Source organism: Puccinia triticina, chromosome 9A (assembly GCF_026914185.1).
Source record: "Puccinia triticina chromosome 9A, complete sequence".
Taxonomy (NCBI): domain Eukaryota; kingdom Fungi; phylum Basidiomycota; class Pucciniomycetes; order Pucciniales; family Pucciniaceae; genus Puccinia; species Puccinia triticina.
Window position 1 is genome coordinate 4,135,204 of NC_070566.1, and position 70,353 is coordinate 4,205,556.

Sequence of the window (70,353 nt, forward strand, 5' to 3'; positions counted from 1 at the left end):
TTAATGTTGGACAGCATGATAATCAGCAGGTTGACCATTCTTCTTACTGACACTGCTAGAAATTGGTACCTTGGACTCAGAGATAAATATGGGAACAAATCTTGGGCATGGTGGAAAAATGCCATTAGAAATAAGTTTGGTACTGAAAACTGGAAATGGAGAATGCAAGAAGAATTTGAGAATGACCACTTTGATTATGATGGTAGAAAAGTCCACAAATGGTTTGGAACCCAAAGAGAAAGGCTCAGAGCTTATCAGCCTGAACTCAGTGATTATCTCATCTGTGAGAAGATCTTGAAACAGTGTCCTGGCAACCTTGAGCATGCTGTTAAGAGCAGATACAAGAAAGATGCTACTGAGATGAACTTTGAAGACATGGTTATAATTGTTGAGGAAGTCATAGACAGAGTTATGAAAAGCAATAAACCTGTAGCCAACAACTATACCAATCCAAATAGAAACAATTGGAAAAACACCTCAGCAGTTGATAAAGCTAAAAATCCAATTGACTCTTTTGCAAGAAGGAACCCTGTCCCAGATCCAGAAAAAGAAAAACTCATTTGCCATTTTTGCAAACAAACAGGTCACTTTTCTAGAGAATGTCCCAGAACAAGAAGTGAGTTACATAATGTAGGTACGTATTCTGATGATGACTCCAAGAATAAGAAAGACAAAGAAGTAGACTCCAATCAAAAGGAAGAATCTGAGTTGGATGATGAAGAAGACAATCATAGAAACAACCACATGAGCCTAGCCATGGAACAGGAGAATCTTTCCAATTATGATCCCCTGATTGACTTCAACTTTGGAACATATGCAGTTGAATGTGAAACCCAAGCAGAGACCCATCAGCCCCAGACTTGGGATAATTTCTGCTGAACATCTCAAGTGAAGATGCATACATCCTGTAAGGAGGCCCAGGAGTGTGAAAGTTTCTACCTTCTTGGTTTTATTTCTTATGGAAATCAAACCTCTTTGGTGGTAGGGAATGTCAGCCTTAGAGTCAACACAGTTGACCTAAAACTGCCTTTTATCTCCATTTTATACCTAAATGTGCTCATATCTTTTTAACCTTACAACATAAGGTTGTTTTGGCTTCAGATTCTGATTCTTCATGCAATTTTGACCCTAGCGTTCACTGATCACTTTACAATATCTCTACTCCTTCATAGAGTTTGTGGTTTGTGACACACATGCGCAGCAGAGCCGTGTAGTCGCGCCTGAGCACTCCCAACCACATGTACATGTGTGATTATGTCATCCAACTTTGAAAATTTTCGAAGTCAGGATCCCCCATGCAGCTGGAGGATCCACAGACTTCAGCACACCAGAACCACCACCCAGATAACCCCAGGATCACCACCAAAGAGCCTACTCTACTCCCAGTATACCTACCGTCACAGGCGCCTAGGATATTGACAGTAAGTAACCTCTTTCACTGAACCTTGATTATCTCAGAGGTACAACTCTGTGTCTTGCTTGATCTGCCTTTTCTTCTTGCTTTGCCTCCTCCTTGATCACAGGGCTGTCCCTTCAATTCTACAGGCCTTTGCCTCTATCTTGATCACAGGGCTGTCCCTTATAATCACTTGGCCTTTGCCTCAAAATCTAGGTTGCAGGGCTGTCCCTCAGGTTTCCCATTAAGAACCTTGACTGTCCAGAGAGAAGTCTAAAAAACTGTGGCTGGATTAAACTTATCTAATCCAGATACCCTCCTGAGAGGAAGCTGTAGCACTTCTAGCACAGATTAGCAGCACTCTTCTGAAGAGTAGCATTGCCAGTGGACGTGCATTCCCACTAGAATAACCTAGTACTTCTCTTCTATCTTATCCTGCTTGGTTTCTTTCTCTCTCTTTCTCTTTTTCTCTTACAGTTGTATTTTCTTTATCCCAAGAAATCAAACTGTTGTCCCCCATTTCTTGTGTCCTGCTGTCACTATAGAGACTCAGGCTCACATGTGGTGGGTGTTGATGAGTTTAGGAGGTACTAACTCATCATCACAATGGCACTTTGGGACCCCTGCGCAATGGAATATACTCGGAAAAAACCTCCTCCCTTTCCTGGGACTGATTTCTGGGTCTGATTTCCTGAACTTGAACATTTGGGGGACCCAAACTCCAGGCCCCAGGAGTATTTTTTTGGCAGGGGATTTTTTTCCTGGACCGCTTCCTGGAGGTGGTTTGAAACCCCCTAATGCAGTTAAGACCCGCGTTCCCAGACATCTCTGGAACGCGGTCTTAACTGTATACATTCATGTATCATAGGTTGCTGAGAAGGACTTTGGTTGGGCTGTACAGTTTCTCTTGAATCTCATGCAGAAACACACCTGGTTTGAGTTGTATGAGCTCAATCATAAAGGCACATTTGTCTCAAGAGAGGGCCGCTGGTTGGCCACGGGTTCACAAGAATCCGGGTCCCTGATCACACACCAAGTTTCTTGGTAAAAATCCAGCCATCAAGCAAACAACTGCCGCGAAATCAAACATCCAAGAAGCCGGCGAATTTCTGGAAAAGACAGGCCCTCAAGGGCCATTCTGAAGGCATGAACCTTTGTATCCGGAGTGTAGGGCCGGAAACACATTGTGTGATGGGTATTTGTGAGGCCACCGTTGTTGAGAGAAGGGGACCAAAGGCTGCAGTGTTGGTTGTTGTGGTGGTGATTCAGATTGGATGGGGTGGGACACTTGCCAATGCTTGATCACAGCAAGGCAAGTGATATCAATTGCTGCTGTGCGTGGCAAAAACCAAAGTCAAAATAGGCTTCTGTGCAGCGTAAGCACATAACTCTTGTTGAAGTGTCAATCTAGCACTGCTTAACACATTGTTGCTTACACATCCAATCACCATTGAAGGCAACACCACACATCATCATAAGCATACATCTACTGTATTCAACTGCAACATAGCAATGTGTACTTAGCTCAATGGTTAGAGCATCACTCATGAATGCTGAGTATGTGAGTCCAACTCTAACAGTACACAAGGTTGTGGGTTCAACACCCACTTCACTTGAGCCTTTCTTTTCACTTGTTCAATAACTCTAAGCCATTGAATGCCTCATTTGTCCAAGCATTCATGAAAACACAATATATAAACCCACAAGGTGATGAAACTGAGCCTTGTTGCATCTGAAGAAGAATCTAGAGGAACTGGGGAGAAAAACCCGGCTTCCATTGGTAGCCTGGCTATGTACACCACAGGCGCATAATTTTCAAAGTTCGTTTTCAAACCGCCCAAGGCAATGATTTAACATTGACTCGCCACAGCTACGGAAAAAAGCGGTCCCAGTGAGGCAAGACCGCCAATCACCATCTCCCAATTACGGGGTAAGGCTAGCCTTCCGCACAGCAGACCTCCTAGTCCCATCAGGCAGGAGTTTCCATTGATGAGCCGGCAATCTCACCACCTTACAAAGGTGCTGCAAAACTGTGCTGGCCCACCGTCCAAAGCAAAATGACCTGCATTCGTCCCGGCAAGAATACCACCCAGCCACGGGCATGGCATCACATCACAGCCCCATCACAAGCATGGCTACCCGCCACGCATTTATGTACATAGATATGTAAATAAAAACAGTTGTTTTTACAGAAAAACTGTAATGTTGATGTTGAATTAACCATAACAGACCATAACTCTGCATTCTGAATTCATTCATTCTCTGCGGCCTCTTTGTCTTTGTAAACAATCCAACCTGCCCCAAGCCAGGCAGCCAATCCCCCTCTAAATGAGGTGTTAGATGTGCTCTTCTCCCCTTGGGACATTTGCAACCTCCTTATTCCTGGGAAATTTGCCAGAATTGACAACAAATATGTATACCAGCATCTTTATGCTCCACAGTGGTGTTGTTTTCCTCAGCTTCTTTCCGCTGAACACAAACCCAACCTGTGGCTGATGCCTCATACCCTCCTGCAATGGACATGGATGATGAGCGCTGGAATTTGAAGAAAATTTGATGTGGGTTGCGGATTAGCGTGTCAGCAATGATCCTTGTTTGCATTATCAAAGTGTCGCCAAGAGGCCAAACTGTTCAGCTCCACGGGTGGCAGGTGGTCAGTTTGCATAAAAGGAGCTTGGTCCTTTGGCCACAGGGGATACTCTCTCCTCTCAGCTTGATGTGGACATCATTCAGCCACCTACCAAGCTTGAAGTCATGGTGAAGATGGCGAAAATGCTGCTCTGCCTTCCAGCAAGCCTCTGCTCTCAATACACATTTGTACACATGTACATCTGGTTTCCAAATTTCTGACCACCCCTGTACATAGCTCTTGTATTTCTGTTTTCTTCCCTCGCTTCTAGCTTCCCTTTTGTGTATATTTTTTTTGTTGTATTGTGTTTTCTGGGCAGATTTTTTCCTGCCTCGGATGTGTGCGCAATAAACAATGACTGTATCTAACATTTCTCACAGTTATTGGTGGCATTGCGCCCCACTACCACATGCAAGCGGGCAATACCTGCCAGTTTCATCTTGCCGCGGACGGTTGCACGCGGTAGTTGTGGTGGGGTGCTGTACATATGGCGTGCAATGTTTTGGCCGTGTGGTTTATGGGCCACTGTGTATTGGCTGTCTGTTCTGGCCACCCCGTTTGGTGGACAGGCTGCAAGCAGCTGACTAACGTAGGCTGCTTCTGTCTGGTGATGTGGGGTTTGGACGGCGGATTGGGCGAGGGAATGGGAGACGGCTTCATGAAGCCGTCATGGGGCCTGGCACAGGGCCCGTGACTGGGCTGTATGTTGTTGCGGGGGAGGTCCTGTCTTGAGACGTAAGGATCAGCCCATCCCCAGACGTTCTAGTGCACCCAGGGTGTAGTGCAGCTTGCTTGGAGTGGGCAGATGACCCTTATATGTTGGGCAAAATGCCCCTTTCAACCACAGAATCATCCCCACCAGAGTCTACTTGCTCTACCACTGACTGCTTTTTTTGCTAGAGCTAGCAGAATTTATCGTTCAAACAAATCAGGCTCCTTTCCTTCCACTCAAATCAAGTTATAGCTAAACATGGTAGGGAACTGGAACGCAGCGCAGCGAGGTCCTGTGGTCCATGGGATCAACCCTAGTGACAGGCCTTGGAACACTCCGGATGGTCTTCCTTCCTTCCTGTGAGTAGGAGAAATCCACAGGAAGACTGGGTGGCTCCCTCCCCTCCTTCCGACGCCTACGCGAGGCTTTTCCTATCCGGAAGAAGTCCGCCACGGGTAGGCTAGGGAACAAGCCCATAGCCTTCTCCTGGCGCCTCCGCCACGTGCACAAGGGTAACCTGGATACCGCTCCGGTTACGCGTGTCAGCTCAGTGTGTACCAAGGCCTAGCCCTAACTTGGCTAATTCCCTCCTTGGGGGAGCAAAGCAACCTCCAAAGGAGGGACTTACGCGCTATGTGGACCCCGTGGCCTGAGAGAATTATGACTTTTGGTAGGGACTTTTTTAGAATCACTCTCCTTCATGAGCCTCTGCACCATTTTTGAAATTGTTTACATTTCGGGGATGGCCCAAGCTGTCCCTATCTTTCTACTATTTTTTCCCATCCTCAACACCTCTTGTTGAGCTGTAATCAGAGCTGTAACATCATGGATTCCAGATTCTGTACAGTGCAACATGTGTGATACGGGATATAGCCAACTAGATGAAGTTTCAAAAAAAGACATTTGAATGTCATTACATATCCCTAAAAATAGGACAATAGGTGGAAAGATTCTCCTTGATGTTCTGCATTTTTTGTTCCCCTACAACTCAATCACACAATGTGATGTGATGAAGCTACACAGGAATTAAAAAGGCCAAGTTCCTGATTCTCTCAGGCCGCAGGGTCCACTTAGTGTATAAGTCCCTCCTTCGGAGGGTCCCTGCGGGACGGCGTCCCCCCTCCACAAAGAGAGGGACTTAGTTAAGTTAGGGCCTAGCCCCGATGAGGAAGGGCGCTGGGCAGCTTATAAACTGTCGGCTTCTCCGCCTGAGTTTGCTCCCCAGCTCCAGCCTTCCGCATCCACCTAGAGCATCACATTCTTTCAGTTCTCAATTTCCTCTCTATTTTTCAACAAAACCAATCCAGACAACTCTCTTTTACTAAAACTCTTTTGCTAAAAAAGACCTCCAATAAACTCTTTTCTATACCATGTCTGATCAATTCTCCGAATTCACCAAACAAATCCGCTCCGCGGCCGCAGGCCCGAGCCCAAACCCAACCAAGGAACCCAAGCCTACTGCCACTCCAGCAGTCACTGATGCTAGGGACCCAGCTGTATAATGAACTTGAGAACTTTTAGAAGGTGTAGTGTTAGTATCTACACTTAGATACAACGTTCACCGACGACAAACACTAACCTTTTAGAAGGTGTAGTGTTAGTATCTACACTTAGATACAACGTTCACCGACAACGAACACTAACCTGATTGTATCGATGAGAGTTAGTGAGGAGTTGTTTGGTTGACAAAACTATTGAGTTGATTGTTTTATTCACCTTTTAGAAGGTGTAGTGTTAGTATCTACACTTAGATACAACGTTCACCGACGACGAACACTAACCTAAACAATAAGATGAATGTTAAGAGTGAGGATACATGAAAGTGATAGCCTAATGATAAACAGACCTGATTGTATTGATAAGAGTTAGAGAGGAGTTGTTTGGTTGACAAAACTATTGAGTTGATTAAAGAAAGGACCGGTACATGATTGGAGCGGGGATTTAAGAGATCAACTAGGTTTCGGAACGGAACAACTGCGGCGCGACTACATTACACATAAATAAGAGTAACAAAGATTAAAGATGAAAAGGAACCCAAACTGCTACAGCTACAAGTTCAACACCCCCCCTCGTTTTCAGCTTTCAGCTTTGAAGTCGCGAAGTTGATAGCCGAGATAACGAAGAAACATTTGATGTCGACGAATAGACAAAGACTTGGTGAAACCGTCAGACTGATTATTGTTTGTTGGGATGTATTTGATTTTGACTTGATTGTTTTTGGCAGCTTCACGGATAAAATGAAATTTTACATTGATATGCTTTGATTGTTGTTGGAATAGGGGATTTTTAGCCAAAGAAATGGCACCTTGGTTGTCGCAGAACACTGGAATCGGATAAAGTGGCAAGTCAAGGGAAGAGAGAAGCGTGCGCATCGAAATCGCTTCTTAAACACCGTCGTACAACGACTTGTACTCCGCTTCAGTCGTGGATGAAGCCACAGAAGCTTGCTTTCTAGCTCGCCAAGATATTATTGAGTTGCCCCACCGAACCAAATAAGCGAAATAAGAACGTCGAGTATCGACGCAGCTGGCGTAGTCTGAATCTACATAGATCGCAACTTGATTTTTGTTGCCACCAACATTTAAAGAGAAGTCAATCGTTTTTGAGAGATAGCGAAGCAGATGGAGAAAAGCGCGCCAATGCACTATCCCAGGGTTTTCCAAGTGCTGAGACAGTTGAGAAACAGCAAATGTTATATCTGGTCTAGTCGCCACCGCTGCCCAGTTGACCAAGCCTGTCGCACGTCGATAACTGATGTTGAGTTTTTGAAAAATTTCAATTTCTTCAGGAGTTGCACGAACAAGCCTTGTATTTGAGACCATTGGAGTAAGAACAGGACGAGAATCCGTCATGTTGTATTCCGATAAAATTTTGGTTACATAGTTTTCTTGAGACAATTGAAGATGGTCGTCCGCGCGAGAAATTTTCATTCCAAGCAAAGAGTTGATGGGTCCCAAATCTTCCATCAAAAATCAATTGCTGATAAAACTTTTGAATCGAGAAACGTCCTTTGAAACGACCACAAGATCGTCCACGTAAACATGAACTAAGCAGAGCCAGTCGGGATCGGCGGATTTGAAAAGGCAGGGATCATTTGGAGAAGGGAAAAAATTGATTGTCTCGAAGAACGCGGATAACTCGCGGTACCAAACTCAAGGAGCTTGCTTCAAACCATAAATTGATTTGATAAGACGAAGACAAGTTCCTGGAGGCGCCTCAAGACCTTGGGGAATTCGAAGATAAACCGTTTCATCAAGAACTCCGTTTAAGAACGCGTTTTTGACGTCCATTTGATGAATGTCAAGATCGTTGTTTACGCCAAACGCCAAGACGGAGCGAAGAGCAGGAAGACGACCAGTCGGAGCAAAAGTCTCATTGTAGTCGATCCCATCCTGTTGCGCACAAAGCCTGGCTTTAAACTTCACAAATTGACCAGCAGCATTTGTTTTGATTCGAAACACCCACACTGTCCCAAGGAGAATGTGATCAGAAGGTATCGGCACGATTTCCCAAACGTTTAAACAATCCATTGCCGCAAGTTCAACGGAGATTGCTTCTAGCCAATTTTGGGACTGAGAAGAGTTAATCGCTGCTTTGTAGGTTTTAGGAACGATATTAGCCTCTACAATAGACGAAAAACACAGGCTGCTGTTTAAGAATGGCACAAACCACGGTTCCGCCGAAAGGGACTGATTTGCGAGATGAGCACGCCGCTTTGATGTGAGAATATTCGATGGATCAGTTGGATTTGAAGTAATGTTCTTGGGAGCTGGCTGATCCGCTGGTGCGTAATACCACCCAGGCTTAGGTGTCGAAGAAGAAGTTGTTGTGATAGGAAGGGAAGGAACCTTAGAAGGTTCAGAAGAAGAGAGAGTTGTTGTGGTTGGAAGGGAAGGAGCCTTAGAAGGTTTTGAAGAAAGTTGAGATGAGAGAGGGGAAAAAGCTGGTTCTGAAGGTAGTTGCTGTTCAGACGAAGATGAAGACTGTGCTTCATCTAAATTTGATGACGTCATCGGCTGATCACATGCTTCTACCGGAATTCCGTGTTCGTCCTCCTCTAACCAGTCGGTACAAGCAAGATTACTTGGGGAGATTCCTGGAAAACAAGCCTTGTCAAACATGACGTCATGGCTGTACTCAACCCGAGAATCTGACGTCAGTATCCTCCAGTTAGGAATACCAAGCTTGTATCCAACAAAAATTCCAGGCTTTGACGTGTTGCCAAACTTTCCATTTCTCCTTTCCTTCGGAATATTAATGTATGCTTGACAACCAAAAACCTGAAGTCTATTAAGATTAAATAGACCACCGAACCAAAGCTCATGTGGAGTCTTCCACTTGATTTTCTTGGTTGGAGTGATATTTTCATAGAAGACCGCTGTCACAACCGCTTCCCCCCACAACGTAATCGGCAGATTAGCTTGCTTCAGCAATGCTCTAGCTTTTTCACTTGTAGTTTGATTTCCACGCTCCGCTATAGAGTTTTGTTGCGGGGTATAAGGAGCTGTCACATGATTATTGATGCCTTGATCTTTTAGATAAACTTCGAACTCTGTTGAACAAAATTCGCCTCCTCCATCCGTTACTAGATTCACAATTCTAGTCGAATGAAAATTTGTAACTTCATTTAGATATTCCTTAAATTTCTCAAGCGCTTGATTTTTGCGAGTTAAAATATACACATGTTTGTACGCTGAGAATGAATCCGTAATTTTGAAGTAATAAGAGGCTTTTCCAATAGTAGAAGGGGTAATTTTGCCGCTAAGATCCATATACACATAATCTAATATACACTTTGGCTTTGGTAGTTGGCCAGGAAATGGTTGTCAATGTGATTTAGACAAACTACACGCGTCACAGCCCGATGTCGGATAGCTTTGATTATACATTTTTATCAATGCTTCCCGACTAGGATGTCCCGCCTGTCTGTGGATCAGTTCAGAGTTAGTGGATCGATCCGCTAGTAGCCTCGGTTCAGCAGATGACACACCTTGCACGTTGAGCGAAACCGCGGAAGAGACCAAAGATTGAATGGCTGAGGCTTGACATATGAAAATGTTGCTGTCAATTTCGGCATCAAACAAAACAATGTTTTTAATTGTGTCTTTCACAAAGTAGTGCGAGCCATCACGCCAAATCAAATCGCAGTTTGCGGTTGACAGACGAGCTAGACTTAAGAGTGCATGAGTTATTCCTGGCACGTGCAAAGCCTTGACAGTGAACGTCTTGCCGTTGTTGCTCTTAATCTTGACATGACCGCACCCCGAAACTGGAAGAGATTGACCACTCGCAACATTCACCACAGACTCGATAGTCTTGTATTCGGTGAAATGGCGTTTGTTCGGAAACATGTGATCAGAACAGCAGCTATCGAGAAAAATCAAAGCTGAGTTCTGGACGACAGCCAAAGCATGCTGATCGGATACACAAACGTAAACGCCGCTGACGTCCTCGGAAGTGACATCGGAAGTGACAGCATTTGCCTTCTTCTTTTGAGCTTGGCGTTTCTTGTACGCCTCCGGGGCCTTTCCAGGGTGAAGGTGATAACAATTAGCTTTGGAATGTCGTGAGTTTTCGTTATGAACACCGTTTTCACAAGCGGCAATGATAGTTTTCAACGCAGATTCTTGTTTGATTGTGACAGAATCCAATTCAACAGAAGTGTTGACATTACTTAAACTCAAAGATTTAGAGTTTAAATAACTCTTGACCGTGTCAATGTCAAGTAAAGGTTTGTTCAATAGGAAATCCTTTGTCCCTTCGAGCTTGGTCGGTGTGGTGGCCTCTCCCGTGGCCAGCTAGTCAGGAACATCGCCGCCGCCAGGATTGTCGTCAAGAGTCAAGTTTCAGCTGTCACTCCTCAAGTTTCTCCAGTCTCAGGAAACATCAAGATCCGCAAGACCCTCAAAATTCCCAGCTTTCATCTTTTTTTTTGGTTATCAGTCCCCAACACCTTCAGCTTTCTTGGTCCTAACACAGCATCTGCTGTGGGTTTTTTTTCCTGTTCTTTTTTGTTTCTGGGCTCCTTCTCTTCTGTTGATTTTTTCTGTCTTGAGTGTTTCTTTTTCCTCTGTTCTCTTTCCCTTTCTTTTCTCTGTTTCTTCTCCTTTTGTCTCATCTCATTCTGATTTCCTCATTTCTTTGTGTTGTGTCTTCTTTTCTCCTTCTTCTGTTGTCTGTTGTGTGTGTGTGCGCGCGTAGCGCGCGGAGGATATGATGAAATCTATGTGACATGTGGCTCTCCCGGAGTCCAAGTTCGCCGAACTTGGATGATGGGAGAGGCATGGCATTCTGATCCCCAGAATACGGACCATCAAGATTCAGAGATCATATCTTCAGAGTTCAAACTTTCGGGCTCCGCCCGCCGATCATCTTTCATCCAGAATCCCAGATCCTTTCTTTCTTCCTCTTTAAGATCACCCTCATCCCCTTTCCCCCAAACAAAACAACCGCCGCCGAGGATCCAAAACCCCGGCGAACCTCTCAAAACCACCAAAACCCAACAGCTATCCCTGATCCCCCCCATTTTTAGCGCTCATCTCGACGGACCACTCACCACGAGGGCAGCCTAAACAGCACCCATCCCCTCTCACGACTGCCTCCGCTTGTACGGACAGGAGTCCCTCATTTGGTCCCCCGAGCCGGGATCGAACCAGCGACCTCAAGATTTACAGTCTCGACACTGTGGTTTTGAGGCCGTTCGGCGGTTATATCTTCTTTTCTTCTCTTCTTTACACTATCATCCATCGAAATTCCGGAGAATCTCGGCTGAACCTATTCGGCTTTTCTCTTTCCGCCAGTCTCAAGTGCCGACCGCATTCGTCGCTCGCCGCTCTCTTAGGCGGACTAGTCCTCGTTTCATTGGATCAAGTCGTTTTAGGATTCGGTTGCTTTCTTTCTTGTTTTTTTTTTTTTTTTTTTTCTCTTTAGGTGTTCAGCAGCGGGGCATTAGGGGTATAAAAGTAAGTCCCCTCCACTCAGTAGCACCTCCGAAGCTTCTACATTGTCAAGCATCATCGCCACTTCGTGAGCCGCCCCCCGTTCGCCTGTCTGTTCCCAATTTCAGATCACTTGCAATGGCCGACGCGGTGGGAGATCCTCGACCCGTCAAAATGAAGAAAATAAAACCGCAAGACGGTCTGAAGTTTGACGGCTCAAACGTTGAGCGGTTTCTAGACGATTACGAGCTAGCGGCCGAGCTAGACGAAGCCTCAGATTACGACAAGGCCCGTCAAGTCGTGCGTTTCGTCGAGAATGGCGAGACGAGAGCTGTTCTCGAGACTTTGGAGGGGCATAAGCCGCCCGACTGGTCCAAACTGAAGGCAGCCATGCTCGCTTATTGGGCTGACGTGGACACGGCAGTTTTCACAGAGCGCGACGTTGCAAACCTAGTTGATAAATGGACGAAGAAGGGCGGTGTCTCCTCTGTAGCGGATTATCATGATTTCCGCAAATCTTGGGACCCCATCCAGGCCTATTTAGTCTCGAAAAATCATGTCGAATCCGAGGAAGAGCTGAAAAAGCAGTTCTATCAGGCGTTCTCAGCGGGTTTTCAGGGTCGCATTAGGGATCAACTGATCAAGGATAACACGCTGGTGGTGACAGTCGATAACCGCGCCAGGCTTCCATCCTTCAAAACCCTTCGCAGCGCTGTAGATACTGTCATGAAGGGACAGATCTCCCTCTCTTTTGAGGATACGCGATCATCAGCTCCTGTAGCGGCCCCCTTTCAAGAGGCGAACGAAACTATGAAGAAGATGCTCTCGGATCAGCGGCCCTCGGCCGCCTCTTCGTCCCCCAAACCAGGAACATCAATGGAAGACCTCACTAAAATGTTCAAAGCATTCGAGCAGTTCATGAAGCAAGGAGGCGCGAAGACGAGCTCATCGACGGAAAGGGGTCCGATGATTTGTTATTACTGCCATCGAGAGAATCACGGAACTCTCCGCTGCGCCGAACTACAGAAGGATCAGGAGGCGGGTCTAGTCGAGAAGAAGGGTAATAACTTCTTCCTGCCCAACGGGGCGCTCATTCCTTTCGATCGCACTCGCCCAATCCGCCACGTGGTGGCCTCCTTTCCATCCAATCAAGCGTCAAGTTCTCGGGCTCAGTCTCCTGGGCCTCGTCCGACAGCTCACTCGGCCTCAGTGGAGTTTAAGGCCAGTTGTGGGTCCTTGGAGCAATGGTACCCCCCGGCGGTTTCATCTCAGTCGTTCTCGGGTGGGTACGACTCGGAGGCAGCTGGCAGGAAGAGGCATGAGGAGCCGAGGCCTTACAAAGCGCCTTTGGCTCCGTCCTCCCAAGCTAAACGGCCGCTTCGCAAACCAGCAGTCGCTCCGGGCGGTCCTACGGAGCCCGATGTGGTGGATGAGCAGGAATTCTTCGAGCGGATTATGAAAGATCCCGATCCTCAGCCCTCTCCGTCTAAGGATTCGCCAGCCAGACCAGCCACGCCGCCTAAGGGCGTGGGAGCGCAGCCGAAGGTCCGCTTCGAGCGGGACGTCTCACGGGACCGCCCCGACGCGGTGGAGGGGCTCGTGAAGAAGATCTTTGAGCTTCCGGTCACGACGACAGTGGCGGAAATCTGCTCAGTCTCTCCGGCGGTATCGGATGGCGTTAAAAAGTGGGTCTCGCGGCGTCGTGTGGAGGTAGACCCCGAGGATTTGAAGGTGCACTCGGGCACTTTGGCGGAGGGCCGCGAGTTTAGGGAAACCTCGCCCGACCCCTGTCTCTATTCCTGCCCGCTCGGTTACCTTGCTTGCTTGATCGGAGCGGAGGAGAACGCCGCGTCTCCGCTGATCGATTCAGGATCGCAGCTCAACATCATATCGGACGCCATGGCGAATCGGTTTAACCTCACACCTCGGGTCAACTTTAGCTCTGCAGTCTATGGTATCAACAACCAGGCTTGCGAGCTGATCGGAGTCGCTGAGGACGTGCCTGTTCGGGTGGGTAAGAGTATCGTAGGCACCTGTCACTTTTGGATTACCCGTCAGGATAGCCCCTTTATTCTAGGCCGCCCATTCTTGATGGACTTCGAAGCGACTCTTTTGTTTTCTCCCACGGCGGGGGAACGGATCATCTTGCCCGACCCCGAAGGTCGGAACATCGAGTTGTCACTCTGTCCCATCGAAAAGGGTCGATGGGAGCGGGAATTTCCGGCACACGGTCGGAAAGCGGTGTTGACTCACTGCGGGCGCATCTTGGAGCTGCCCGAGGGAGCGGAGGATCCGTCTTTTTTATAAGGGGAGTTGGTCCGTCAGCTGGCGGTTTTAATCTAGGGCCTCGCACTCTGTCAGCGGATTCAACTCAACCCTCAGAGGTCCACGGCAGCGCTTTCTTTACTTCTTCAGTTCAATCTTTTTCGTCCTCGTCTGTCCAAAACGTCAAAACTCAAAAACAGCAGCAAACCCAAAAACCATCAAAAAAATTCGTTTCTCCGGTCTTCCAGTCTCCGTTTCCCTCCCCTTCAGAATCATTCTCACTCAATCCTTCAAAGAGGATTCGGCCGCTTCGCGCGGCTAGCTCGGAAACGGACTCGCATCAGGGGTATTCGGCGGGGGCACCAAGTATAAAAGTAAGTCCCCTCCTTGGTATGCATCTCCGGGTAGCTACTACCGTCAAATCGAAAACATTACCTTGTGCCACGCACGTGAGCGATCCGCCGGACCTTCGTTTGTTTCCCAGTCTAGGCGACTCCCTTCCTCTCTTGTCTCGTCTCCGCAACGAGACTAAACTAGCCTCCGACTCTCGTCTCCGCAACGAGAATAAACTAAATTCATTCCTCGGCAGTCTCCGCGATGAGAATAAACTAGTTTCGTCTTGCTTTAAGGCACTCCGCGACGAGGATAAACTAGTCGTGTCCGCAAGGGCCCTCCGCAACGAGGTTAAACTTCCGAGCCTCCGCGACGAGGATAAACTAGGCGTGTCCGCAAGGGCCCTCCGCAACGAGGTGAAACTAGGTACTTATCGGCTGGAATGTGAAGGAGGCGTGGTGGAATTTGGTATTCCGCGGAGGTTGGGAGACGTAGAAGTAAGTTCCTCCCATAGTTGCACCTCCGAGGGTCTTTCTACACGTCGTAAAAACCCTACTCTAGCCACACTCGTGAGCCGCAAACCATCTTTCGGTTTTTCGTTTTCAGAGAAGGCGGCGTTCGAAAACGGCGCGGAGCATCGGACTTGGCGCTTACTCGAGAATGGCCTCAATCACGGCGCGCAGTCAGCTCTTGTGGATGCGTGGAGGGAAGGCTCCTTTCTGTCCTTTGCCGCCAAGTACAAGCCCGTGGCTCGAAAGGTCAGGCCGGTGAATCAACCCATGCCGCAAAATCTAAATCCTCCGCTTCAGCGCCCTCCTTTGTCTCGTGATCCGTACCAGGTACTGCCTCGCTCGTTGGCGGGACCTTTTGTTCCCAAAGGAAGAGTTACGGAGGAGCGGCTCTCTGTCGTCAATTTCGGACCCGAGGGTTGGCTGTACCCGGACGAGCTGAACCTCATCAAGAATGTTCTTGCGGAGCGCAATATGGCCATCGCCTTCACTGAAGCGGAGCGAGGGTTGCTGAAGGAGTCTTACGGACTCCCGTACATCATTCCGGTCATCGAGCACGCGCCTTGGCAGAAGCGCAAGATTCCCATCCCGGCCGCGAAGCTCGACGAGTATATCAAGCTGATTTGGGAGCGGGTCAAGACTGGCCTATATGAGCAATCGACATCTTCTTACTCAAGCCCGGTATTCTGTGTCCTCAAGAGCAACGGCAAACTGCGCATTGTCCACGATCTACAACCATTGAACAAGGTTACGGTTAAGGACGCCGGTGCCCCTCCGGCTACCGAAGAATTTGTAGAGTCCTTTTCCGGCCGAGCATGCTACGGGCTCGGCGACATCATGGGCGGCTACGACGAGCGCGCGCTGGACCCTATTTCTCGCCCCCTCACGACCTTTGACACTCCCCTTGGCCGATTCCAGCTCACACGTCTCCCTCAAGGAGCCACCAACTCTGTCGCTGTCTACCAGGCGCAGATGTTGTGGATTCTGCAGGAAGAGATCCCCGATCACGCGGGAATCTTCATCGATGATGGGGGCATAAAAGGCCCCGCTTCTGACTACGACAACGAGTTGCTCTCTTGGCATCCCGGCATCCGGCGGTTCATTTGGGAATACGCCGGGACATTGGAACGTGTTCTGTTTCGAATCGAGGAGTCAGGCTTGACGGTGTCCGCAGCAAAACTGGCCGCCTGTGTTCCCGCACTGGAGATAGTCGGACATGTAGTGTGTAAGGAGGGTCGGAGGATGGCGAAGAGTAAGGTCAATAAGATACTCTCGTGGCCGACTCCGAAAGACGCGACGGAGGTGCGGGGTTTCCTGGGCATGGTAGTGTATGTCCGCATTTTTATCCCCTCCCTCTCTCAACTCTGTCTCCCGCTTCGACGTCTGACGCGTAAAGACGCGGACTTTGTTTGGACTGCGGACTGCGACGAGGCTTTCGAGGCATTGAAGGTTATTGTGGGAAAGGATATCGTTTTGGTGAAAATCGACTACGGGCCGGAGGCGGGGTTAATCAAGCTCGCCGTGGACTCTAGTTTTCACGCCGCAGGAGCTGTGCTCACTCAAGCGGACATCAACGGCTCGGATCGGCCCGCTTTGTACGAATCTCTTCTCTTCTCGGACGTTGAATCCCGGTACTCTCAGCCCAAGCTGGAGTTATGCGGAGTTGCGCGAATTCTGAAGAAGCTTCAGACAATCCTCTGGGGCCAGCATTTTGAGCTTCAGGTCGACGCCCAATCCCTGATCCAGATGATCAACGCTCCCATGACGCGATGGGTCGCATTCATCCAGCTGTTCTCATTCGATATCGTCCACCGCCCAGGCAAGTCATTCACTATGCCGGACGGTCTTTCTCGGCGCCCGCAAGGCGATGAAGACTCTGATCCACCGTCCTCTGACTTTGATGAAGATTCGCCTCATGTGAGGCCGTTACATTTCTACGCAGCCAATGCTGATCAGTCTTACAGCGGGTATCAAGAGGGTTTTTGGCGTCAGTTAGAGGAATATCTTACAACTCTGGTTCGTCCGGCAGGCTTGGACGCTAAGGAGTTTCAGGCCCTTAAGCGCAAGTCGTCTGAGTTCTTTGTTCAGGCGAGTCGGCTCATGAAGCGAGGGAGCCCACTGCCTCGGATCGTGGTCACTATCCCAGCGAAGCAGGACGAGATTCTAAGTAAACTCCACGAAGATCTCGGTCACCGAGGCGTTGCGGAAACATATCGCCGGATCGCGGATCGCTTCTGGTGGCCCTCCCTGAAGCAGGCCGTTGCACGGTGGTGCCAGAGCTGCGAGGCCTGCCAGAAGAGAGATTCAAGGCGACCTCTGGAGCCACGTTATCCTACCGGAGAAGAAACGGTCTTTGGGCGAGTGTCGATGGACGCTGTCCACATCAAAGCGGGCGGTGCCAAGTATCTGATCGTCGCTCGAGATGACTTCTCCGGGTGGGTGGAAGCGAAGTTCCTGAACAATCTCACCTCCGAAGCGGTCGCAACTTTCCTACACGAGAACTGGACTATGCGCTATGGAGTGGCGCGCTCGTATTCGACGGATGGTGGCTCCGAATTTGGCGGGGCTCTGGCGGAGATGCTGCGATCTTTGCCGGGTCAACATCGAGTCTCTACGCCCTACTACCCTGAAGGGCAGGGTATGGTCGAGCGGGGACACGGCCCTCTGAAGGCGGCGCTAGTCAAGCTGGCGGGCGAGTCAGGCAAGAACTGTAGGAAGTTCCTGCCTCTGGTGCTATTTGCCGATCGTATCTCAACTAAGCGCACAACGGGGTATTCTCCGTTTGAGCTGGTCTTTGGGCAGCGCGCGGCCCTGCCTGTTGATTTGGACATTGAATCATACCTCGGCGTCGATTGGGAAGAGGTTCGGGACACAACGGATCTCCTAGTGGCGCGATCCAAGCAGCTCGAAAGGAGCGAAGAGACACGGTCGGTTGCTTACGAGCGCATGATGAAAGCGCGCGGCGAATCGGTCCTCTACTGGCAAGACAAGAACTCTGGGCGTTTTCGAGCCCCGCTTTCGGTTGGCGACCTTGTCCTCGCCTACAATCGGTCGCTAGAAGTGCAATGGGGCCAGCTTTTCGCTCACAAATGGAACGGCCCCTATCGGATTGTCAAACAGGTGCAAGGAGGCTCCTACGTTCTCGCCGAGCTCGATGGTACGGAGCTCAAGCGTCGTTTCGCAGCTGATCAGGTCAAGCGGTATTTTCCGCGCGGGGGCATTACTGACCAGAAGTAAGTCCCCCTCCTTAGTATGCACCTCAGGGTTTCTCTACACGTTTGTAAGCATTACGTTGCCACTTCGTGAGCCGCCTGCTGGACCTTTGTTTGGGGTTTCTTTTCCAGGTTCTCTCTTCCTTCTTTGGCTTCGTGGAACAGCGAAGGAGTCTGGGGACAGACTCCAAGTGATGGGGGGATGTGGTGGCCTCTCCCGTGGCCAGCTAGTCAGGAACATCGCCGCCGCCAGGATTGTCGTCAAGAGTCAAGTTTCAGCTGTCACTCCTCAAGTTTCTCCAGTCTCAGGAAACATCAAGATCCGCAAGACCCTCAAAATTCCCAGCTTTCATCTTTTTTTTTGTTTATCAGTCCCCAACACCTTCAGCTTTCTTGGTCCTAACACAGCATCTGCTGTGGGTTTTTTTTCCTGTTCTTTTTTGTTTCTGGGCTCCTTCTCTTCTGTTGATTTTTTCTGTCTTGAGTGTTTCTTTTTCCTCTGTTCTCTTTCCCTTTCTTTTCTCTGTTTCTTCTCCTTTTGTCTCATCTCATTCTGATTTCCTCATTTCTTTGTGTTGTGTCTTCTTTTCTCCTTCTTCTGTTGTCTGTTGTGTGTGTGTGCGCGCGTAGCGCGCGGAGGATATGATGAAATCTATGTGACATGTGGCTCTCCCGGAGTCCAAGTTCGCCGAACTTGGATGATGGGAGAGGCATGGCATTCTGATCCCCAGAATACGGACCATCAAGATTCAGAGATCATATCTTCAGAGTTCAAACTTTCGGGCTCCGCCCGCCGATCATCTTTCATCCAGAATCCCAGATCCTTTCTTTCTTCCTCTTTAAGATCACCCTCATCCCCTTTCCCCCAAACAAAACAACCGCCGCCGAGGATCCAAAACCCCGGCGAACCTCTCAAAACCACCAAAACCCAACAGCTATCCCTGATCCCCCCCATTTTTAGCGCTCATCTCGACGGACCACTCACCACGAGGGCAGCCTAAACAGCACCCATCCCCTCTCACGACTGCCTCCGCTTGTACGGACAGGAGTCCCTCATCGGAAGAAGATTCACAAGATATTCAGCCAGAAGGTGCTTGTCCAGATTACGTTTTGGCATCTTGACAATTTGAATCCCAACTGATCGAACCCAAGAAAGTCCTAACTCGATGTCGGTAAGAAATTTTTCTAAGTTTGAAGTATATCTAATTTTTAGAAAATCTTGATACACAACCGACTGATTTTGAGCAGACTCCGATTGAAAATGCTGAATAATAGCTTTCCAAATAAGATGAGGTTGTTTTTTTATTATCCTCGGTAATGAACTTAGCATAGTTCTCTACCCCTAGGTTGCGTCCTAAGATGCCGGCTGCAACTCCCTTTTGAATCTTGAGAGTTGCTTTAACTGTAGCATTGGCTTCAGTGGCGACTAGATCTGATAATAGATGATCATCAACGCCCTTCTCCAAACAAAACGAGAACATGACATTGCGTCAATCGTCAAATGTTGTTCTGGAGAGAATCGGGAGTCTGTGAATCGCCTTGTTGGTCATTGTGTATATGTAAAAGCTGAGTTCGAGGTTTGCAGATTAAGCACCTGGGCTCATAACCTAATGAACTCGAGAACTTTTAGAAGGTGTAGTGTTAGTATCTACACTTAGATACAACGTTCACCGACGACGAACACTAACCTTTTAGAAGGTGTAGTGTTAGTATCTACACTTAGATACAACGTTCACCGACAACGAACACTAACCTGATTGTATCGATAAGAGTTAGTGAGGAGTTGTTTGGTTGACAAAACTATTGAGTTGATTGTTTTATTCACCTTTTAGAAGGTGTAGTCTTAGTATCTAGACTTAGATACAACGTTCACCGACGACAAACACTAACCTAAACAATAAGATGAATGTTAAGAGTGAGGATACATGAAAGTGATAGCCTAATGATAAACAGACCTGATCGTATCGATAAGAGTTAGTGAGGAGTTGTTTGGTTGACAAAACTATTGAGTTGATTAAAGAAAGGACCGGTACATGATTGGAGCGGGGATTTAAGAGATCAACTAGGTTTTGGAACGGAACAACTGCGGCGCGACTACATTACACATAAATAAGAGTAACAAAGATTAAAGATGAAAAGGAACCCGAACTGCTACAGCTACAAGTTCAACACTGTACACTCCCAGGAGTCAGCAGGCGACCAAAGGCAGACAGAATGCCCGACCAGCTCCCAGGCCCCTGTGTCGGGGAAAGGGCAAGTCCCAAAGAAAGGTGTCCTAACCAGGAGTGCCGCCAAGATAGGGGTACCCCCCAATTCCGAGGACACCAATTCCACGGCAGCCAGTACGGCAACCAAGGGGAAGGGCCCTGCCCAGAAATCCGCCGAAGGTCCTCCAGAGACCATCTCCCTGTTAGGGGAGCGCAGCGGTAAGCCAAATATACCCTTTTTGGGGAACGGTGCCGTCCTCTGATGATCCATACCTACTATTTGCAATTGACAGGACCAAAGGGAAAGACTCAACCCCGCGGCAATAACGAGCGGGCAAACAAGCGAGCGACCATCATGGCCGAAGCCCTAGCCACCACCAATTCAGGAGACAAGGAGCTAGCTGCAATGCTGTGGGAGGTCTACAAAGCTGTAGCCTCCAGCCCAGCACCGGATGAGCCAGCTAGATCAGTCCCGGCAAAGCATGCACGTGATGATTTGGTCAAGATCCTTGGCCAGTCCGGTGACAAAATGGACGGCAACCCAGTCAATCACAAGGTGACCGTGTTGCAAGAGGGTGACCTGGAGTTTGGTAAGCCGCCTCCAAACTCATTCCTTTACGCACAGAAGGTAGCGTCAGCTGACGCGCAGACTCTACCAGCCGTAAACGAGACAAACTCCCACAAGGATGTGGGCTTGACTCCCTATTTCGACAAAAACCTAAAGGAGCTCTGAGCTCCACTCCCTCTCACCATTTTCAACAAGAAATGGCAAGACCGCGCCATCCTCCACTATGCGGAGAAGCAACCAAAAGGGGAGGAATCCGGTTCTGAAAGCCGCAACCGCTACACCGGACTCCCCTACCCATCAGAGTGGGTCCAATCTTTTAGCGAGTGGACCACCAACCACCAGGGCTTCTACATTGCGCTACACGACGTATATTGGTTCCAAACCTTTGCGGGCTGGGTGCTCATCCACAAGGGCCATTGCGACTGAATTCTAGCGCAACATGGCTTCATGGCGGCACTCAGATACAATGTGAACGTCAGGTCCACAGTCTTCGCCCACAGGGCCATGGTCAATGGCAAAGTGAGTCCTACCTGCATGTAGCTACCCCGAAGGCATTCTCCTGATGATACCCGTCGTTTGAATGTCTCAGCCCACCGTTGCGGACATCTCTGTCTTCAGGCAAGACATTGCCGAAGAAATTTACTCCAACACCTGGAATTTTGGAGAGATTGGTATGACCAACAACCCGTATGGAGAACAACGTAATTAATCTCATCACATTATTCTCTTCTCACCATTTCCACAATTTTGTAAACTGACCCTCAAAACATTTGAATAAATATGGTATTCAAAATTGCATATGTCACTATTTACATAAAATCATAAAACCAGTTTTGGCTGGGAGATATCAGCGTGCATAAAACTTAAAGTGACATCTCCCAGCCAAAATTGCAGTTTATTATTTTATGTAAAAAAATCTTATCCAATTTTGAATACCATAAAAACACCGGGGCAAGAAGCACTGAGTCTGGATGATAAATTTAAACTTTTGCGATCCGATCTTTTAACTTTCAAGAATATAATTGATGGATATGTATCTGAATTGTACCATCCTGACCCGCACATAGCAAGTGAGACGGTGAAGCAATTATGCAATCAGTTTTCAAAATTAAGTGACGCCTATAAAGAACTAGACGCCATTTTCCAGGTTATAGATGGTTGGCGAACTCCTGAGGAGCTGTTGGCACTTCCTCACCTGCTGTCACCAAAAGCTGCATACGGTCGTGTCATGAAAAATTTCACTTGTTTTCCACATGCAATGAAGTTGGTGTTCGATAGATTGAGGATCAATTTAGCCACAGATTTTGAAAAATTGACATTTCCATTTCATTGCAACCTCCTTCTAGATCAAATGAGCCTTACAAATCCGAGCGGACAAGCTTCAAAAAACCAATTGGAAAATTAAGCATGAATGAGGAAAGACTGGACGCCGGACCTGGACAATTTCTTGCAGGGACTTCCTCCAAGCCAGGAAAACTGACAGGGGATGACCTGGATCCGGGCACAGATACATGGAAATGGCTCAAAAGTTTAAATTCTCTGCTTCACAAATTCAAACTTGACCAGGCCACAATGTATCTCTCACCACAATACAATGGCTTCTTCAAATGGGATGATTATACAACTGCGGAAATCCTGTTTGTCCAGCAAATGGTACTCAGAACTGTCAGATTCCTTCACAAGGATGGATTGATCCCTCAAGAATATCTCTGGAAGTTCTTTGCTTTGGGGAGTGCAAAATACTTAGCCAAAACACATGACAAGGCAGTTTGCATGATTTTGCGGCATAAATACTCACCCCTATTCAACCTTGTGGCTGATTGATCCTATTCCTGGTGGCTTCCCTACACATCTCCTCACCCGTGAACCTCAGTCATTAGGATTTTTTTTGCCTTGGCTACAAGATGGTGCCCCTGATTTTCATTCCAAAATGGCCATGAAGTCACAACATATATGCCATGAATTTTGCTTTGTCCAACTTTCCATTCACACTACCTACTGCGTACTCTCCAATTTGATTCCAAGTTATGGAACATTAGTTATCAGTACTCACAAAGGAGTCACTTTTGTTGGTGCTTGAACGTGGTAAGAAGGATATCTCTCCGGCGCGCCTGAACAAACATGTTACAAAAGCTGTCCAAGAGGAGCTATTGTGCATGAGGGGACACAAAACTCATACTAAGTGGGAACTAACAAACAATTGGTCAATCCCATGGCTGAAGATGATTGGATTCTAGGGCCCTTGAGGCCTTGTTGTGCCAATCCGTGAGAATCATTTTGGCACTTACCTGAGCCTCCTTGCATCAGTGGGCAGATACATTACTGTATGTTAAAGCAGTTGAATTTGATAATTTAACAATTTTTTGATATTGAATTCAACCCTTTTGGCAACTTAACAAAATATTGCTGTAACAGTCAAGTAAAGCATTTTTTTGAAAACTTGTTTGTTTGTTTTTTTACTTTTTGGGTAGCATACATTTTGTGGGGTGATTTGTATAAAGATTATACCAAAAAAATCCAAAGTTGTATAATGTATTTGGCTTACACCACCTGCAAGTGGGTGTGGTTTTCTCTGAAAGAATTCAAAAGACTAAGATAATTTTATTGCTTTGGTACAGTTCTGTGGCTAACTTGACAATTATGTAAAAGTAAATAGACAAGTTTGGCTATTCAGTAATTTACCTAAGAGCTGCAGGCTGCTGGCCGCGCTATACTTGAGATAGAGGGGATAAAAAGCTGAAGAGAACTCAATTGTTTCTTCAGGTTGAGTTGGTTAACAACTCGTTGAGCCTATGATCCTTGGGGTCCAGCTGGTTTAGGTTTGGCGAGACGGCGGAGAAGTGCTGCGACGTTGTCGATGATTTCCCCTTCTCTTTGGGAGGGATCAGTTTAGTTTGTCTTGTTCTTAGCAAGTTGCTCTGCTAACACGCTGGTCGATATTCTAGCTCTGAGTGACTGGGGGCTGGGATTGTCCACACGCCTGAGTTCATTGGAGGACTTCCCGTCGAGTCTGGGAGCCTCCCAGATCTCAATTTACAAACCCAAATTCTTAATTCTTGACAAAAAGGAAAATGTTTTCCTAACCCTACAGTTCATTAACTTCATGTACACTGGTTGAGTTTTTGATAGCTGTCTTAATTTAGGATGTAGAGGGGCATCTAGAGCTCTCTAAACAACGACGGGAAGTCATCCATTTCTTGTTGGAGTCGGACCTGCATGCATCAGTTTGATGTGTCAGTTTTACGACTCCGCAGAACTCGATCTTTGGACTGCGGAAGTGGTTCGCTTTGCTTACCAGTTTCCGCAGCTGGTTTAGATCCCGGCCGCATTCTCAATTTATGAGATTGCAACTGTTCACCTTGGATTGTATTCGCACATTCTCAGCAGCCACACCCAGTGGTTTTGCATCAGAACCCACACTCAGAAATATCAGGGGATGGCGGGTTCCAACCTGGGGAGGTGTGAGGGGTTGCTGAGGGCCCCGGCCACTAATGCTTTGGTCACCAGTCTGTTCCGTTGGTGAGCCACCAGTAAATTTTCCTGGTGGATGATTTCTAATTTGATTTTTGAAAGTCAATATTTCAAGCCCCTATGTATATCAATGTAAATTGCGATAGAGATGTGCCTACATGCAAGTCTCACAGAGACTGCGTAAATGTAGCTATATATACAAACAGACAATAGCAATGATGATGATGATAAGGTAGGTACACTACAACAGATGCCGATGATTGTCTAACGACACGCCATACACATGAATGTCTAGATTATAAGAGGTATATACATTTAGTTTGGCACATCTATGAGCAGAGATGGTGGACGATGGTGACACAGTTAAAGAGGGAGGGATGCAAAAGAGCACACGAGGAGGGAAGTGTGGAAGGCATGATAACCGGGTGTGAAAATCTGATGGATAGAAGAAGCGGGTTAGTTGGACCAGTTGTTGAATGCTTGTTTCTGTTGCTGCTGATGTTGATGTTGATGTTGGTGTTGGTGTGGATGTTGTTGTTGCTGTTGAGCTTGCTGTTGCTGATGGTACTGCTGCTGCTCTTGCTGAGAGAGAAGGGGTTGGTGGAGGGAATGGGGATGGATAGAAATATGAGGGACGTCGATAGAAGCGAGGGAGGGGATAGCGGGGGGCTGTGAGGCTCTGAGATGGACATCGATATCGATATCCTGGGGTCTCTGATGTAGATGATTGGGGTGAGGAGGGGCACGAAAGTTAGCGAAGACGGGGTTCCAAAGCTGGGGCTGAGGTTGAGGCACGGGGATGCTCGCGTGCTGGTCGATGGTTTGGTGGTGGACGAGGTTGGACACGGGGATGCAGTTGATATCGGTGCCAGGTGAAGGCACAGGAATGCTATCAGTGGCACTCATGGGTAGTAGTTCGGTGGTGACCGGGATGCCCTGATGGACGGGGATGCTGTTGTGATGGTTTGGAGAGGGGACGGGAATCGAGTGGCTGAAGGCGGGCACAGGGATGCTGCTGTTGTTCGTGCTCAGCTCCCGGTGAACGGGTATCCCATTGTTGGTCGCCGGAGAAGTACGGCTGGAGAGGTTCGACAGGTTCGGGACTGGAATGCTGTTGTTACTATTGTTTGAAGTAAATTGGTTGGGGACCGGTATGCTATCGCCTGTAACTACAGGGATCGAGTCGGGGACATTGATGCTTATGTCTCCATGTTGGTGATGCTGGTACTCGGTCGATTGGATGACTGGGTGATCACGATTTGGAACCAAAATACTATTCTCTGATGCCGTGGGAGCAGCCGCAGAAGAACTTTCTACATTCGATGGAGTTGAAACATTGTTATTATTGATACTAGTATTGTGACTATGAGCAGCAGCCGCAGTTTTCTGTGCAGCTTCAGCTTTGGCAGCAGCAGCCAAAGCGAGCTTGCGTTCTTTCTGGATCTTTCTTTGCTCTGCCTGTTTCTTGCGTTTCTCTTCTGCCTCCTCGGGGGTCAGATCGGCCTGTTTCTTTGGTTTCTTGGGTGGTTTTTTTGCTGGGGCTAATGTTCCAGCCGCCGGAGATCCAGTTTCTGAGCGCTCTACCGTTTTCTTCTTCGAGGCCGCCTTTTTGCTCACCGGTGCAGGAAGGTCGGCCGAGGCGAGAGGCGGAGTAGGAGCACGCCCTGAGTGGGATGGCATTTGGCCCGAACTTCCCCCGACTGGAAAGGGCACCTGATGTGATTCGGTCTTGGACTCATGAACTGGGTAGCCTGGGAGATACAAGTCTGACGGGGAAACAGTGGTCGGAATGAAGCCTTTAAATTGCTCTTGCTGGAGATCGCGCCTGTTCCATTTTCTCTCTGGCTCCTTGGGAGCAGCGGTGACAGGTCGAGTAGTCCGCAATCGTTTGATCAAGTCGATTCGTGAGAATCTGATTTCGGTGGATTTCGGAATTTTCAAAGTCAGTCTGAGACACAATACAGGAGACGTTATTTTGAGAATTGGCTTACGTAGGAGCAAAAGCTTGATCGTAGCCTTCATCTGCAATGTGCATGTACCTTTCCTGTCGCTCACGCTGGCGACGCATGGCCTCCTTTTCTCCGGAATTGAGGGGCCTCTTCCTAGACTTTTTCTTATCCGTAGATGGCTGAAGGGTGGTTTCACTTAGCATTTGATTGGCGATCCGCGAGGTGATGATACTGGGGGAGAGACAGAGCGCAGGCGTCGTGCGGTCCTGGGGGGATTGATGAGTACCTACAGGGAGGAGGAGGAGAGGGAAGGGGTGCAGTTAGTTTGACTCACAAGGATTGCTGCTTCGAGCTCGACAGCCTCCTCCTCGGTGATTGGTCCCCATTTGAACTCTGATGATGATTTGGAGCCTCGATTCAGCTGAGTAACTTTGGCTTCGTTCATGAGTAGGATATCCCTCCAGAGTGTTTCGCATGTTGGGGTGAGTACCAGACGATGGACGCTGACTTGATCGTTTGGTAGATCGGTTGAGGTGGATGAGGTGTTGTTGTTCTGATGATGGTGGCTGCTTGAGGGTCTTTGATGGGCTGCTGCTGAGCCTGGCGGTTGCTGTGGGTTGGTGCCAGTTGACTGATGCTGGTCGGTTGTCGGCTGAGTCTGTTCTGAGGACTGCTGGGCAGAGCGGTGGTCATGAACCTCGACGATGAGACAGCCGTCGTAGAACCTGATTCCCAGTTCATCGAGTACGTCGAGCAGCTCGTTGGGCATCTTCTGTTCGCGTATACAGTCCATCCAATGTTTCATCTCCCCATCGTAGGCGTGCAAGTTCGAGTCCTTCGTGCCCAGCCGAAAGCCAGCCGAGTAGAGATGCATCGTCAGTGAGGGTGGTTCCTTCCGGTAGCGTTTCAGCATCGATCGGATTGTCCGGGTGAGGTTGTAGACCCCTGCTTGTCGGAACATCGTCGGTGTCCTTGGCTGGCAGTCGTGGTTCTGACTTGCTGGTGGTGGGTTGTAGTTGCCGAGACTGCCGTCGGCTGAGTGGCTCGCCAAGCCCCCCTCCGGGACAGGCGCGGGTCACCGCCGCACCTGAAGCGCATGATCACATAAGCGGCCGCTCAAGACATCTGTCTCAAGATGCGAGTTCAGGATAAAATTGCCTGTCATCGTAGAATTTAGAAAACATGCAGGAAGGATTGAAAGATAGGGAAACCAGGCGAGTTGTTTTCAAAAGTAAAGACGGTGGAAGATTAATAATCCCCCCGCAACTAAAAATTGCCGGAAATCTATGAACAAACGCGTAGGACCTTAAATGAAAGAGAGATAGGAAGAAGAAGAAGATCATCCACTCCAGAAAAAAAGGCCAAAATTCAAAGAAAGGAAGCAGCATTGATCTTGATTATACAGATTGTATCTGTTTGCGATGATCGTTAGGAATCACGGGTTTCTAGACGGCAGGTTGGCGTGACTAGCCCTAGCCCAGTCATCTGGATAATTTTGAGAGGGGGCGTGATAGATTCTAGTCTCAATACAACCAGAACAAGCTTCGTGAGTGAAGGACAAAACCAAAAAAGAAAGTATGAATTCGTCTAATCCTGACTATTCTTCGTGTTCAAATGAGGGAAATGTACCAGAAAAAAGGGGACTTACTCGCAGAGCCGTACGAATTGCCTGTGCAACGGTAGGTTCTTTTTTTGGTTTGGCATGCTTTGATTCGAACATTGTATTTCGTTTGTGAAGTTAAATTTTTTAGAGCAAAAGGCACAATCAAGTCAGAATGACGATCTTCAATAATATGTCAAGAGGTCTGGCGCAGACAAAACTCACACTTGGCACCAGCCGTGTTCTGAAAGAACCCAACATTGCAGACATGACTTTTGGTAGGTTTGGTTTGGTATGGGTCTGATCCATCGTCTCGTCGACATCCTTCAGCGGCTAAGTTCCGCAATAATGATTATAACCAAGGAAGATCGATCAATTACCCGTAACAGATCTTTTCATTTCATGATTGGGATCCGTGGACTCACTAACGAAGCCACGACATCCTTTGGTACATATCACATTTGGATTGTCGTTACATGCTGGAGTAATCAACAGAAGCAAGAACGAGCAATTCATTTAGTTTCATGGTTTCCTATCAAATATTGCGATCATATTTTCAACGATTGAGGTTCACTTACTGGCTGCCGTCGTGTTAGCCAGAGTATAGATAGAGCATTGTTGGGTTGTGCCCGAGGGATCATAATCTCGGCTAGCTAAGACGAGTTGGCCCATCACAGCAAGAGCGGAGAGGCTGAGTCCGTATGCGAAATACATCATGATTGTCGGACTCGGAGGTTGATATTTCTGTTTTGTGGAGGTGATGGAAGTTGGGGGCTTGAAGAGAGCGCAATGAGTGGATGGATGAATTCGAAAAGGAAGACGAGGGGTGGTATTTGAAGCAATGGCATGAACACCGCGCAGCGGGTCGGCCATCGCTACTGGGAGCTAGTGGAGCAACTGGGGTGATCCTTTCACATATGGAGCTTGGAGGGGAGGAAGCTCACCACACATGCAGTTGTGGGGTCTCATCTGGAGCACAGCTGCCAACGGCATCGCGTCTAATAAACCTATAGTCAGGCCCATTTGGTGGGATCCCACGGGATCCTCCCTAATCCCCACAGATAAGAAAGAATGGGAAAGTCACGGGAAGCCTCTGCTGGCGACGCTGCCTGTGATTGTTCTTGAAGCCGCTATGTATGTAGTCCTCGGATGGGTGTTTGTAATACCAGCGTGCCGGGGAAGGATCCTCTCCGGTCGCAAGGACTAGGAGAGGGTACCTTTTTATTTGCCGGGGAGGATCTCTCCGCGATGACACCTGTGGCCACCTCTAGACCCCATACTATGCAGTAACCTAAAACCCATATTAAGTCGCTGCATACCGCCTTTCTGGCAGGCAAAATAAACACCCTGGAAAACCCAGGGTACCTAAAAAACCTGCCTTTGGGACTCCGACAAAATTTCCCTAAGTCCCCTCATTAGCCGGCCAACCCTGCTACATCACTCACCGTCCGCTCACATCACATCCCCCGCCACCGGTCGCCCGCTCACATCACTCCCCCCGCCACCGTTGTCACATCATATCCACCCGTCCGCGGTCTTACACAATTCGGAGTCATATGACCCCGGCTCCGCCCTCATCACACCATCCTTGGGGGACAAACTGACCTCCGAAGTCAATCCGCTTTGTTTGAACGCTTCAGTATTCATCAGCAACATCATCCACTGTCTACACCCATTCCGGCCTTCCCTTATCATCCCACATCCAATGTACAACTAGGTCAGAAGTCAGTCACTCATTCGTACTTCACATCTCCTTGTCAACTTCCAAATAGCCATTCGGTCCAAATTACTCCTCTTATGCTCTACAACTCAAGCTTCATCAGTTTTAATGTTTTCTACAAACATTTATTTTTCTTCTTCATTTGGTTTTGCGTGTTGTTGGATCAATACCAAGTCACTCGTAATTTACATGCAACATCTCGGGTGTAAATGATGATGGAGTCGCTCCTAGGGGCAAGATTCTTTTGAATGAGAAACTTGCAAGTACTCAAATACTTCATGACAAAGGAAAAGATTGCTAAGATGATTGCTTAGGTTTGCTTTTTGGTCAACACAAGGGACGGGGACACAACTACATAGAGCAATGCAAACTACAAGCACTAAAAAAGAGGTTGAGTGAACGATGAGATGAGATTTGATGTAGTGAGCGTGCATTGTAGATTTTTCTGGCCAAAGCAAGCTAAATACAGCGCGGAAAAGAGACAGCTGATACCAGGAACATCAAGAGGAGAAAACGGTGATACTGGCTAATCCAAGCGCAAATAATCTATCTAAAAACTTTATTCAGAGCCACCTGGGATTGGGATGTATTCAGAGTGAGGAGTCATTGATCTCTCCTTGCAAAAATGACCGGTCGAGTTAATAAGAGCAAGATTCTGTCTGGTGAGTATGCGGCGGTTGGGAGCGGGTGAAGCGATTCCGTCACCCAGCTCCGAGGACGATGTATTGTCTTCAGAATCTGGGACACGGTTCTTAGATTTGCGAGCATGGAATTTGGGGTTCAGTTTCTTGACTCCCTTAGAAGCAACGGGAACTTTGCAGCCATATCTCTTCACGCCCTTTCCTGAGGGATCCTTACTAATGATTTGGCTCCCGTTGAAGCCAACAGTGATGTAGAGACTGTAAAATGAAGATGTGTCTGGTGAGAGTCGAACTCACGACCTCAGCTAAGCTGAGACACATACTAGAGTGCTGCCTTTACCAACTAGGCTACAGACGCTTGTGGCTGCCAGCTGGGTGGTTGGTTGGTAGTGCTCATGGTTCAATCTGACAGCCCTCCATACTGTGGTGATACATCATGGTAGCAGACTAACAGACAACTCAACACCCCCCCTTGCTACATGATGGGAAGTGGGGATTGACCCCAAGAGAGAGTGGGAATGAGACCCAGGAAAGATGATCAGCGTAGGGATTGAACCCGTGATCTAGATGTAGGCTTATAGGGGTTTGCGTGGTCTTACAAGTAAGCATTCACAAATTCATCAAGTCTCTATTGTAAGCGAGTAGCGCTCAGGTAGCTCTGGGCTCATTGCCTGTAGAGACTGTAAAATGAAGATGTGTCTGGTGAGAGTCGAACTCACGACCTCAGCTAAGCTGAGACACATACTAGAGTGCTGCCTTTACCAACTAGGCTACAGACGCTTGTGGCTGCCAGCTGGGTGGTTGGTTGGTAGTGCTCATGGTTCAATCTGACAGCCCTCCATACTGTGGTGATACATCATGGTAGCAGACTAACAGACAACTCAACAAGTGATACCTGGAGCTTCGTCTTCATCCAAGTCAGGCTCGCGCCCAATGATGCTGATCTGACCTTCTGAAGAATCAGGGGGAGGTGGACCAATAAGTCGGACCCACCCGTTGGCAAAGGTTGTCAGAATACGGCAAGTCTGAGCGATCCGCATATCTGATGGCCGGGCACAAAAGTCTCCCGGTACAACACCCTTGCTATTTGGGTGGACCTGCAAGGTAACATCGAGTGCGCTCAACTTTTGTACGGTTTTGGTACCTGGCCAACCACCAGTCCAGACTCCGTGGGTAGCTATGGCTGAGGAACGAAAGAAATAAGTGATCAATCAATCGGAGAGGTTGGCTACAGATGATGAATGGTACAACTTACACAGCGCTTGCCTGAGCTTTGCTCAAATTTCTGCTGCATTGGCAACCTTACTACCTAATGAAAGAGTTGTAAAATAAGCGGTATATCTCAACTGTTTCAGTCGAATCAAAGTTAACTTACCAAGATTGTACAGACAATCACCATTCTCAGGATCTTTACCGGAGCAACGTTTGCGCTTTGTGCTTGGGCGAGGGTAGTCACCCGAGATTTCTTTGACCGCTTGTTGGCCGTTGATGAAGTTGTAGAACAACTGGAAGGTATTAGCACCTTTCTCCAGCACATCGAGGAATTCCTCAGCCAATATGCTCCCCCCGGTTATAAGTTCAGGGTTGTCAGGGTTGCGCGAAGCCAACACAAAGAAACCTTCAACCTGATGCGAAGTGCTCAGATTTTTGAGCTGAAAAAAAGAAAAACATAAGTTAGTTACATTCATCAGAAAGAGGGGAATGAGCGTAGTTTCACTTACGTTGCGCTTCATTTTGCGGACCCACATGTTGAGTTTGAATCGTTCACGTTTTTTCCACTGAGTGACAGCAACTTTGGATTGCTTGGAGCCTGGCGCGACATTATCAGGTGGAGATATGGTGTCAAAGAACTCTTGATCCCGCCACTGATCTTTTGTCTCTTCATCCAACTGCTGCCACAGCTCTCCACACTGCACCATTCGGTCGGAAACGGTCTGCAATTCTAGAATAGAAAGGTGGTCAGGAGGTGACCTTTGTAACTTGGAAGCAAAATAAAATCAACTTACTATCGTGGTAAATTGGGCTAGCAACTTTGTTGTAAACACAGAAGTTGTTGAAATTGGTTGGTCCTCGGATACGGACTTTGTTTCCAAGGTAATGAAGAGCTGGCTGCGGGTACAATCTCCTATCGATGACAATGAGGTGGACAGACCTCTGATACTGACAATATGCCTCTTCAAGGGCAAGTTTGTCATCAGGAGTCAGGCAGACATACATAGCGTATTTGGTTGCGCGGTCGCGGAGTCGGTCAAGGGGTTTGGTTTGAATCTTCTCCATAACTTCGGGGGGGCATGTTGCCTTTTGGATGGTGGAGAGTCGTCAATTGAGTCTTCCACATTGGGGTCATTTGCAGGGCCGGGTTCCTGGGATCGAGGAGCATCGGACAACGGAATGCGCATCTGGGTTTCTGCTGAATTAATTTCGGCAGGAGCTGCTGGGGTTGGCTCAGGTGGGACCACATCCTTGGCGCAAGGACGAGAAGGCGCTTTGCGACGTGGGGCACGCTTTTTCGGAGGCGGTTTCGAGACAGAAGGGGCGGAGAACTGGAAAGATGGATTTCTTCCAGGAAGCGGAGATGAAAAAGTGTATTTGAACGGAGAACCTTGCGGTGTGGACTGCAACAATTGAGTAGGGGGTGCAGCGCGCTCGAGAGGGGATTGCAGGAACAGAACTTGGGAATGGTGCCCCTGCGGGCCAATGTGGCCAGAGTAGTTCGAGTGAGAGGCAGGAGAGTGTGAAAGCTGGACCGGATTACCACGCGCAGCGACTGGGAAGCCAGATGAATTCTGAAAGGATTGGTAATCATGAGGGGAGGCGCTGATACCACGCGAGCAAGTAGGGGCTTGAGCAGGATTTCCAAAGAGGTTTGGTCCAACGTAAGAGTTGGGGTGCCCCATGCCCGGAGAGAAACGTCCAAGGGGGTAAATCTCAGATCCAGATTTGCTGACGCTGGGAGGTGCATGGTGGTGTTGGTGAGGGAAGAGAACCGGTCAGGTGAGGGAAGAGATCCAGTTGGGTGAGGGAATAGAACTGGTTGGGTGGGGGAAGATAACCGGTCGGGTGGGGACAAATCACAGCCTACATAGATGGAAGGGATGCGGGCATGGATCGGTGAGGGATCTGGCAGGGCGTGAACCGGCTGGGCTGTGGTTGAGAACGTGTGATCCGCAGTCATCCGCAGTGACATGTGGTTTTTTTTTACGGACCATTTTGGCTGAATTGTGGTTATTGACCCTCCCAGAACATTCCATGTCATTCCATCCCTGGTTCAAGGAAGCTTTCGTAAAAATGTGGATCATGGAATAACAGCGCTGCGCAGCGTTCCATGACATTCCATCATGGTTGATTGGTAGGACAGCAGCACACAGAATTGAGGAAGTTTGATCAGTGTTTGATTAGATTCCTTTGTAGCAGGGGGCACCTGCGGAGAGAGCACCTGAGGTTCACGGCCGCAGGTGCTGGCACCTGAGGTTCACAGCTGGATGTGCTGGCACCTGAGGTTTATGTCTGCAACTTCGCCCATTTGGGTGTAACACAGTAAAATAACCCAAGTTTTATTATGTTGAATACTACTATCAGGCTTGTCAAAATTTGCTATCAGGTGCAGGCTTGCTAAAATTGGCTATCAAGATGGATTTCCTGGTGTAACTGAATATAGGACAGCAGCTGAAGGTACCAGAAACCAATGAATGCTTTTTCCTATATATATGAAAAAATCAAAACTGAACAATATGCTAAATAGGCCTGCAATCAAATATAAATTGCTAATTTAATAATTCAAACCAATTTTATTAGTTAAGCAATAATCATTCACAATTAATGTGACTTTCCAAAATGGTATAGGCAGTTTCAATTTTAGGATGGTTCACAAACTCTGCAAACAATCAAGAAACAGTGAAGCGGTTTAATCAAATAAAATTAATTATATAACCATGTGTGAAAATTGAATTACCTGATAAATTTAATTTATCTAATTATATAACCATGTGTGAAAATTGGATTACCTGATAGATTTAATTCATCTTATTTTACAATGTAAATAAGGTGTGGATGAATGATTAAGTAACATGATTGACATTGACTAAAAAGTTATTCAGTATAATCAAGCTGGTGTTCCCAGCTCTTGAAATTGGTAGTCAAGAGAATAAGGGTGGCAGAATTAATAAACTGGTCAGATTTTGGTGTGATACAATTGAAAATTAATAACTATTTATATCAACTGTGCTCTTGGATTACACATTAAGTTAAATATGATTTTTGATTTAACCTACAGATTCAAACAAGATATGGATCAATGATGAGTCATATCATGTGAGATACCCATTTCAAGGGTTGTTGGGCCAATATTTTTCTGAAATAATGGTAACAGTATCTTTACTGGATGAATATTGAATTTTATTCACTTGTTGTTGACAGCAAGGTTTTCATGAATTACCTTTTACATGCCCCTGGAAAAGAAGTGGTACCTTTGAAGCTCACTGTGCCTGTTTGCGTGCAAACAGACTTGGCAAAGGAGCGTGTTGCAAGCATTTATTTGCCTTGTATTTGTGTGCAAGCCTAGATATTTCATTATTTTATCATCTGTTTGTGCACAAATGGAAGAGGCCAGCAGGATGTTTCAATATTTACCGTGTCCATATGCACCCAAAAGGACAAGGTCAAAGAGTGCTGTGACCGTTTGGCGAGGGGGCTAACACAACAATTTTTTCAAATTCAGATTTGAAGACAAAGGTGTTTTGCACGGCCAAAGAGTTTTTCAGATTGAGAAATTCTCTGGCACCGGAATTGATGTTCAGCTCAACAGAAATATTTTGATTGAAAAACTTGCAAGCAAAAAATGTATACAAGAGAACAACTGCAAATTAGAAATGAGCGCTGAATTTTGCTACAAGACAAACAGCAAGCAATATTTGATGATCTACGACTCAGCATCTGATATTAGGTCGTCTTCAACATCTTCTCCATCATCAACATTTACATCTAGAACTGCATCCTCAAGGATTTCATCAATATCAGGCGCTGGAACGGTCTGGGATTCAAGTTGCTCAATTTGTTGAATCGAGGTATGCCATTCGGAAATTGAGTGTCAATTATTTATAGGTTGGCAGCGCAACCATAGCCAAACTAGATTGTCTGACCAATCGCAGATCAATTCCTCGTGTTCTTTGAGTCGGAGTTGTAGCTCGCTGCAGATCACCTTCATTTTGGCCTTGCGAGTTAAATCGCCTAGCATGATGTCGTCAATCCAATCAGTATCAAGATTTTGAGTGTTTTGAAGCTGATCAACACCTGTTAAATCACGACCAATGTTCTTCAATCATCAAAAGTTTAACCTGGAGAAAGGCTGTGGCAGGAACTTACGAGTACTGATGTAATCAATTGTAGTTTTAATCTTGGTATGGTGGGCAACAGCCCATCCCTTAGCTCAAGCCAATTCTTGTGCGATCAGTTCAAATTCTTCCCGTGTTTGTTGAAGGATTAGAACGCAGTTAATACCTGTCCGAACATCCGGGTCTATAGACCAAGGTGCACTGGAATGGTAGTATAAACCATTGTTCCAGAACCTGTGATCCATGGGCCATTTAGAGAACGCCTGGTACGTAAGGGGGTGATCTTCGGCATCGGATAATTGCTGATTGGGGTACTTAGCCTTATATTTTGTGTAGAGTTGGTTAAACGCATTGATGACTTTCTTCACAGCTGGCTGTCGGGCCTTCATTGCCTTGATAATTTTTTCTTTTCCACAAGTTCCGATTCGAGACCCCATCGAGTTGATCAGTGGTTGTCGCTCAGCATTTAGCTATACAGCTTGTACAAACAGTTCCGCGTTGGCATCCCAGAGAAGGAGCCTGAGTTTCTGCTCTTCGGGGTCTTTAGGTCACAGTATTCATTCATTAGTTCCGTTGTACAACCCAAGAACTGAACTATTTAGCTTACCGCCAGTCTCCACTGCGCTACTCCCAGTGATTTCTTCGCGTTCTATTCTCAGTGTTTCTGAATGTTTGACAATCGAGTCCATGAGCTGACAGATCTGATCTGGACTTTTGAGGAAGATTTCTGGGCTTTGAAGACGAGCCCTAAAGATATAAATTGCTTGTTAGAACTTTACATGAAGTATATAACCAATAGTAAATCAGCTTTACCTCACATGCTCCAAAGTTTCTTCTTGCTTGTACAACGATACCAGTTTTGCTCGGCGCGTTAGCTCTTCCTCATTATGGTCTCCTTGGAAGCTACGCTGGGCAGCCCACTGTTGCTTGAAGAATTGGACAGTGAACTTACGGCCCTCTGGGTCGTGGGGGTTTTGCTTACCAAGCACAAGGCTTAGATTTCTTTGAGTCTCTCGGCGGCGGCAAACGGCAAGAGCAAATTTTCTTCGCAGCCAAAAAGCTAGATTAAACACAGGTCAGATTCATAAAGCGGAACATGATGGACAAAAACGTACTGAGTTTCTTTATGGCATGCTGGTTGTAATGTTTAAGACAATGGGAGATCGAGCTCAGACAATGGTTTTGAGTGGCATATCTCAAGGGGCTGGCCAAAGGGGATAGATAGGACCACATTCTATCTATGCCCTCTCCATCGGAAAGTCCCCACCCTTTGTTAAAGCATGGATGATATTCCAACTGGCAGATCCAGTTATGGACATACGCATGGAATACAGATGTACCAAAGCTGATTCGGTTGCTGTCTTCTGGGAGAAGACCCCTCTGATCAGCGAAGAAATGCAGTGACAATGGAGTAAGGTAAGTGTGCGGTCAATCTTGATAACAAACCGGTGTTGAAAGGACAAACCAGCCAAATATACTTATCCATACTACATCCAATGTCATACAGTATCCCAACTTTCCGAGTTGGTTCGACCGTGGAGAGGACAGACTGAATCAGAGCCATTGGGTAGTGTCTCTGCTCACCCGACCTATAGATGTTAGCAAGATGAATTGCTCTATCATGCCGACAACAGCAGCCCATGAGTCCAGTGTCGTCGCATCCCTTCCATGTAGATTTGTTTCGTTTATCGTTGGCGGCCTTGTGAGATTCTGCACATCAATTGGTCTATTTGGATAGGATGTTAGCTCGTGATAAAATTGAAACAGGTGAGAGTCATTATACCTGCTCAGCTGTCATCCCTTCAGACTCTTTGGCTTGGATCGAATTGGACGCCTGGTCAACTTCACTTTGCGGAAGAAAGATTTGAGGTGTTTGAAGGACCTCATAGTTGCGGCTTGCGTTTGTTTGGTGACGGTGCTGAAAATTGCCATCGAGGCAGACAATCAAACAATCTCGGGTAGATTCCGAGTAATCTTCCGGGTTGGGAGGCCTTGGCCCAAAGCAGGCAGGACATGATGTACATGCTAGTGTTTGCGCTTTACTCAGGTTGAGAGATCGAAAAACAGCCGCACTAGTACGCTCTTTGAGTAGACGAAAGAGATCAACGGCCGCTGTAAAGGGCTTTTGCATTTCCCTAGCCTGTAATCACATAAATTAACTCATGAGACCATCAGCCACACTGAACAATATATGGATGACAATACATTGAATGAAAATGACCTACATGTTTTGCGTTGCGAGCACACAGCCATTGAGAGCAAGGTTCAAGCCAAGCTGTTAAAGCAAGTGTAAATGGGAGAGCTCCGATATGGCAATTGTTCCATAGGTGATTATGGAAAATGAGGAGAGGTACCAAGAACGCTGTTTGGGGTTTGACGGGTGATCCTGCAATGTAACCGTGCTGAAGAAGCCGGACGCCATCCAGGGTACATTCACAAAAGTCGATAACCTTCCTTTCCTGACCTGATTTCTTAATGATGAGTGCTTTGTAGGAATACACAAATCAAATGATGTGCTCACCGCGTATGTCTACCAGATCAACTGATTGACTAGAACGTTTTGAGCAGGTTGGAGAGCAGCTAGAAAAATTGTTATACAAGTTGGGGCCAGACCAGCTCTTTGTGATAACTTTCAGCTTCATATACTCGGCGTGGAGCTGACCAAGTAGTATGTTCCAGTTGTATTCACGTGCTTTCTGACGGTATTGTTCTTTGTAAGAAGCCATCGCCAAATCTATTTCATCCAGTTCGTCTTCGGAAAAATTGCCCCATTCAGATTTGTCTTCAGCTTGGTTCTGATTGGCTGATTCCTGCTGGGCATCAAATGGATAGTCGTGGCTTGTCCAATCCAAGATGTTTCCAATGTCAGGAGGCTGAGCTGCTTGTTCACGCTGGCAACCAACTTCAGCTTGTCGCTGTAACCGCGATAACGTGGCTGCATTCCTGTCAGAGTAAACCTGCCTCCGGTGAGTCTGAGTGCGGTTTGCATTTTGGATGCGCATTCGGGTGGACGGCATAACCGGAGAGACTAAGCGGGTGAGCTGCTGGTGATGGGGAAAGTGGCGGTGGGTGAGCTGCTGTTGATGGGGAAAGGTACTTGTCTGAAGTGGAATGTACGTACCTGCACCCAGATGTTTTGAGCCCGGCGGGGATGGCGGTATTTTGTCTCGGCAGTTGAGGTGATGTGGGTTGGGGGATGTGATAAGGGCGGAGCCGGGGTTACATGTGGGTGATGCCGGTGTGATGCGGACGGGGGGATGTGATGTGAGCCAGTGGTCAGTCATGTAGCAGTAATGTCACCTGTAGTATGACGGGTGATGACTGGTGCGTCTCAGAGGTTGGACTTGGGGGAATTTGGCGGAGTCCGAATTGCAGGTTTTTTAGGTATGCTGGGTTTCCCAGGGTTTTTATTTTGCCTGCCAGAAAGGCGGTATGCAGGGACATAATATGGGTTTTGAGTTACCGCATACTATGGGGTTTAGAGGTGGCCACAGGTGCGCGATGAGCTGGCTCCGGCTGTTTATGCGCATATTTAGACTTGGTAGTCGGCACGCATTTCTCGAGGTGTGTCCCGGAGGAGACATATACGCCACTCTGGCTGACTGAGCCATCCATGTGACGTAAATAGGTCAACCTATCACGACAAGCTGTACCGCACACTGACAAAGATCCCTAGTGCTAAACGAAAACTGTGCCAGTCGCTGAGGAAAAAATCACGTTTGAAGGGTGGACTGATAGGCAGAAGCTATACCAGTCCCGTAGGTGGAAGATCTACTACCTTACCAGGCCACTGGTCAGGTTCTTAGTAAACTGGTACCACGCTGCGTACCAGTTGGCAGGGGTGAGGTATTTCCTGAGCAGTTGATATAAGATTGATTAGCCGAGGAGGATAGAAATCACACTCAGTGGATTGCTACAAGTTGAGTAATAGCAGTTCACCCAGAAGCATTCCTCTCCGGACGACGGTATATGCCAACCATCCAAGAGAAAAAAACTTCAACAATGGAAGGTTGATTCGGATCGGTTCCATTTTTCTAATTATGATGGTATCATCAGTGTTGCTTGGTAACTTGCTACCTTTAATCTCATGTTTTCTTCTCCTTAGGTTTATACCGTATTGTTGCCAAGTTGAATTATTGACGCGAGCTGCTTGCGTCAAGTAGGAAAGAGTTATGCAAGTTTGTAAAAACCGTTGACAGAGTTTTTGTGGGGTTTTTGGTAATGTTTGCGAAAAAAAGTCTGAGGATAGAAAGGAAACAGAAAGGGGCAATCATTTGGCACTCTGAAAGCGTTATTCTCATAGAACAATATCAGGCAATCTCCGATCACCAACAGGTCGAGTTTGGACAAACGGATGGCCAGGGCAAGTGAAGTGACAATCATGAAAAATAGGAGCATGTCACCGCCTCCAAAGCTTGAAAAGAAAAATTCATGAACTAGACATTTATCCGGAAGTTGAAGCCTGCTGGCAATTTGGTTTGCAGAACTCGAGACCAATCAAAGGTCTTTCTCGAGTTGTTTTGCGCAATTGCAGCCGGGACTCTTAGCTTTGAACACAACCGTGACATTCTTTAGGAGAGACCATAAGGCAAAAAAGAGCAATCTGATCAACTTGCGATTAATCGGTATAAATAATCGGGGGGAAATGGTTCCGAACAGACGAAGTAAAAGTTTACATACGCGCCGCTCCGGTAGTTTTGCCTGAACAAAGGTACGTTTGGGTTTTCGTCTGGCAAACTGATAACGATCCAGGCAATCGATTGAATTGAATAGTTTTCAAACGACCAATCAAATCATAGAGTCAGAAAATCACAAGATTGGTACCTGAAACTGGTGCATTTACTACATACCTTTAGACACAGCCGAGTCTCGACCGAACCCTATCTCACAGTACTGTGTGCTCGGCGCATCTGTTGGCTGTGTAGATGGATTGCCGGTTGGTTGACATCCTTCGGCAGCTGTGTTCAATGAGGATAACGAAAAACAATGAATTAATTCCTAGACTCATCTGTTTCTACCATTCTGGTTGTTGTGTGATTGAAATGCGTTGACTCACTAACATAGCCGGTGCACCCTTTCTTGCAGACGACATGTGGATTTTCGTTACAAGCTGGAGCAACAGATAATAGCGAGGAGAAATTCAGTTATCTTCTTGGTTTTCGATAAAGTAGCACTATCGTCTCTTCAATCATCAACGGTGACTTACAAGCTTGTGTTGTGTTGGCGCCGGAGTAATAGAAGCAGCTCTGGGTTCTTTCTTCAGGATCGTCATTTGGGGTAGCTAAGACGAGTTGGCCAATCAAAGCAAGAAGAGAAAGGCGGACTAATGATGGAGAAAACATTGTGATGGTAGGATTATGATAATGCCCTGTGTTCTGGAAGGTGTTAGATGATGGAGTTGGGAGTTGAAGAAAAAACCTGCTGGGGGGGATGAAGCGAGGTTGGCCGGAAGGAATAGGGAGCAAGGGGAAGTTCGCATCGCTCAATCGGGCACAATCTGGCACAATCGTGACTGGAAGTCTCCAGGGCCATGTTACATAGTCCGAACTGAGCTCAAGTCACGAACGGCACCGACTTGCGGCCGCATGGCGGAAACCAGCATTGAGTCCACACGTGTGGGTACCTATTCCCCTGGGCGAGAATGGCCAGGAACTTATGGCTAAGAACTTGACTCTCCAGGACCCTCCTCATCGAGGAAGACATCGCCGGCGAGCGCGTACACCTTGTTTCAAGCTAACACCGGGATGAATCACCTTCAACGAGGTGCAAGAACAGGGAGAAGCTATGAGGTAGTGTACCTTCTTGCCGAAGAAAGCATCGGCGGCAACCGGGAACGCTAGCTTGTGAGAGAGTTAGCCGGGTGGATTCCTCCTCAGCAAGGACCCTGTTACTGGCCTAGGTAGGTTCCTTTACACCAAGGCGACCGAGCAGCTTCAACTTGAAAAGGTGTACCCACCTAGGATACCTCATTGGCGAGCACCCTATACCCGCTCTTCCCCAGCCACTGGGGCAGTTTTATCCTTGCAGAACACCTCGGTTCTCTCACCGGGTTCCCTTGGTGCATTCCTGAGGGGAAGGTTGGAAGTGGGTGTTGCCAGTGCACGTCGGAAATTCATTACTCAACATCGCTCGCGGCATGTCCCGGATGGGACTGATGTAAGCCACTCCTCCGGCTGGCTGAGCCACAGCCGATCAGGGATGGACTGATACGCACAAGCAGCCGTCAAGCTATACCACTTGGCTAGATAGATTCCTTCCTGAAGGGCTTTTACCCTACCAGGCAGGAGCTACAAGGCTACCGGTGAGGTTTTTTCTAGGCAGCTGATGTCAGGTTGGGTATCAATTGGCCGGCGGGGGTGAAGTTCGATTCGCAGTGTGCAGTTGCATTTTTTTCTCATTTGCATGGTTTCATGGGTTTCGCAGGGTAATTTGCTACCTACTTCTGTTTAGTTTTCCTTATTTCATACCATCTTCACTTGTTGCCAAGTCGAAAGATGCACGCGAGCTTTCGTCAAGGAGAGAAGAGTTACGCAAGTTGGTAAGAACCGTTGATAGAGTTTTTGTGGGGTCTTCCTACTGTTTTTGTGAAAGGACATCTGAAGAGCAAAAGAAAATACAAAAGGGAAATGATTTGGTTAATCTGAAGACAGGGTTATGACTGCAGACAACGTTCAGCAAAAAGTCAAGTTTATGCAAACGGATGGCCAGGACAGAAGGGACAATCATGAAAGCTAGGAACATATCACCGCCTCCAAAGGTTCAAGAGAGAAAGTTATGAACTAGACATAGGAAGTTATAGCCTGTTGTCAACTTGGTTTGCATAATTCAAAACTGATCCAAGGTCAGTTTCTCGGGTCGTTCGGCGTAAGCTCAGCCGGGACTATTTGGTTGTAACACAACCGTGACAATCTGTGGGAAAGGCAAAAAAGAACATCGATCAACTGGCGATTCCGAGAACCTTTCTTGCTACTCAAGATGAAGAATTGGGGGAAAGTGGGTCTGAACAGACGAAGCAAAAGTTTACATACACGCTTCGCCGGTAGTTGTGCCATTACAACTGTAGAAGTGGGTTTTCGTGATGCAAGCTTTTAGCCATAAAGGCAATCGATTGAATTAAATTGTTTTCAAGCAACCAAACAAATCATGGAGTCAGAAAAATCAAAACTTCACGGCTGAAACTTGTGCATTTACTATAACTTACCTCTAGCCGCAGCCGTGTTTCGACCGAACCCAATCTCACATTTCTGTGTGCTCGGCGGACCTGCTGGCGGTGCAGTTGGATCAGCGTTTGGTTGACATCCTTCGGCAGCTATGTTGAATGAATACATGTAATCAAAAACGATTAATCAATTCCCAAAATCAACTGTTTCGACCGGTCTGATTGTTATTAAATGGAATCAGTTGACTCACTGACATAGCCGGTGCACCCTTGCTTGCAGACGACATCTGGGCGTTCGTTACATTCTAGGGCGAGAGACAATAGCGAGAATGGAAAATTCAGTTTTTCATAAGTTTCCATTCATTAGGACTATCACTTTTGAATCATCAACGGTGACTTACTTGCGTGCGTGGTGTTGGCGCCGGTGTACAAAGAGCATTTAAAAGTTTTTCCAGCTGGATCATCGGCTAAGACGAGTTGGCCAATCAAAGCAAGAAGTGAAAGGCGGACTAATGATGGAGAAAACATGATTGACTGTGGGATTGTGATAATAACCTGCTTTCTGGAAGGTGTTATGATGGAGTTGGAGTTGGAGTTGGGGTTGGAGCTTGAAGAAACAAAGCTGGAGGACGAAGGGACATTGGCACGAACGAAAAGTTTATAAGGTGACAATTCCTAATTTATGTATGTAACCCACAGTCCGCATGAACTGGAACTGCCCAGGGACCTGACAGTCCTGGCAACTATGACTCAATCGGACGCAATCGTGAATGGAAGTCTCCAGAGCGCATCATGCAAACTGAGCTCAAGTCACACGATCACCTCTGATCACCTGCAATCGGTTTTGGTCCACCACGAGAGCGATTTCGGCTCCCTCGGACCGACAACCCAACGACAAAGGGACACACGTCGGCCTACCGTGTGAATGCACGGCAGCACGGCGTCGGGGTGTCCCTCCTGTCGGGCTGCCGTGTGAATGCAGGGCAGCACGTCGTCGGCGTCTGCGACGGTCAGGCTGCCGTCCCTCTTGACGACAGGCGACCACCTCGGTCATTCCGCCGCAAGCCTGCCGGTCAGTTGCCTGGCGGCGACCCGGTGGCTCGACCCAACTCGCGCTGCCTGTCAGCCGCCCGGCAGCCGTCCTCGTCCTGGGCTCCCTCGGAGCGACAACCCGACGACACAGGACACACTGTCGGGCTGCGTGCGAATGCAGGGCAGCACGTCGTCGGCGTCTCGCGAAGGTCAGTCTTTTTTCTGACACATCTGATACTGGAGACTTGAGCTCACAGGGCTGTCAAACCAACCCGGAAGCTGTCTCGCCGAGGCTCAGAGCATCTCCAACGGTCCCTGGATCGCGCAGACCCTGGGTCACGGCCCTGGACCACATGTAACGGGGTATCCCAGGCTCGGTCCACAGCGGACTCGCCAGAAATCGAGACCCGACAACAGGCTGGACCAACTCGTTGTCGGCAAGACCACACCTTGCCCGTCAAGCCACACAAGTAGATGACCAGCTCCTGGTCATCCTTTCGATCCTCGGAGTCAAACGCCCGGTCATCCTATCGATGACCGGCCATGCATTGATCCCGGTCATCAATAGGATGACCCGTGATTATATTGATGCCGGTCATTGGTCTCGATGTCCGCTCATCTATGTTGATGCCCGGCCATCGGCCTCGATGACCGGTCATGGGATCGATGACCAGTCATGGGCATCAATGACCGGTCATGGGTATCAATGACTATCGATGCCCGGTCATCGGCTTTGATGACCGGTCATGGGTATCGTTGACAGGTCATCCTATCGATGACCGGTCATGGGTATCGATGACAGGTCATCCTATCGATGACCGGTCATGGGTATCAATGACCGGTCATCTTATTGATGACCAGTCATGGGTATCAACGACCGGTCATCCTACCAATGACCTGATGTGAGGATGGGCCGGTAGGTGATGTAGCGTTAGGTGTAGCATGTGTGGGGTGCGAGGTGCGGCCCAAGAGGGCCGAGTGTCGGGTTGGAGCAGACTCGCCACAAGTGGAGGGCTGTGGCGAGTTGAGGCGACTCGGGAGGCGTTTGGCGAGTCGTGTAGCGAGTCCGTTGGACCCCGAAAACTCGCCCGACTCGCTAAATTGGGGTCGCGAGTCCCGCTTTAGCGAGTCCGTTGGAGATGCTCTCACCCGGGTCAGGATGACCGCGTTTTGCCGCCGGCTTGCCGTCGAGGCCTCCCTCAGCGTAGCATTTCCTGCTCATCTCAGAGGTTATTCTTTCATGCGAGAGCTCGAGAAAAAAAATTGAAGAGTGTTTTTTTTTTTTGACAAAAAATGACTTTGCAAAAATTTGGATCAGCCCATCTTGAGGATGCTAGGCTGTATTCTCAAATTTCACCTGTTATCACCATTGGCCTTTGGCTGATCAGTTGGAAGATGCGGTGCCTCTGAGCATGGGCTGCTGATGGAACATGGGTTCAAGCTTCGCTGCGAGGATTTTTTTGCGGCGCGCCGAGCGTCTCATGCCTGGACTCTCACGGCCTCTCACGGCAGAGGTGCGAGTACATGATCCCATGCACTCATCACATGGTGGGTAGCTCGACGGCTGGGGCTGCCCAAAAACATAATCTCACGACCTGGAGAGTCGCTGAGAGATTTGTTTGAACAAGGGCAGCCTGTCGACGACCCGCCCCTGCTGCCGTCAGATATGCGGCAGCGCTTGTGGTCGGCCCGACACTGTGGCTGCAAACCGCGACACCACGACGGCGGCCAGCAGGAAGGTTTGGCTGGGTCGGGGAGGGTCAGGTTGCCGGCAAAAACAATCAGCAAACCGACGTCGGCGCACTCCCGTGGTGTCCTTGGTTGTGCTGAACAAGGCTGAACAGTTGTAAACTTCTCGCTGAAGAAAACATCGTTGGCAAACGGGTACATCTTGTTGATAGTCCGCTTGCCGGCAAGCGGCCCCTTTTGTCGGCCTTCCGTGCTTCCGTGAGAGGGTGCCGTCGAACTTAACTAGAAGTCCCTCCTGGGCCCGAAGCGCCCGCCTCCGAACTTGAGTCCGAAGGATGCCATGTCCTGCCGTCTCTTTGTTGAAGCAGATTCATCCCGGCAAGCGGGTCGGGTGTATCCGTCTGCGGTCAATGTCTTATTCGGTGAGAAGGTACAAGCAGTGCAAGGACCTTCCACTTCTTCCCGTTCTTGCCGAAGGTGTTAGTCACAGAGAGGGTCAAAAATTTGTTCATTGTTGGTAACCACTTTCGTTCAGGCATTCCTACCGAATCTAGGCTCCAAAAATGAGGTTCGTAAGGGCCAAGTTATTCCTGAAGGATATTTGCTTTGTGAGTTCAACTTCCGGCCTCTTACACCCCGTGATCGGAGGCAGTAAATCCCCCAGCACGACCAGCCAAGATGAATTGGTCCGGATGAGTGGGGAAAGCCAACATGATAGAACAGTCAGGGAAGAGATGTCCCAGCCCCAGTACTCATTGGGCCATTTCTTCCAAGTCTCGACCATCTCGCGCTGGACAGGTATGTTTACATCCTCACTCTGGCTGAAGACGCATGCAGACGCGATTTGCGGCCTATCCTGCCTTGATCTTAAAGATGAATTTAGGGCATAGAGCTTTGTGATCTTACTAACAAAATGCAAAACAATAACTTAACAAACTTGACAGGGAGGTACATGAACGGCTAAAGTACAATTGTGTTGATCATCGTGTCGTTTAAGGCTTCAAATCACACCAGTTGATTTTAGCCGACTTGCCGTATTTCTTTTCTAGCCATTCATTGGCTAGTTTGAAGTGATTATTCCCTAAGAATCCTCGATGAGCTGAAAGAGGTGATGGATGGGCGGATTTGAGAATCAAATGTTTTGACTTAATTTAGAATTCATAAATTTAATGGTCGAAGGCAGCTTATCAATGACACTTTCTCTACAAACTGAATGGGAGACAAAAAAAGATGCCGAAAATGTCTACTGACCTCGGATAGACGTGCCACTCGATCAGCGGCCCATTTTCCCCAACACAGAAAGACAACGCCTTTGCCGAATCCTGGCAAGTCTTGATTTCTTGGATCTTCGGCCAAGATGGATGATGGTGCATCATCATCTCTTCCCGCAACTTGTGATAATTTCGGCGTTGTGGTTGATTCCGCTAAATTGATATCCGGGGACGCTGGCTGCGATTCCTCCAATTTTTTGTCACTTGAAGGCTGGTGATCCGGATTTTCTGCGGTTATTTTATCGCTATGAGGTGCTTTGTCTGAATCGGGAACTGAAGCTGTGTGATCTGCGTCTGAAGTGGAGGCCTTCAGGGTTGAAACTGAAACCGGTGTGGGGGGGTTGGGGTCGAGAAGTGAGGTGGTAGACTGAGAACCTTTAGTTTCAGGTGGGCTAGCTTCGGACGAAGTGGGATGATCTAGTTTAATGCGTTTGGACACAGGTTCAATTGTCTGGTCTGCTTCCGTAGGCTTGATATCTTTTAAAAGTCCCAGTCCACCATACAAGTCAATCGCATCAACCACGGCATCCGTAAATTGTTCCCAGCCTTTGTTGGAATGCGAGCCGGCTGAGCTTTTTTTCACTGTCAAAGACGTATTGAGAAGTAAGACCCCAGATTCAGCCCAAGAGCGGAGAGTACCATGCCCAGGTGCCTTAAACTCCGGATATTCACTTTTCAACTCCTGGTAAATCTAGAGATTACTGAGAATCATCAGTTGTCGTAATAGACTGGAGTTTTTCATCCAGTATGTCAAAAAATAAATTCAGCAAGCACTCACGTTTCTCAAGGAGCCAGGTATAGGGATACCCTTAGGAACAGAAAATGATAGGCCATGAGCTTGGCCAGGACCGTGATATGGATCCTGCCCGATGATAACGACCCGGATCTGGTCTAATGGTGTAGCCCGACTCCAATGGTAAATATTTTTGGCAGGCGGGTAGATATTATTTCGTGGTTGATTGAGCCCCTCTGCAATCAAAAACCGCTTGAGATCGAGGAAGTATTGTTGGGTAAGTTGAGCTCGCAGGACGTGGAGGTAGGATGAGCCCAGGCCATGTTCGGGATCGATTTCCAGCGCGAGCAGCTCCTTGAACTCAGCCGATAGAGAATCTCGATAGGACTCTGAATCGACCGGCTGCAGCTTCTGATAGGATACTCGGGCCAAGCGTCCGGTCGTCACGAGCGTTCGAACATTCGATGTTTTGCCCTTGGACTTTGGAGCAGGCGCGGTGACCCTGGCTGATGAGCTGATGAAAGAACGGACGACATACATCTCAGTCCCCGGTTCCGCTTTGGAGTCGTTAACAAGAGTGCAACAAAAGGCTCACGTTGTGGTGGAAGAAACGCTCGGGGAAGAAGTCTTACTCGTGACTCCAAACGACGGATCTTTGGCGCCAAACATTTGAGCAATCGAGCGCTGGCGTTTGTCAGGTTTCGGGATCGCGCTGGGTGCCATGATGAACAGTAAAGCTGACGCTGGCCGTGACTCCCAATGGGTGGTCTACAAAATACGCGAACACGAGGCGCCGGGGATCCTCCAAACACCAGCTGGGGTCCCCCGAAAGACGGGGGCTCCAGAATTGGTGAACTGTGACATGCAGCTGTGATGAGAACAGCAGCTCTGTGGACCCCTCTGCTCACTGAACAAACATGTGTCATCTGCTTCATAAATGCTGCTTACTCTGCGTGAAAGGGAGACTTATGAATGGTAAGATTGGGCCCCTGCACTGCAAAAATTAACTGATTGGACTACTTCTCAGACCACCTGCTTTGCTGGTTAAAGCAGTTGTTGGAAAGGTTTTTCAGATGAGATTTTCCGCATCACCATATGGTACCCTCAAAATTGTGCCCTGCACAATGGGGATGTTATTTTTTTTTTAAAATTGGAAAAATGAGAAATGGGTGGAAACTTTTCAAGATTTCAAAAAGAGAATGACCAAATTGATTATTGGATAAAGGAGAGGAAGATCAAGAAGGTGAGAAAGAGAAGAAAAGCTAAATTTCTGAAGGAAAAAAAACTGAAATTCTTAGAGATCCTAATTCAGACAAATTGTTGAGACAGAAATTTTTGCACAAGAAATATCTGCCTTGATGTCCTGATTGGCTATTGTTTTCTGATGTTCTTCATCAAAAACCCTATATCATGACAGCAAATTACGGGCTGTTGACTTTTATTATTTGTTGTATAATGTGAAATTGAAATGATTTATGTCAAGAGGAAAATTCAAATTTTGAATCAGTTTATGTTTGAGATGAAATTTACAATGAAGTGTGATGTGTAGCCCACCTTTTGCTTTCTTTCTTTGTGAAATTCCATTATCCAAGCCAAGGTCAATGATATCTTCTGTGGGTATTGAAAGATAAAATTTATTAAATCAGATTCTCCTAAAATCAATGTAAAGCATTTGAATCTGATACATACTGTGTTTACTATCTGTTAGACTGTTTGGATTTCTCAATGATGAGCCTATTCTCCCATAATTTTCAGCAGTTTTCTTTCTGTATCCAAAGAGTAAATTTGGGTTTACATCTTGATTGCGTCCCAAACTTTGAACTTTGTTGTATCAAAACATGAAAGTTAGATTTTCTGCCTCAATTATTCATTTGATTTGAACTCTGCAAAGAATTGAAAAAAATTCCTGAAGTAATGTGAAGAGACCCCAAGCCAAGATTAGGACATTTAAACAATATCCTGCATGAGTTGAACCACCAAATATATATTTTAGTGAAATTCTTGGGGGATTATTGACATCTTTCAGTGGGCTGTATGCATATGCCTTGCATAGATCTTTGTAGAATAATTCTCCTTGGACCTTGATTGAGGAGTAATATGAACATATGAACCCTTCTGAAATCAGCTAGTACAAACTGTGCCAGCCCAATAACACAGGTTTTGTAATACATTTTGTTCCAGATTTCCAATAAGGATTCATCCATGGAAATTAGAATCCAGGAGTGGTATTTCTTGTGCTGGGTGACCAAAAAGTTATCTTCTCTTGCCACACAAAGCAAGGCATACCAGAAAATTTAAAAAAAGAAGTAGAGAAAATCCAAAAATCAAAGGGTCACCACCCATCTGGGGGGCCAACCAGTACAGTTCATCACCAAAATTTCCTTACATGCCAAGGAAGCTTTTATTTGAGGGATGAATTCTGTGGATTTGCTTTCCATAATATATATAAAATTGAATAAAACTTACTTGTTAAATCTTGAAGTCTTGAATTATCTTTTGTTGCAAGGTAGATAAGTCTGTTTGTTAGTCTAATTATCCTGTGAGAAGCAGATAAATCCATGGATTCCAGCTTTTTTCTCTGTATATAGTAGGAATTGTAGGTTTTTTTCCACCACTGGAAAGCTAATGAAATTGTTGTTCTATTTGGTTCAGATTGGTCTCTTGCATTTTCTGTGCAATCCAGTACCCAAGATACAACTTTCCTATCTGGAAAAGACATGGATGGTGTACGCAATATTTGGGTTGGCTGGATTGGAGATGATTCTTGGGAGAATGATTTTATCCTTTGAGAATGTTCTGGAGTTGATATGAACATTTTGTATATATCTATGGGAGTGAATGAGTATTGATACCTAAACTGCAGGGATCTCTTGTTTACCAAAAATAGATTTGATGTGACACAAAAATGTCAAATAAATTCTTCAAGAAATAGCACATACTGATAATCCTTTGAGCTCTGAATTTCTTCTTTCATTTCTCTTGAGATATATTCATGATTAGAGTTTATCAGATATTTTATTGTATCATAAAAAAGCTTCAAATTCAGATAAAGATCATCATTTTTCCCATGAGCAATGAATTTAAGCTCTGATATATCTGTTAACATCTCCTTGATATGATATTTGAATTGAATTTGTGACACAGCTTCAGGTCCCAGATGCATGAATATGCTCTCTTCATACAAGTAGTTCACATTGATTGATTTTCTCTTCAACATATCAATTAATTTTTTGATACATGGGGTTATGGACCGGTGTTTTATCTTGTGAATAGTGAAGAGATATTCAAGCTCCAACCTATCCCAAAAGTCTTTATCCATGACTGCTGATATCAAAAACACAGTTGAATCAATTTAAGCTCCCCATTTGGAAAGAATACAGAATCAATCAAGTACCTTGTAACAAGACTTGTAATTCTCCATACAAGGAGCTCTGAAGAATTCTAGACTTGAAGTCAATAGTAATAAGATATACCCCCATTATTTCTTTCTCAAATGATAAATTTTTCATGTGGTTCAAAAGTAACAACTTCCCCCTAGTACCCCTCAAAAAGTTCTTCATGTCCACCAAGTTGCACATTCTGTGCTTGATTGATTCAGAGAGGAACAAGATCATAAGTTTTCCCATCTTTTCATGCAAATACATATTTGATTGTGACAGTGAATTTGTGGTTGTTTCCAGTATTTTGCAAATGTTGTTCCATTCCCTAATGAATTGATGTCCTGAAATTTCACTCCTTGGGATTTTAGATGCAAAAAGGTTCATTGGGGATGGATCTGGTTGGTAAGTTTCTTCAAAAGCGGACTTCATAAGATTAAAGTGCTCCTGTAGTTGAAAAAATGTGTACTTTGAATTCTTCAATCCAGGATTTGATTTCATGGTCTCTTCAATGTCACACAAAATATTCCTGATGTAGTTTGCTGAATGTTCTATTGGAATTACTGCAAACAAAAAAATATTAGATTGGGTTAATTTGATAAAAATATTGAGCAACATACTTTTGGGTTTGGGTAAATGTAGGACAAACTCAGATCTTGAACCAATCAATTCATTATCCCCTAGAATATTTCAGATTTCACATGTTGTTTAAATTTCACAGCCTTCAAACTCATAAGATTTTTTAATATACATAAACAAATTCCTCACCTCTATAACGTTTTCTACTTGGCCAAGAATCCTCTATAGGTAATAGACAATTTCAGCTAAGTTTAATTTCCCAGAAATGTTTCACTTTTTTCCAAAATTGGGTGGGGAAGAGAATAGGTCCATAGAATGGGGAATACTAACTTTTCCTGCGTTCAAACTTTCTATGATTGTAGCGCCTGTGTCCCCAATCTTCAGAAGACGAGTCAGAGTAGCAACCAAGCAGGAAAGTATCTATGTTTATTTCTACCAGAAAATTATATAAATATTCAAAAACACAATGGTCAGTAAAAATATGTTCAATCACAGAACAGGAGAGTTGAAAAAAGTAATTAGCTAAGGCTTCTAAGTGTTTTTCTGTTTATATATTCTACCTACCTTCAGTATTGCCTCCAGTAACATAGGATTCACCAGCCAGGTTTTCCACCATATGTTCACTGGTGTCAGCCTTAGAGTCAGCGCAGCTGACCTAAAGTCTACCTTTATCATTATTTCTACCTCAAATCTCTTATATCTTTTCATGCTTAAGGTTTAACCTTGTTTTGACTTCAGATTCTGATTTCTCATGCAATTTTGACCCTAGTGTTCACTGATCACTTTACAATATCTCTACTCCTTCATAGAGTTTGTGGTTTGTGACACACATGCGCAGCAGCGCCCTGAGTGCTCCCAACCACATGTACATGTGTGATTATGTCATCCAACTTTGAAAATTTTCGAAGTCAGGATCCCCCATGCAGCTGGAGGATCCACAGACTTCAGCACACCAGAACCACCACTCAGATAACTCCAGGATCACCACCAAAGAGCCTACTATACTCCCAGTATACCTACCATCACAGGCGCCTAGGATATTGACAGTAAGTAACCTCTTTCACTGAACCTTGTTTATCTCAGAGGTACAACTCTGTGTCTTGCTTGATCTGCTCTTTCTTCTGGTTTTGCCTCCTTCTTGATCACAGGGCTGTCCCTCCAAATCCACAGGCCTTTGCCTCTATCTTGATCACAGGGCTGTCCCTTATTATCACTTGGCCTTTGCCTCAAATCTAGGTTACAGGGCTGTCCCTCAGGTTTCCCTTTAAGAACCTTGACTATCCAGAAGGAAGCTAAAAAATTGTGGCTGGATTAAACTTATCTAATCCAGATACCCTCCTGAGAGGAAGCTGTAGCACTTCTAGCACAGATTAGCAGCACTCTTCTGAAGAGTAGCATTGCCAGTGGACGTGCATTCCCACTAGAATAACCTAGCACTTCTCTTTTTCCTTATCCTGCTTGGTTTCTCTCTCTCTTTCTCTTTTTCTCTTATAGTTGTAGTTTCTTTATCCCAAGAAATCCAACTATTGCCCCCCCCACTTCTTGTGTCCTGTTGTCACTATAGAGACTCAGGATCACAACTGGCTTTTACATAGATATGAATTTTTCCAACTAAAACTTGCAAAACAAGTGTCTGTGATATGAGCCACAGCTGGCCAAGAAGTTGGTAATTCATGATTGGTGCTATAAGAAGTGCAAGAGAAGTTTTAAGCTACAAATTCAGAAATTTTTTTTGGCTTTCTATTTCCTGTCCAAAATTTCAAAGTAGTCTTCACAGGTATCTGATGTGGAATGAGACTAGGGTAAAATTACCTTGAAGGATGAAGCTGATGAAGGTTTTTTTGGAAAGTGAATTTTCACAACATTCTGTGTGGGAGGTTCACATTATAAGTTTGCAGTGCCATTCCCAAAGGCTTTTCAACATCTTTCTGATGCAAGTTTGAATGAGAAGAAACACATGCCTTAAAATTATGATGAAACTAACTGGCTCAAACTGTGTTTACCCAGTTACAGATAATGCTGTTTGAAACTTTGAAACACCCTGGTGAACTTGTGTGCTATTTTGCTGTTTCCTGATTGCATGTTGGCTAAAACTGAGCCCTTGTTCTGAATTTTCAACTGGTGATGTACATATTTATGTTTTTATTTTTTTGAAAAGTCTTCAGTTTTATTTTTTTTAATGCTTGCCAACATGACTAAAAAACTAAATCTTCATGTCTGGCAACTAAGATTGACCTTTTCCATACTTCCCCCATATGCTTATTACTATCCTGAAATATGTTGATGCAACAGCTGCATACTCTATGCAGTTGTAACTTATGCTTTACGTCTATGCTCTGACCCAACAGTGAAACAATAAAATACAATATCATAAAATACAACACAATACCAGTATTGGACAATACTACGTATTGTATCGTATTTTCAATATATGAGAATTCAATGCCGTGTAATTTTATGGAAAAAAGGATACAACAGGGTGGTATTGTATCTTTTTTCTTTCAAAAATAACCCTTTTCTTGGCAATTGATGCTCAATCCAACACCCCATCCCAGTGATACAGCTATTATTGTATTGTATTGGATTGGATCAGTGAACTGATCAAATACCAATACTATTTATTGGACCCAAAACTAATACCAATATCAATAAATAACAATGTGTGTATTGCATTGTTTCACTGTTGTCTGACATGTTGTTGAATAATTCTGTTTGAATTCTATATTCATGATGATCATCTCTCACAGATCCACCAGTTCCATATTTTGGTGGATCGGCAGATGGACTGTTTGACACAGCTTGAAGGTATGTACAAAGTAAATGAAATACAATCCCCACCTGTACTTGATCATTCAACTGGAGCTGTTGACTATAGCCTCTGCAGACTTTGATACACAGCCAGAAAATCTTCACTTTTCTGGGGAAATGTGGTCCCTTCCATCTGTAGATCGTGGCTTGATTAAAATACCAACAATCTCTGGGAGCCAGATTGGGGAGTTCCAGGTTGGCGGGTTAGCTTGCCAAGGTGAAACTTCTGTCAACTTTGTATTTACATTGGAGGACTTCCTTGTCAAACATTGCAGATGTGTACCCTCTTGATGACTGGCTTGTGCTGGTCATTGAGAGGGTACACAACCCAATCAATGACCGGCACACATCGGTCATCAAGTGGACTTAGAACCACTTGATGACCAGCACACACCAGTCATCAAGTGGACTTATACCCACTTGATGACCGGACTTGACTGGGAGCAGTTGCTCCCAGTTGACGCGCTTGTACCCAGTCAAAGTGGATGGCCTCTCTGCTGGGAGGGAGGCGTCCATGAGGTTGCACCATGGACTTGTGCAGTCCATTGTCAAGGCTGAGTTTCTGAGGACACCTGGAGGCACAGTGCTTAAAATTGAGCACTGAGCTGTGCCTTGTGGCTTATCACCTGGCCATGCTGAGCTAGGCTGGAAGCAAGCTGGAAGTATCCTGGAAGAACCAATGCTGAAACAAATACAATACATGGAGCGCATCTGGTAAACCTTTTTCATTGAAGATGGAGACCTACATGTCCTATTTTTTGTTTTCAGCCATCCTATACATAATCAGGGCTAAAAACAAAAAATAGGACTTGTAGGTCTGTATCTTCAATGAAAAACGTTTACCAGATACACTCCATGTGTCATATTTGTTTCAGTGTTGGAAGAACCCAGGTACTGATCAAAGTACTAGCATGGTAACTGCATGTCAACTGACATCAGTTTCTCAAGTTTTTTTAAAAGTGGCTCTTTCATGATGCACCAACAGTGGGACACCAGGGAATTGCAAGGACTTTATCCTTGATCAATTTCTCCTTTTCGTGGCCAGGAATGTGAAAGGATGTTATCCGGTATGTGAAATATTTCAATTCTTGCCAGTGTGTTAAAGCTAGGCGGCAAAATCCAGAGGGAACATTAAACCCTCTTCCAGTTCCTCACCATCCTTCAAGTGTAATTGCAATTGATTTCATTACTAAATTGCCGGTTTCAGGAGGACTAGAGTTCAAGGCAGCTACACCGCTACACTTTCAGGGGTGCAGTACCACATTAGGTGATTAAACAAATTGTCTGAGCAGGCCCACAACTTTTACAACCCTTTGAAATATTTCAACTCTTGGATGTTCTTGTTTTACTACAGTCCAGACAGCAGTCCCACATGAGATGGGGTCTTTCTGATGAAGAGAAATTGACTGTGGCTGTACGTCTCAAAATTTGCCAGCCAGTTCAGATTTATTACTACAAATCTCCTCCTGTCAGCTTTACTGTAGTTACAACCACTGTGTTCTTCCAAACCTGCATACCTACTTTCAATTCATCAGATTTTACTTATTATTGACATGCCATGAACTTCTTGTCCTCTCTTTGGTTGGAAGTTTTGTGATTGACAAAGAAGTTGAAAAAGCATGTTGTTTGCCATCTGGAGACCCAGTAAATTTTAAAAAAGCAGAATTGATTGTTGAAATTGGGTACAAAATATTATCACAACACCTGCTTCTTCAGGAATCAATTGCAACAACAGTGTACTGTGAATTCAAAGCTACCCATGCAGTATACTGCTACAAATGAAGAGTCTCACAACAGGTTGGTTTGACATAAAAACACAAGACAGCATTTGACTCTGAGTCCTTAACATCTATTTCAGTTACCCTCATTGAGCTAGAGTTTGCTTACATCTTTGCAGTGCCTGAATTTCTTTTGTTAAAATTTTACTCTCCTTAAACACAGTTGATACTGTATTCTTATAGACAGTTGGAGTATTTACTAAACAACATGCCAAATGATCCAAAACAGAAGACAAACAGAGGGACCGCAGGGTGAGGGGGGGGGGGGGGGGGGCGGGGGTGACGGAGGAGCAAAGAGCGCCATGATATATAGTCCTTATCAATGAAAAATGATAAATGTGTGATGGGTTCACACTACTGGGTCTTGGATGCTGGAGGAGGCAATTTTTGCAAGGCAACTCCAGTTGGCTTGGTTGGAATGCATCTTCGACTGATAAAATCAATAGAAAACATAACTATGTATTCAAGGGGGCCGAGACGTGAGGCATGAGGCCGAGTAAGGGGGAGCGTTTCTGCAGGGTTTGAAGACGCCAATGAGGTTATTGAGAGTAGCAGCGAAAGAGCCGCTGAGAGCCAGTCAAGAAGCTTTAGACGCTGGTGGATGCTGCATTATCAGCCTCAAAGAAGATGACCAAAGGTTGAGTGTCCGTCGGTTGGACTCGTATGAGCACCATTAAAGGTGCTAAGAGATGTATCCCTCCACAGTGTTGGTGGCAGTCCAGTATAGAGCCGGCAGACTCTTCTAGCGCACTGAACCAAGTTGCTTGCCAAGAATTGGCCGCCGACTCTTCAATACCGCCCAGGCCGTTCGAGTCAAACAGCGAAAGCCGAAGAACCTGCAGGTGGAGTATAGGTGTTTACTGAAGCCGTGTCCGAGTTGACTGGAGCGTTGAGAAAAATGTGATGGATAGAGGGCCTGTGGGCCTCATCTGGATGAGACCATAGCACATTCACTTTCTGGTGGTTGTCTACTTTTATTGGGGACTACTGATGGTTCTGTTTCTGTGAATGCATTGTTGATGGAAGATTGGTGAAAGTACAGTTGCGCAAGGCATCCTACTGTACAAGAAATACCCCCGGGGGACCCCCGTCCGGAATTTTAGGGCCGGTTTTTTTGTTTTTTCCCAATTTTTTATGGCCAAAATCAGTTGGAAAGGGGGTTGGGACGGGTTGGGATCATGGTGTACATATGTATAACACTCCATGTTTGCCATGAGGGCCACCAATTGCCCAGGTGGGTCACCTCAGGGCCATTGGAGGTGCTCTGATGTTGCTTGGGGGGCCTCCAATGTTGATTGGAGGTGCAATATCTATGGACTTATAGGTGCAATACACCCATACATATGGGTTTAGCATATGTAAGCTGATATGTATGGCTTTACAGTATGTAGTTAGGCCAATGTCCGTAATTTCAGACCCAAAAAAAATGAAACTTTTTTTTGGCTGGTCAGAAACCTTAGCCCACTTAGAACTGGAATCTACATGATCCAAACAGCTCAAAAATGTCATCTACATGACATACTACTCAAATGACGGGCCGTACATTCGGCCTGCGTCTCAAATATCTTTTTGCGGGCAAGGCTGTACAGTAGGATGCCTTGCGCAACTGTAAGTGACTGCTGGGGCGGTGAAGATCTGTCTGCAATCAAGTCGCTTTTCTAACCAAAACAACACGGAAATCAGTTAACGATCATCAGGTCTGTCACTACTGCAGTCGCAGATGTTCATAAGAGTAATTTCACCCTCCCCGGCGCACTTTTTGTCTTCCGGAAGAGTCGCTAAGGTCATGGCAGTTCCTGAGGACAGGTATCAGCGTCAGACCAGTATATTCACAAGATAGTAGTGATACAAGCAAAGTATCAAACTTACATCTGCAAGCTCAGCCGGTAGTTCACAGACATCAAGGTTCAGAGAAGCTTCTACATACCAGCTCTCATGCGCCCCCAATTTTCTTGAATTTATGTACCCCTTGGGTGGCGAGCTGAACTAAGCCTCTCTGTGGAGGCGCGAAGCGTCTTTGAAGCGACCTCCAAAGGAAAGATTTCGTTAAGTTCGCCAGCATGGGTCATGACGTCCGTAGGGCCGTTACCTGTGCGGCCTCTTGGTGGTGGATTGATGGTTGGTATTGAGGTTCATTAATTCACGTAAAAAGAGTGGATAGCGGTTAGTGCGTTTTGGAGAGCCTGGCTTGAGCTCCAGTGGGAACAAGCTTACTATTGACAGAATGTGATGATTGGTTGATTTTTGTGGCAGATGGCTTGATCATCCCAAGGCGTTGTGCAATGTTGACGATGAAGGGTGTGATTCTAAACCTGTATGACAGGGTTGGTTGTTGAGGCCGGTCTAGGCTGGTACTAACTTAACTAAGTCCCTCTCTATGTGGAGGGGCGACGCTGTCCCGCAGGGACCCTCCGAAGGAGGGACTTATGCACTAAGTCACTTGGCTTGCATATGAGGATTAGGAAAAAGTGGCTTTTTTTTAAGCTCTCTACAGCTACCCTCACACCCTTAGCAGTTACCAAGTTGCCCACCAAAAGAAGCGGCTTATCTGGGAGAATCAAGCCGTGCGCTTCATGATGTTTGAAATGCTCAGCAGGTTCTCCCAGCTGACTCTTTTTGATTGCAAGCAAGATTTGGCTTTTTCATGTTCAGTCTGTATCATCCACCACATCTGACACTCGACATCAACTGCATAGAATACAGCTGGTGAAATCAGAAGCTTGCACCATAATAACAGACCCTAACACCATGGTATGTGTGTATTGTTTGATGCAGTGCTGATGCATGGAAGACGCTGGACTACAGGCAGATGCCATAACACATATTCCAGATGCGCACAAAACTTCATGGCAGCGTTGTGACCCAACCGTGAGAGCTGAAGGGAAGCGGTCAAGGTGAGCAGATGCGCACAAGTGAGGCCATCATTTAAATCAAAACAAGGAAGCAAAATGTTCAGAAAAGCATGAGTAGGTTGAGTTTTAAAATTTTCTCCAGCCATTTGCTTAATCCTCACAGGCCGCGGGGGCGACATAGCCCGTAAATCCCTCCTTTGGAGGTTGCTTCGCTCCCCTGAGGAGGAGGGACTTGGCTAAGTTAGAGGCTGGTAGCACATACTGCCAGAGCTTCACTGTTGTTATGAGGATGGTGTGTCGCGGATGAGAGCTTTGTGTTGATTGTATAAAGAGCTCTTGTGTGCTGGATTTAGCCCCAGGGTATCCCCCGTTGCACTTGCGCGGGTTGATGTCCTCACAGCCCCGACTTTTGCCCCACGCACTTCCGCCAGGCTGAGCGGGTTAAATCCGGTCTTTTTTCACCTGTGGCATGTCACAGGCTTGGAGTTTGTAAAATCAGTTGCTTTTTATCATGTAATTTAGTCTACTTTGGTTTTTTGTTTAGCTTGAAAGCCCTTTTATTTGTTTCTGCAAAACCTCTTGTACAGGGGAAACCCTTGAATTTTTTTTGGTGAATCTGTGGTTTTAATAAACTTAGATTTGATTCCATCATGGTAGTGGTGGATCTACTCAGTCAAGTGAATCACTTTGTTCCCTGTAAAGAAACACTAGAGGCCAAGGCGGCTTCGCCGCTGCAGGGAAGCAGGTAATGCCCAATCCCCCCTGTTTTTCCCATCTTCAAATTCAATCTAGATGCACCGGCCACCCCCCCCCCCCCCCCCTCATTGAAGAAAAAGTGTGCGCCAGGGTGCAAGGGTGTAGGGTGGGAGGATTTAAGGGTATGGCAAGAATCAAAAGTGTGCGCCGGGGTGCAAGGGTGTAGGGAGGATTTAAGGGTATGATAAGAATCTTCATTGGCAAATTTTGAATAAGATAGGACTGTTGAGGTTCAAGGAATGGCCTGGGAAAAGCTGTTAGCCCAGCTTCCCAGCTCAACTTGTTTACTCTATGACAGTAGTTCATGATGTGTTCATCTTTTTGAATGATGAATTTATAGAAGGCTTTGGGATATTTATAATCAAAGTTGATTTGTATGTGATGCAACAAATAAGTTAACAATTGATGGAATTTAATTATCTAAAATTGCCAACCAAAAACCTTTTCAGTGGTGTTACACAAGCACACTGGGAGTGGGCTGGAGAGCATAAGGAACTTCCAGGACCAAACACAGTGGGGTTTGATTACAGGTTGACTGACTGGCTCAAAGGGAAGGAGCTGAGGTCTGTCCAGAGGAATAGAGAGAGGTCTCTCCTGAGCCAGGGATTACAGGCCACCCATCTAGCTACACGCTTGTGATAAGTCAGGGTACATGTGTGACTCCTTGTGAACGAACCCCAAGGGAGGAGGGGGTTCTACAGGAATGTAGTCAGGGCTGGCAATTGTCAACTCTTGGGATAGGAGAGACTTATAGATCAACAGGTGCTCAATTTGAATCATGAAGCTATGAATTTATATGTGTTATAGGTAGTGTGATTCCAAAAGTTGGTCACTGAAAGCAGTATCAACAACAAAACAGGCAAAAAAAAAATCCTGAGATTTTGTATCATCAGGTTAACAACAAGAAATGATTGAATTTTTGGTGACTAAACAATTTTTATATGTGCCTTGATGGGGTGACATTGTTCAGAGATTACAATTGATTCCAGAAAATCCATTCATCATGCACCCGAGGAGAAGGGGGACGGGCAGGGGCAGGGAGTTGGGTCTGGGCGGCAGGAGGGGATGCAGGCCTTTAGGAGAGCAGCCGGCTTGCGAGTAAACTTGATTTTCCCCAAAGCTTCTCTCGTGATGGAGCTTTGTAGGAATCCCAGTTGGGCGGCTGTAGCGGCGGGGGGCGGGTTGGCCGGGCGGTTGCGGTTGACCAAGTCTTGAAGGGGCGGGCGTTGGTGGGAAGGAGTCGGCAAGGACTGACGGGGAGGAGGCGGCGGCGGGTGTGGGGCAGACGTGGGCTGTGACTGGGAGGCGGCGGACTCTTGAGGGCGGCAGACTTTGCTCCGCTCGAGGAGGTTGTTGGGGGTATTTAGGCCGGCATCTTCTGCGCGTTGCCGGTCTCGCCCTTCATTGGCTTTCGTGTGCGCTCGGCCGTGCATGTCCCATTTGATGGGGAGGGCGTAGCGACATCGCTCGAGCCTTTCCATGCGGAAGAGCAGACATCTGTAGTCCGAGAGTCCTGAAGGATCTCTGACGATATCGAAACGCGTGACTTCGTAGAGACCATCGTAACGGTATCCACTCTCGGGCGCCCATGGAGAATGTTGGGCATCGGAACCCCGGACAACTCGGACTGGACGACGGTTGACGAGCGATGCCCGCAAGGCACAATGGGTGTTGCTCTTGGGGTCTTGGTCCCTCTGCATGATGGATTTCTTCTGGCCATCGAGGACAAATCCGCCGGATCCCATGTACCTACGTGGCGCAGAGCGATGGTCAGACAGGCGCAGAAGTGGAGAAACGAGAAAGAAAGAGGTCAGAGGGCGAGCCTACCAGATGATGTCGCCGCAGTCGCCATCGTGGTAGCCGTCGTTGAGGGTCACGCTCTCGGCGCCGCCCCTGTCTTCGGTGCCGGAGATGCCGCTCTGGACAGGGGCATAGACGCCGGCCTGGCTGACGTCGATCCTCTTCTCCCACCGCGACCCGGGGGGCGCGCCAGGGATGTGGCCGAAACACGTGGGCCCGGCCGGGTGGAGCGGTCGAGGCGCGTCTGGGAGGGTCTGGGGCTGGATGAGCCGGGTTGGGAGACGACCGCGAACTGGGGCGGGGGCGGACGGTCGGGGAAGGCCATGGGGGGGGGGGGGGTATGGGGAGAGGGAGGATGGAGGGCTGAGCTGCCTAGTTTTTCAGCTGGAAGAGGAAACTGTTGCTGCTCATAACATATCTGCAACGGAATATCACCCCCAATCGATTCCACATACGTAGTCTCTTCAGATGCTCCCCGGCGCCCCGCTGAGATGAGTATCAAGTTGACTGAAGGCTTCCAGCACCATATTTTGAAAGTGATGTTCTGGGTAACCCCCCTTCACCGTTGCGTAGCCTTCGGAGAAAACCGGCATGAGCAAACATGTCGGGAATTTATTGTTGCGATACGGGTCGACTTACGAACAAAATGAATGCATTTGTTCACCAATACGCTCAAATCTGAGAGGCTCCACGCGATCCAATCTTCCATTTGGGATTGTTCACCCCCGCAAGCGAACTGGAACTTGTTACACAGATTGATCGATGTACACATGTACTGACCAATTGTTTCAGGTAGATTTATTAGCATCGGGCAATTTGCTACTCGACATATTAATGGCGCGACTCACTTTTCAAGGTTGAAGTGGTCAAAACTGGCGTGTATTGTGCCCTGGTGAAGAAGACGAGGAGGCGTTTGCAACTGGGACCGTGCCCCACGGTCATGTGATGTGGCGCAGGGGTTGAATGGACGGTTGGTTGGGAGTGGGACGACAATCTGGGCAGATGGCGGGCGAGAACGTGCAGGCAGGATCGGTGTGGACCGTGAGTTGGGGTGAGCGTTGCAGTTGAACATTGGATGCATGAGCGTGGCGAAGGTGGGGCGGAGACTGTTGGCGTGGTGATGGATTGAGGAACGCGCAACGAGTGGCTAATGCGGCGTTGTGATGAAGGCGTGTCAAGTTGATGGCCGAAAGGTATATAAGGAGGGTGTGTGGAGTCAAAGGAACCCCAGGGGATTCGGTTTTGTTCTGCCCCCTCCCTGGGAGCCACCTAATTACTTGATTAGGGCCTCCCTGGCTAGTTTAACAACCGGCCCTCTTTTGCTTGTTGCTCCGGCACAGCTGGAGGGTCATCCATAGGGCCTTCGGGTCTTTGGGGATTTTTCAACGTCCTTAGTTTTGTGTAATTGTAGTAGATTTAATTTTCTTTTTTGACAATTGTAGACGCCAAAACTTAGATCTCAATGTCCAGAATTCTGTGGATTTAAGTTAGTTGGATATGGTGTTGCAAGCGCGTCTGGGCACATACCCAACTCCTGCTTGGCCAAGTGCCTCCGGGGGTAAGGCGCGCCGAAGTGCGCGCCCTGCCGGTGCGCGCACCTGGGGGCCCAAAAATCTCAAAAACAGGGGTCGGCGCGCCCCTGCTGATATACCCTACTTTATGAGAGAAGGGTACAAAAGCTTTTCCCCAAAGAGCAAATCCAAGAAGTTTCAGCAAGAAAAGTGCTTTTGTGGATAATATAATTGATTTCAACATGTGAGAAAACCAACCTCAGACATCTGAAAGAGTTACTAACCTTGACTGCAGCACCCAGGAAAAACCTGCTGATTCCAAATGCCCTTTTTTGTTCTGACCCTCAATCCATTTCTCTTATTATTTAAACTTTATTTACTTGATCTATTGCCACATAAGATTTTGAAATTTCATGGACATATATATATTATGATTAAAAATGTACTGCAACACTAAAAAAGACAAAAAACAGGCGGCGCCAAGCTCGCCGGGGCGCCGCCAGCCAAAGGCGCCATTTCTTGGACGCTTGGCTGGCGCTCCTAGTGTCAGCCTTAGAGTCAACACAGTTGACCTAAAACTGCCTTTTATCTCCATTTTATACCTAAATGTGTTCATATCTTTTTAACCTTAAGACATAATGTTTTTTAGACTTCATATTCTGTTTTCCCATGCAATTTCAACCCTAGTTACAACTTATCATTTCTTTGTAACTCTACTCTTTCTCTAAGTTCCTCCAATTGGGTCCCGCGACTCAATGAATTACAATTGAGTCCCGCGACTCTGAATTACAATTGATTCCCGCGACTCAATGAACTACGATTGAGTCCCGCTGTGAGACTCCAAAAGCGGTTTGCACCTCTTGTGGCTGAATTTAGAGAAGTATGTGTGGGGAAACCCCTGCTTCTCTGAAAGACAAAGACTGACAACACCCCCAGCTAGGCTGGAAGCAAGAAGACAGTGGTCTAGTGTAGTTGAATACTTTTCTCACAAGTGGCTCACAATGGACTGTGTATTTCAAAATATAAAGCTAGTATTTTATTATGTGGCGGAGAGTGTTAGAGTGACAATTTATTTGAATCTTGGGGGGGGAATGATCTCCCTCCTTGGATGGATCAGGGGAAAAGGAAGAGAGAGCCCCTCCTTATATAGGAAAATGTGAGGCATTTATGCTGGTGGTCTATGTACATGAGGGGTTTTGGCTGGTGTGCCTTTACAAATGCTGTGCAAATACAGCTATGTACAGTGTGGCAGTGTATACATGAGCAAATTTAGCTGGTGATCTAGTTACAAGTGTGGCTTACACAGCCCTCTGGTTGCTATGGAGTCTTCTCAAGTGACCTGCACAGCTTCCTGTATTGCTGTGTAGTCTGCTTAAATGACTTGCACAGCCCCATGGTTACTATGCCGCTTTATTAATGTGGCTTGTGGTTGCTAGGTTACTGTAATAAGTGGCTTGTGGTTGCTACACAGTCAAATCTGAGGCTGGCTGGTTGCTATGTAGCCGCATATATACACACATATATATGTAAAAGGGTAGTATGTAAGCTATATACATGCAGTTTTGTAAAACTGTGTATGTGAGCTGAAGGGAGTGTGTGTATCACTAGAAGGTGTAATGTAACACTACATATGTAAACTAGAAATTTTGGAATTTTTCCATCCGGAACTAGAGCGTCTACCACACCGCGACTCAATGAGAGTTATGACGCGCATGCGCAGATGTGTTGTGGCAGCGCTACCAGGCAATTGAGTCCTGCAACTCAATGAATTACGATTGAGTCCCGCGACTCAATGAGATTTATGGCGCACATGCACAGTTGTGACGTGGCAGCGCTACCAGGTGCGCCAACCACTTGTACATGTGTAATTATGTGGGCAAACTGTGAAAATTTTCAAAGTCAGGATCTCCCTTGCCTGGGGAGGATAGACAGACTTCAGACACCCAGAACCACACCCGCAGATAGCCCAGGATCACCATCAAAGAGGATACCACGCTCCCAGTATACCTACTGTCACAGGCGCCTAGGATATTGACAGTAAGTATCACTCTTTCACTGAACCTTGACTATCTCAGAGGTAGAACTCTGTGTCTCTTGATTGCTCTCTCTTCTTTGCTGGCCTTTGCCTTATCCTTGATCACAGGGCTGCCCCTGCTTAACATCATTCTTTTTCTGTGGTTTTTCTAAGAAACAAACCACATAGGTTTCCCTTTAAAGAACCTTGACTATCCAGAAGGAAGCTAAAAAATTGTGGCTGGATTAAAATTGTCTAATCCAGAAGCCCTCCACGTTTCTTTGGTCAGAGGAGGCTGTCGCACTCTCTAGCACAGCTTGGCAGCACTCTTCTAAAGAGGTAGCATTGCCAGTGGATGTGCATTCCCACCAGAGTAACCTTGAATATCTGCTTAATCTTTAATCTGCTCAGTCTCTGTCTCTCTTTCTTTCTCTCTCTTATATTTGTAGTTTCTTTATCCCAAGAAATCCAAATATTGCCCCCCATATCCTTGTGTCCTGCTGTCACTATAGAGACTCAGGCTCACACCTAGGCGCGCACCTTGCAAAAAGGTGGCGCCAACAACCTTACTCCGGGGGTTGGGTATGTGCCCAGCGGGCTTGATTGGGCAGGTTGCGCGGGGGGCAGAGCTTGGCACACAGCCAAGTCCCACTTGGCCAAGATCAAGCTCTGGGCCAATGGGATCTGTGACTTGGCATGCAACACGCCGGTCATCAGACGCCAGCCCTCGTCTCTGCCTCAAAAGGCAACAACAACATATCCTTGAGGAGGGGAACCATTGTGGTGATCATTTTTGTGGCGCCCGTGGCGCAGAGGATTTTTCAAATTTTCAGCCATCAAGACATCAACTCACGGGACGTCAAGATCAATCAGTGCGCTTCGCGCGGGGTGAGATGTTTCAGGATCAAGGACCCTGGTTTCTTGCTTTGTTTGTTCTGTTTCTTTTCTTTTCTGTTTCCCTGTCTTATGTTTCTTTGTTTCTAAAATGCGCGCGTTGGAGAAGTTTTGTTATGCGGAGGGTTGGTTTTGTTTCTGTTCTGTCTCAGGTGGTTTTCTTTTTGTTTGGTTGGTGTTGTTCCTCTCTTTCCTCTCTTCTCTTGTTGTTGTTGCGCGCTTGTGCGCGCGGGGGTATGATGACCTGTCCACAGATGTCACCAACTCCAAGGTTTGAGTTCAGCCTGAACTCAGGCTTTGGAGCGGCATGGACTTTGTCTGAACCATAATTTTCATCTCAGATCATCCATCACAACCCCAAAACCCAGCAATTAGATATCAAAAGCTTATTGATCACTTCCCCGCGTGCCTTCTGAGTTTCAAGCTCTCAGCCGCCGAGTCCCGAGTCACAAAACCTCTTCCCTGATCACAAATTCTGGCCCTTTTGCAGGCTTTCTTCCTGAATCATTTTCTTCTGATCTCTCAAACAAACCACCACCAACGAGGATCTAACCCCCGTCACCTCTCAATGCAAATCCCCCCCTCTCAAAGCTATCATTTGAATTCCTACGACTCTTTCCGGATCACCGCAAAGGCAGTGCACAGCGCACTTTTCCCTTCCAGTAACTGCTGACGGCCCAGCACCGGTCGGAGTTCCACAACGTTCTCCCTTCTTGACATTGCAAATCGGACATTGACAAGGGAGCTTTTCCTTCTCGATGGCTGGTCATTGGGGAGGAAAGACTCCCTTCGCAGTGGGCAATACTAAGTCTTGTATTGATCATCAAGAAGGGAGTCTTCCCTTCTTGATCAATGACCGGTTTGTAGACCAACCATTGAGGAGGGAAACTTCTCTCCTTGATGGCCGGCACAGCGTTTGGCATGCGTGGCACCCACGCTTGAAATCGGCCCAGCGGGGCTTTTTGCCAAACCCCGCCCACTGTGCGATATGCCAAGCGGGGGTTGGGAGTGTGCCAGGCGGGCTTGAGGATTGGCCAAGCGGGCTTTAGGGCCGGCCACGCGCGGTTGGCCTTTTTTTGGCCAAACTTTGGTGATTGCCCAGACAGGCTTGCAACACCATACACAGCTGAACAATTGCCACATCTTTTCAGGACTAATATTTTTAAATTAGATGGCATTCCAGAGAAAATAATTTTGGATAGAGGAGCTACCTTTTTAAGTGAATTTTGGCAATCTCTTATGCGTCTTTTGTGTATTACTCCAGGGGTTTTCCACCGCTGATCACCCTCAGACAGACGGGCAGCCGGAGCGCATGAACCAGGTTCTGAAAGATTACTTGCGCCACTTTTGCTTGTACTACCAGGATAATTGGGTAAAAATATTAGACATTGCTGAGTTTTCTATAAATAATTTAGATTCAGCTTCATTAGGGGGGTTCACAATAGGACTTTAATAAAACTTTAGAGCCAATTTTAAGGACTTTGTGAACCAATTTTCAGAAAACGTGGAAGTTGCTCTGATTGCCAAGGAACACCCAAATGTGAACAGCTTAAAAAAATTCCAAAACATTGTTCATAAAGGCCTTAAAATGAGCTTTAAAATTTTATTAAAATCCTATTGTGAACCCCCCTATTGGGTACTTCTACATTTTTCTTTGCTAATGGTTTCCACCCTAAGTTTAGTACTTTAACGGAAAATTCAGGCATCCAATTGCTACAAAATTTTATCAAAGATTTACATGAGATCCAAGAAAAAGCAATTGAGTGCTTAACCCAGGCCAAGCGGCGCAAAGCCCTTTATCATGCCGCACGCAGGAAGCCATCTACTCAATACCAACCAGGAGACTTAGTTTTACTTCTCCGCAAATTCATCCAGAGCTGTCGAATCAATGCAAAACTCAATTACAGGTACATTGGGTCCTTTAAAGCTATTGAGATGGTAGGAGAGAACACAGCCAGGCTAGACATTGCACAGGAATACCCCAAGTTACACCCAGTATTCAATGTATCCTTGTTAACAAGAGACAATCCCCAAAGTCAGGTATCTGGTCAAGGGATTTTAGAATGAGTCAAGGATACTTATTACAATTTGGGCCGCATAGTTGATTGGAAAAAGTTATACAAGATTCTGGATGCGCGCCCGGTAAAAGGTAAGACACAGAAGGGTAAGTTTGATTTCTTACTAAGATGGAAAGGCTCAACACCGGGGGAGGATACTTGGGTCTACAAAGATCATATCCCGGCTTATTTCCAACATTTTTTGCAGCAATGCCTCACACAATGGCACCAATCTTAGGATTCCAAGAAGAAGAAGATCTAATAGGTTAGTCATGTTTTGTAACAAACTGACGCCAACTTTGTGCATAAACATTTTCCCCAGACCATTGAAAATCAATATTCAATGGAGAAAATTTGAGAAGTGAATAATTTTGAATTCTAGGAAGTTCTTCATTGTTCTTTCCATTTCCTTTTCTCTTGGATTTTTCTTAGTACTAAAAGCATTGTACTCAGTTCTGGAAAATTCTCCATATGGTTGTAGTCTATAAATAAGACCCCTTTTGTCTGCCATGTTATACATCATAAATGGTTGAATTTATGACGCCACAACCCAAAGTTTGCCCCTGTTGCCACCAAAGCTTTGAAACCCCCGGTGTGGTAGACAGAAAAGTGAAAAATCAAAAGTTTTTTTCTCATAAATATAGGGGCAGGCTAAATCCACACCAAAAAATTACTTCATCCACTCCAAAAATGGAGTGAACAGTAGTCCACTCCAACTTTCATTGGAGTGAACCATAGTCTACTCCAAATTTTTTTGGAGTGAACAAATTTACACTCCAAAATTAAAGCCTGTTTTTTGGAGTGGAACCATGATGCACCAAAAATTTTGGAGTAAACCCAATTCCACACCAAAAATATTTTTTCCAAGCAATTTTTTTTTCATTTTTTTTTTTTGGAGTGCACAGATGTTCATTCCAAATTTATTGAAGTGGATTAAGGTTTCTCAAATTTAAAAAAATGCAATTTTAAATCTGTGCAATTGAAACTTGCATGTAACTTTGAAAAATGTATATTCCAAGTTCTTGGGGTGGAGTACCAGGAAAAATTTAGGGCAGTAGTAGGCAGGTGACATGAACCAACATCCCCTTGAATTTATTTCTGGTTCAGGTTTTAGTCATTGTAGAAACTGAAAACATCTTACATACATCATTTTTGATGTATTTCAAATACACATATGATGCTGACATAAGGTTTCATTCCTCTTTAAGAACCCTGACTTCTTTTACTGCAATACTGTTGAAAAACACTCCAATAAATTTGGAGTGAAAATCTGTGCACTCCAAAAAAAATGAATCATTTTACCTTAGAGAAAATATTTTTGGAGTGGAATTGGGTTTACTCCAAAATTTTTGGAGTGCATCATGGTTCCACTCCAAAAAACAGGCTTTTTTGGAGTGTAATTTTGTTCACTCCAACAAAATTTGGAGTAGACTATGGGTCACTCCAATGAAAGTTGGAGTGGACTACTGTTCACTCCATTTTTGGAGTGGATGTAGTAATTTTTTGGTGTGGATTTAGCCTGCCCCTAAATATATTTACTCACCCTAGGCCTCAGGATACCACCAAATGGACCTCAGAAATGGATTCTACGGCCAATTTTACCCCTAGTCACCACTGGAAGCGTCACTGTAACCCCGCTGGTTTGGAAGTTACACCCTCTTCTCATGGACACGGCCAATCCCAGTCATCAACCTGTCACACCCCTCAAGTCAACTTTCCCAGGTATACACATACTCAGCCCCAGCCAAACACATACTCTTTTCTATCCTACTTATCTCCATTGCATATGCAGGGGACCAACCCCATTTCTTCTGTATTTGACATGTCCCCGCCTCATTTATGCACCCCTTGCAGCTGCATGCAGTCTTCTGACCCCACGCACATCGCCGTTCCCACCCGATCCTGCACATCTGACACTTTCCCGCACTAGTCCTCCAGCTCTGCCAGCTCTTCTGCACGTCACTCTCCCAGACTCCGCTCATCTCCGACGCTTGACCTCCCACCGCCCTCTGTCTAGCCCCTGCCAGTCGATCTCTCACCACCGCCTCCACCCCGGTTCCACCTGCTTTGGCTGTTGTGGCTCACCCGCTGACGCGCCGCTGCTACCAGTCCACGTGTGTAGTGCGCCGCAGTCCAGCCCTGTCTTTTCCGCTCCAATCCAAAATCCGCAATCCGCAATCCGTGCATTCCAGTCTGCGTGTGACTTTCCATAAGCTTTCCTAGCGTGCTTTTCTGACGTCATCCTCAGTGCTCATGTCACCAGAAAGCACTCTGCCTGAGCGGCTCTGTGCATTCCCACCCGCGCTATCCCCGAGTGGACATTCTACCACGCTTGCCTATATAAATCACCACAATGCCAGTCATCAAGCCAGTACACATACCCGCTTGATGACCGGCACACGCCAGTCATCAAGCCGGTACACATACCTGCTCAATGGATGACTGGTGTGTGCCGGTCATTGAGTGGGATAATGTCAGCGCCGGTCTCTTGTGTGACAGGGGGCTGATAGGTTTTTGAGTTCGCGCTGTAGTGGCTAGGATAGCGACCAGCGGAATTAGGGCC

General features: G+C 46.6%; 10 protein-coding genes across 10 annotated transcripts; all 10 read right to left on the bottom strand.

Moving 5' to 3' along the window:
* Positions 1-24,198: 24,198 nt before the first annotated feature.
* Positions 24,199-27,150, bottom strand: PtA15_9A408 (uncharacterized protein; the record flags this gene model as incomplete). Its single annotated transcript, XM_053172613.1, has 4 exons — positions 24,199-24,309; positions 24,877-26,152; positions 26,232-26,455; positions 26,524-27,150. The coding sequence occupies 4 exons, from the start codon at positions 27,148-27,150 to the stop codon at positions 24,199-24,201; spliced, it is 2,238 nt and encodes a 745-aa protein (XP_053023836.1).
* Positions 27,151-27,624: 474 nt separating this feature from the next.
* On the bottom strand, positions 27,625-28,662 carry PtA15_9A409 (uncharacterized protein; the record flags this gene model as incomplete). Its single annotated transcript, XM_053172614.1, has 5 exons — positions 27,625-27,731; positions 27,838-27,894; positions 28,015-28,122; positions 28,215-28,268; positions 28,368-28,662. The coding sequence occupies 5 exons, from the start codon at positions 28,660-28,662 to the stop codon at positions 27,625-27,627; spliced, it is 621 nt and encodes a 206-aa protein (XP_053023837.1).
* A 2,765-nt stretch (positions 28,663-31,427) lies between these two features.
* Positions 31,428-33,047, bottom strand: PtA15_9A410 (uncharacterized protein; the record flags this gene model as incomplete). Its single annotated transcript, XM_053172616.1, has 4 exons — positions 31,428-31,802; positions 31,872-32,092; positions 32,157-32,231; positions 32,366-33,047. The coding sequence occupies 4 exons, from the start codon at positions 33,045-33,047 to the stop codon at positions 31,428-31,430; spliced, it is 1,353 nt and encodes a 450-aa protein (XP_053023838.1).
* Positions 33,048-35,236: 2,189 nt separating this feature from the next.
* PtA15_9A411 (uncharacterized protein) lies at positions 35,237-35,917 on the bottom strand (the record flags this gene model as incomplete). The annotated part of the gene is made up of 3 exons (XM_053172617.1): positions 35,237-35,439; positions 35,512-35,574; positions 35,647-35,917. The coding sequence occupies 3 exons, from the start codon at positions 35,915-35,917 to the stop codon at positions 35,237-35,239; spliced, it is 537 nt and encodes a 178-aa protein (XP_053023839.1).
* Positions 35,918-38,010: 2,093 nt separating this feature from the next.
* On the bottom strand, positions 38,011-38,497 carry PtA15_9A412 (uncharacterized protein; the record flags this gene model as incomplete). The annotated part of the gene is made up of 2 exons (XM_053172618.1): positions 38,011-38,060; positions 38,143-38,497. 2 exons carry the CDS (start codon positions 38,495-38,497, stop codon positions 38,011-38,013), a joined length of 405 nt encoding a protein of 134 aa, XP_053023840.1.
* Positions 38,498-40,023: 1,526 nt separating this feature from the next.
* Positions 40,024-40,822, bottom strand: PtA15_9A413 (uncharacterized protein; the record flags this gene model as incomplete). The annotated part of the gene is made up of 5 exons (XM_053172619.1): positions 40,024-40,049; positions 40,161-40,217; positions 40,331-40,438; positions 40,537-40,590; positions 40,687-40,822. 5 exons carry the CDS (start codon positions 40,820-40,822, stop codon positions 40,024-40,026), a joined length of 381 nt encoding a protein of 126 aa, XP_053023841.1.
* Positions 40,823-42,350: 1,528 nt separating this feature from the next.
* Positions 42,351-43,167, bottom strand: PtA15_9A414 (uncharacterized protein; the record flags this gene model as incomplete). Its single annotated transcript, XM_053172620.1, has 5 exons — positions 42,351-42,389; positions 42,509-42,537; positions 42,682-42,789; positions 42,891-42,944; positions 43,041-43,167. The coding sequence occupies 5 exons, from the start codon at positions 43,165-43,167 to the stop codon at positions 42,351-42,353; spliced, it is 357 nt and encodes a 118-aa protein (XP_053023842.1).
* A 3,185-nt stretch (positions 43,168-46,352) lies between these two features.
* Positions 46,353-48,087, bottom strand: PtA15_9A415 (uncharacterized protein; the record flags this gene model as incomplete). Its single annotated transcript, XM_053172621.1, has 4 exons — positions 46,353-46,505; positions 46,612-47,322; positions 47,410-47,878; positions 47,960-48,087. 4 exons carry the CDS (start codon positions 48,085-48,087, stop codon positions 46,353-46,355), a joined length of 1,461 nt encoding a protein of 486 aa, XP_053023843.1.
* Positions 48,088-56,493: 8,406 nt separating this feature from the next.
* On the bottom strand, positions 56,494-57,975 carry PtA15_9A416 (uncharacterized protein; the record flags this gene model as incomplete). The annotated part of the gene is made up of 4 exons (XM_053172622.1): positions 56,494-56,742; positions 57,524-57,564; positions 57,663-57,684; positions 57,934-57,975. The coding sequence occupies 4 exons, from the start codon at positions 57,973-57,975 to the stop codon at positions 56,494-56,496; spliced, it is 354 nt and encodes a 117-aa protein (XP_053023844.1).
* Positions 57,976-60,515: 2,540 nt separating this feature from the next.
* PtA15_9A417 (uncharacterized protein) lies at positions 60,516-62,256 on the bottom strand (the record flags this gene model as incomplete). Its single annotated transcript, XM_053172623.1, has 3 exons — positions 60,516-61,263; positions 61,342-61,558; positions 62,163-62,256. The coding sequence occupies 3 exons, from the start codon at positions 62,254-62,256 to the stop codon at positions 60,516-60,518; spliced, it is 1,059 nt and encodes a 352-aa protein (XP_053023845.1).
* Positions 62,257-70,353: the final 8,097 nt, after the last annotated feature.